The sequence below is a fragment of the Oppia nitens genome, unplaced genomic scaffold (assembly GCF_028296485.1).
Source record: "Oppia nitens isolate AA-2021 unplaced genomic scaffold, nextdenovo-longstitch-racon4-pilon3 scaffold10_pilon_pilon_pilon, whole genome shotgun sequence".
Lineage (NCBI taxonomy): Eukaryota > Metazoa > Arthropoda > Arachnida > Sarcoptiformes > Oppiidae > Oppia > Oppia nitens.
This window is the reverse complement of record NW_026533189.1, coordinates 2811861-2883949: the sequence shown is the minus strand read 5'-3', so window position 1 is coordinate 2883949 and position 72089 is coordinate 2811861. Positions and strand designations below refer to the sequence as shown.

The following is a 72089-nucleotide window of genomic DNA, read 5'->3' as shown; positions in this document are numbered from 1 at the left end:
GACTTTAGTAAACGTATTAAATATTTTATTTATTTCATTAATAAGTTTAACTGGTGTTTCATAAAACCCTGCATGTATAGTAAACAAATCTACCTCATTGTTAGAGTAAATATTTCCCATCTCATCAAATAAAGTTATTATGTGRTCGTTTAATACATTATACCAAGACTTGGTATAAGATATTTCACAAACACCAACTAACCAATCACCAAGTAATTCAACTTTTTTGCCTAATTTTATACGAAAGTTAGATAACTTATCGTATTTATTAACATTGCTAATTAACGTTATGTAATCACTCATTATTCACAAAGTTTAATGCCTGTAATATTGTCTGTATAACAGGTCCAAATTAACTTTTCTTTATCTCTCAAAATAAATAATGTTATTATAAATATAAATAACAAAATAAAACATAATATCTGTATTAATAAACAACTCATTTTAATAAAAAATGTTATCTTTTATAAAATTTTAAACTACAATATTGTCTTTTATTAATTTATTACAGATTTTTAACTTTGGATTAGGCATTAAGTAACCTAAAGTGCTGGTAAGTATAATTGTCCATAAATTACTATCACCAATCATTAATGTTAGGTTAACTAAACTTATTATTATAACTATACTAACTGCCGTTATTTGTGTAATAAATAAAATTAAATCTGATTTACATATATTTTTAATTGTAGACATTTTGTATATCAGTTACCCAGCTATTGTATGTATCTGGATAGTTTAACCATTTTACATAATATTCTCTAATACCATTTCTATAGCGAGTTTTAATTACGCGTTCAATTCGATAGAGGTCATCATTTATTTTTTGTATTTCTTCTGGATAAAATCTTTGTTCAACAACATCACCTTTACCGTCTTTTAATCTAAATATATATTGTTTATCTCCTTTTATAGTTTTTTCAACAGTGAATACATGATCTGTCCAATTAGGATAATAGCCACGATCCATTTTATTGAAATCATATGCACGACGTACTTTATCACCAATTTTTAATTTAGGTAGAGGTATATTTTTGACTTTATTATATAGGTTATCATACACTATCTTAGTATTGTCATGAGTGACGTCAATAGGTTTCATTTTTATTGATCTATGATGTGATGAATTGTATGCAGAGATGAAGTTTTGTAGCACATCTATGTATTTCCGAGTACCACGAGAAGTAAAATACTTAAACATACGTGATTTTAATGTCCTATTGAAACGCTCAACAATAGCACACTTTATTTTTTGATCGTTTGAGTGAAAGTAATTGATACGATTATGTTTTAAGTATTGTTGAAAATCTTTATTTAAAAATTCTTTACCCTTATCTGTTCTTAAAGATAGAGGGCGACGCTCATTAACAATAGTTTTAAATGCATTAGTTATACTAATACCAGTTTTAACCTTTAAGGGTACGGCAAATGCGTACTTTGAAAAACAGTCGACAACTGTAAGTATATAATTATAGTTATTATTTTTAGATGAAAATTCTCTCATATCGACCAAATCAGCTTCCCATTGTTCATTGATATTAGAAACAATAATAGGATTTCTTTTAAAAATCTTAAGTACAGGTTTATGTAATGTGTATGTTAATTGAGATGATAGCCAATCTTTAACATTTTCTAATGTAATATTACTATCGATATCTTTAGCTTTATCATATAAATTTTTTATACTGCTAAATGAAGCGTTATTGATAGTGTCATAATATATATCTGATAATAATTTGTTTATATTTTCGTCCATTTTATTTTTTGTTTTTTATTAAGGTTTATATTTTTAGCTTTTTTAATTGCTTTATTTTTTGTAATCTTATTTTTAACTATAGGTTTGATTTTTTGATTTTTATATTTTGCTAAAGATTGTGACAATATTTTATTAGATTTAAAATAATTATTTTTTACAAGTATTTTATTAACTATATCTTCTATTATTTTAAGAAAATTTTCATTTAAATTGTTGTCTAATAGTAGATTCTATTTAACATTATTGTCATATACAATGTCATTCTTATCTCTTATATGTTTATTAATCACTGTTGAACTTTGAAGTTGTTTAACAGGTGTATTACTAATCCCATCTGTTGTTTCTGTATCGCTATCTACAGACATTAATTCAATTTTTCTATAAGACATTATGTAATCAAGTCATACACTGTTTTTAATAACGGTACTAACCAAAACCAACCACCTTTTTGAATAACTTTTTTACAGTCACTTAGTGATTTTTTAGACTTAAATTTGTTTAACAAAGTCTTTTGCTTTTTAGACAATATTACATTAGAAATGTTTCCTTCTATAATATTAATACCTATTTCTTTTAAAGCTAAATATACATTAGGGTCTTTGGATAAATACTTTAACAATTGATTTTGTGTTTTTTTACATTTAATTTGTGACACAAATTCTAAGTCACTAAAATATCTTTTTAGGTTATCAGACATTATTTAGAAATGTATGCTATTGGTCTTAAGCTATTATTATTATTAGGTAATATATTTGTTTGTACTCTATATTTTTCAGGTGTATCTTGTTTTAAATCAACTCTTATATAACCATATTGTATGGAAGTTGCATCATTGTAGGCTTCTATAAAATATTTACTATTATTAGGGAAAATCTGTGATGCTAATGATATTATTTGTCTTTTATCTCTAGGATTTTTTAATAATAATAAATAATGACAATTAATGCTTATAGTTCTCATCTGTGATCCCTGATGAAAAATGTTTTGTGAAACAAATATTACACTTATATTCATATGATGACTACCTTTTGTAAATAGATTAGCTAATGTTACATTATTACCGAGTTCAGTCATCAGGTCATCAATAACTATCAAATGTGGTGTTATCTCTTTAACCTCCTCTTCATTGGGTAAACCTTCTATATATTGTATATCACAATCAACAATGTTTACTTTATACAGGTCTTGCCATTGACCATAAGCCCATATTACTTTTAATTTATTAGGTATATCTTTAAAATAAATTGTTTGTTTATAATTAGCTAATATTTTTCTTAATAATACTGTTTTTCCACTAGATGTCGGTCCAGCAACCATACAGGTAAATGGATGCTTAAAGCATAAATGTTTTTTATCTACACGTGACACTTGCATTATTAATCATGTGATTTAATATTTCAACACAAAAACTGAATAGATCTGGTTATATCTGGTTATAATAGTTACCTTAGTTAATCCTTTAATCCCTTTTATAACATTTGTGTATTAGGGATTGACAATTCTTGGAAAATGTTAAGATTAAAAACAAACATTGAACACTAATCCTTTAATCCTTTTATGTTGACTCAATAAACTGGATTGACTGCTTAGCAGTCAAATGCTATAAAAGCAGTAGTCCATGAGTGACTCTGGTTAGTCTGCTTATGCTTACCTTTGTGTCAGTTATAGCTCTACTTTGTCTTTGATTAAACTTTGTGTTATAATTATTATTACTATTATTTAATAGTATTGTGTACTAGTGTTAATAATTTTGGTGATTATTGGTAAGTGTTATTTATTATTGTATTTTTATTTTATTATATACTATTAAATATATTATATTATGTTATTTTATTTTATTTTTAAATTACTTATTAAATTTTTTAATTTTAATAGTGTTATTGTGATATAATGGATAACTACGACAACGCACGTCCGGAATTTGTTGATGACGACATCCAACCCGACCTGGATATGCAAATGGATTTTATTGATGACGTCTCTCAAAACTTCAACGACCATCAGCCGGAAATAATTGACAACTCACAGCCCGACAACAACAATGCTCAACCGGAATACCCCAACATTGGCAATCCCACGGACAATCAAATTTGGAGACCATGGCTTACGACTTCGGACAGTGATCAGACAAATGGCTTCAATAAAAATGACGACGAGTTTAATGAACTGTTTTATTTAGTTCATGGACTTTACCCTAACCAAATTGGTGGTAATAATGAAGTCACTGCTCCAGATGATGACAATGAAACAGATCAGTTGAATGGAGATCTGTCTGAACCGTTATCTCAAGATAACAATGGTTCAAATCAGATGGATATTGATCCGTCTGATAATTCAGTCATCAAATATCACGTGTTGAGCCGTTCTGATCACACGTACCCGGACTTTCATCGAGATCTTGTCCGCCAAAATATAAGATTTCATCACAATTTGAAATCAATAAGCGATTTGGTTCAATTGGATGATGAAATCGCTGACTTATATGAGTCATTAGTAAGCCCTGTGTTTAATGGGCGTCGAAGTGAAGATTTCTATTGCGTAATCATTCGAGCCAATGGCTTAAGTAATGCTATATATTTAGGTAAGTTTATTTATTAAAATGTTTTTATTTTTATTTACTAATAATTTTATTTATTAAAGGTGGGCGTAAGATATCAGAGTTTGATAAATACGAATTTGGCAAAAAATTATTCAAAATTACGCAATCAAATCAGGAATTTTTGATGTCAACATTTGAGTTAAGTGTYTACATAACACGTGCAGTCACCGGTAGCGGCTATAAACGCAAACGTGCTCCGGAAACAAAAACTGAAACAAGTAGACGAAAACGTTGTGTGGTTACAATTAAAAATGATGGTAAGCTATAATATTTTATTTAATTTTTTTTAATATGATTAATTTTTTTTATTTTATTAATTATTTGTATATGTAGAGTTTGATAAAAACTGCGGATATCGTGCTGTCTGGATAGGATATGCCTATTGCTTTTATGACTTTGCTAATACTCAATTGAGAGGTAACAATTTATGGCGTAAAATAATAGCAGATGGATATACTCAAGAATTTCAATTTACTTATGCAAAACAATTGTGTGAAAACGCCGGATTGAAATGGGATATATCATTTGGTCAAGAGCATTGGCAAAAAATGCAAGATTATTTAAACACTCTTTATGACAATAATGATGATTTACAAGGTTTTCAACTATTTATTGTCAACGCTGGCAAATCGAAAAATTTCTTATTTAAAGGACAAATTGACTGTACACACCAAATATTCATTGAATATATTGATTATGGTAATGGTGAAGGACATTACAACTTTATTAGAAACATCAATGAATATTATGAAGACTCGGATTTCTGCAAACACTGTGCAACTAGTCATCATAAAATAAACCACAAGTGTGAATTTGTTTGCAATCACTGTGGTAAATACCCAAAATGTGAATCTCTAACACTTGTGGATTGTGATGATTGCGGCAAAACATATCTTAATGACCAATGTTTACAAAATCACATTGCTAACTTTGTTTGCCAATCAATGCCTAAATACTGTGAAAAATGTGAGGTCACTTACAAATACAACAAACAATATCCACACAAGTGTAATGAAATACTTTGTAAAAATTGTCGCAAGTATTACAAAACAAGTCCTCATTATTGTATGCTAAGACCATTAAACAGTAACAGATTAGAAAAAGAAGATGAAAAACCAAAATTCATTGTGTGTTTTGATATTGARTGTACACAAAATAATATTAATGGAAAAGATTATCATCAACCAAATCTCCTAATATCAAGTAAATAATTACTAATTATATTTATTATTATATTTTAATATTTTTTTTTATTTTATTTCAGAATGCGTTTGCAATGCCTGTTGGGATGAAAGCAATAAAAAGAAAATTTGCAATGATACAATTGAGAAACTTAATGATGCATGCAGTGTCTGTGGTTTTGAAAACAGAGGATTCTTTCAGTTTGATGTCGTCGAGAGGTTTTGCAATTATCTTTATTATGATGTTGCAAAGAGAGCTGAAGCTGTTGAAGCTCAAGTTTATGTATTCGCACACAATTTCAAAGGATACGACGGACACTTTATCTTACAAGACTATTACAACCGCGAGTTCAATGATCCAATGGATATTATTATGACTGGAATGAAACTATTAAAAATGGATATAAGTAATATATCATTCATTGATTCATTAAGTTTCTTCCAACAACCGTTATCAGCATTGCCTAAGTCGTTTGGCTTCGAAAATATTGTTATCAAAGGCTTCTTTCCGCATCATTTTAACAAACCGGACAATTATATGTACAATGATTCTATACCAGACATTCAATATTTTGGAATTGAAGACATGAAGCCAACATCAGCTAAGGTGTGTCAAGAATGGCATCAACAAATGGTTGATAGCAATTACAACTGGAATTTTAAGGCCGAACTTCTAAGATATTGTTATAACGACGTTCAAATATTGTTATTAGCTGTAATGGAGTTTAGAAAATTGTTTCAAACGGCCACCGATTTAGATCCAATCACACGTCGCTTCACTCTAGCCGGAGTAGGTCTCGAATACTTTCGGGCAAAAATATTGAACGAAAACACTATTGGTGTCACACCTATAAATGGATATATTGATAAACGCAATAAATCGATTGATGCTAAAGTGTGGTTGGATTTTCAACAAAAGCAATTGAAAAAACCAATTGCAAGAGAGACTAAAATTGGTCCATACTATGCTGACGGATACATTGAAGAAGATCGGCATATATATGAATATAATGGGTGCTACTGGCACGCGTGTGATGATTGTTTTCCCGATTTGAATGCAACTACTCAATATGAGCATCTAAACAACTTAACACCAAATGAAAAGAGAACAAGAGATTTTGGAAAAGTAAGTGGTAAAATTTATTACGTAAAAATTAATACTGCAAGGGAAGTGGGGTTATCACGGGTCTATTTTATATGTGAACACTATGAGTGTCCACTAACCCGTGATGTAAACCCTACTATTACTTAAAGATTAAGCCCTTACTTTGCCCTGCACGTACCAGCATTATTAACTGTAACGGTATGTGGCTTAAGGAGCGAGCGGATCTCCTATCACTGGTTGTGTACAAAGCTATATGTGTTGATTTGTGTATTTAGTCGACCGACTGTTTTAGTTTATGCTGTTTCTTGCATAAACTATCCGTATAATACTACCGTACGGATATCCAACTGATTGGTACAAAGTCTAGTTTTAAGGTCTGTTTAGTAAACATGTTTTCCTTGATATCTCCATAACTACTTGTCATACTGGTCTCCAACAAGTACCATTGGTATCAGTACATAAAACCCGATTTCCAGATCTCGATGACCTTGACCTTGTATAGGTGACCTTGACCTTGGACATGTGACCTTGACCTTGGACGTGTGACCTTGACCTTGGACGAGTGACCTTGACCTTGGACATGTGACCTTGACCTCTGACCTCTGACCTCTGACCTCTGACCTCTGACCTCTGACCTCTGACCTCTGACCTCTGACCTCTGACCTCTGACCTTCGACCTTCGACCTTGGTCAGTGGACCAGGTGGTCAGTATAACAGTTGACCAGTTTGTCTTGTGACTTATTACTATATCTGAGTTAACCTATCATAGCGCTTACTTTTGCATAGCTTATAATAGGTTACTCAATGATAAGGTTTACTCAACGTCATCACGTGTCAACACTTGTCTTTGGTCGGACCAGTCAGATCCTACCGTGTAGCGGACACAGTACCGGAGTTCCCTTCTATATAGTATTCGCTTACGTAATAAGTGGACGACTCCCATCGACGCGGCGTTCGATTGCTATCCTTTATGTTAACTGTATCCTATAGGACTGTTGAGCCTGTAGGACCAATGGGCCTGTAGTGAAGCCATATGTGATCCATAATACCATCCATGACGTAATCCATGGTGTACTTCCATGACTCAATCGATAATGTTATCCATGATGTAATCTTTCTTGCGGTCAGCTTTCATCAGTATAACATCGATAGTGTAATCCATGACGCAATCCAAGACCACCAGCCGCGACGAGTAAGTAATACACACAAAGTAATATGCAAATACTTTTATTTCATCTTATAAACAGTTATACATTGTAGTACTCCCAGAGAAACTCCGAAGAGATCTCCGAAGAGAACTGAGAACTGATCTCAGAAGAGAACCCACTTTGGTGTCTGAAAGACACCTCTATTTATACTAAAGTGTACGTGAGAAATAATCAGGTCGTATTGAGTCAGCTTTAATCCCTGGGCGTAAACTATTCATTTTTCTGTATAACATTTCAATACATTATTTTAACTGTGAAATACAGAGTAAAAATAAAATAAAACTTTGCTTAAAAGTAGGAGTTTACTACTCACTGTTCTGTATAACATTTCAATGCATTATTTTAACAGTGAAATACTAAATAAAAATAAAACAAAACTTTGCTTAAAAGTAGGTGTTTACTATTCACTTTTCTGTAAAACACTTAAATACATTTTTAAAAGTGAATTCTAGATTTTAGTATTAAGCAAACATTGGTTTGCAAATATAATTAATTAAATAAAAATAAAACTAAGCGTTGTGTTAAATTCACTTTAGTAAATTTAAACACAAACAAAAATCACTTTTGTATTGAAATAATTATAGCTTTAAAACATTAATCAGTATATCATTGCAATGGCACTGACTACTTATAACACTTCCGCCCCTTCAAGTCTGCATCTGTCCTCAGATGCGTAATTAAGAAATTACGTCTGGTTCATAACTACCCCTCATGTACACAATAGTTTACAATTAATTTTTATAAACTAATTACAAATTTCAAAATTTCAAGCATTACATAAATAAATTTAAGCTATTTTAATTAATGACGTACAATCTGTCCGTTTGTTTGTTATCGTCTTTTTCATTATTCATTTTATTTGTAATTTCTAGTCAACATCTTCATACCCATTATCAACCAATATAATATTCGATTTCTTACTCAGCTTCGTATCGGTTTATTCATTTTATAATAAACCAACTATATTTGATAAATTCACCAATGTCATCTTGTTTTTTCTTATTTATAATAAACTTGTTTTTCATAGGATTCCTTAAATTATGCTTCAATCAGTTTATAAAAGTGGACTATGTTGATAAATTATTTTGTAGTGGTCTTCGTATCGTTATCCATAATAAATCGACTCTATATTCGGTATTTAATACCAATTTCTTTCGATTGCGAATGTCTTGAAACAATATTGCAGTCATCTTCAAGTCATCGATTATTACATATTCACCAGTTTATTTTTCAGAATTTATTATAATTATAAAATCTTTATCCACTTATTTTACGAAATTAATTAATTTTTAAGTTTCAATTAACATGTATACTTGGATTATCCAACTTTTCATTTCATTTGCTTTAAATGGTTTAGCCAAATAACAGAAATCATCTGTAATACGATTTTTAATTAACCGTTGGCTTCTTGTGCTTGATTCTTGACCCATATCTGCCAAGGTTGTCGTTTGGTTGACCATTATTATTTATTATTTCTTTATAACATTTATTAATTAACAACTAATGTTAACAATTATCTCTTTCTCTATCTTTAAATTTAATTATTAAAAATCTAAATATAAATTTTACTAATGACGTTATAGTTTTAACAAATCAAATGGTTTAAATTGCGTACGATTATACATTTTAATAGGCCTATAAATGTTCTAATGTACGAATTCTTTAACTTATGATTCCTATAACAAATTCATTTATTAAAATCTTTTTTACTCATCTTATATAACTTAGAATTCTAAATAGTGATCACTTGTTTATTCCCATTATATCTCATTGAATTGCCTCTATCGGCGTTCTATTCATCTTAATGTACTGTAATTTCATTGCAAAGCACGTCGAGTGACATAATTAATTAATTTTCTTATTTATCATCATCATGGTTTCTAAGTCATGTGAAATCTATATCTCATTGAATTGCCTCTATCGGCGATCTTTTCTTCTTAATGTTTTGCTATTCCATTTTAAGTCTCGTCGATCGACACAATTATATTCATAATTGTCATCTTCAAGTTGTCAATGTCAAATTAAATTTAAGTCTCATTGAATTGCCTCTATCGGCGATCTATTCTTCTCAATTATTTGTAATTGCATTGTAAAACTCGTCGATCGACACAATTAAATTTTTTCTTAATTGTCATCTCAGTCGTGTACAAATTTGCCGCTTCTTAATCATGTATGGGCCTATCAATTGGTTCCATAAATAGGTACTAAGACCTTACTCCGAAGGATTGTGTAGAGACACCAAATCTACTCCTTGTGTGTAACATCGCGATGTCAGCGCTATAACGGGATTTATCATCGTTAAACGCATTCATTATTTTTCTTTGAACCAAATCTCTTCCATCCTCCAAATAATAATACCAAAAGCAAATACACGCGGACTTTATAAAAATACGTTTATTGGTACTAGTCTTCACATCCATATATCGATAAAATTGCGATGTACAGTTTCAAATTTTCTCCGCAAATTTATTTTACTGTTGATTATATGGTGTATGCAAATGGAGGATCTAAGATTTCTTATGAAATCTTCAATGAAGTATCTGACCAACTGTATTATCGTTATGGCGCCATATCACGTCAGAACTTCATCAACAAACCATTTTCTATAATAGGTTTGTACGCTTTCTCACTATGTCTTCATTTTTATAAATTAGGTCAATCAATTTTCATTTTTGAAATTCCATTTCGAAGCGACGGCCCAAATTATCTACTTCGATTATTTCAAATAAATTAATGGTATCAATCAGCTGCAGCATTTCTTCATTTAACTGACATGACTCAGTTATTTAATAACTTATGATTGACTACACAGTGAGTTCAAAAATTCTTTAATTTTATCTCTTTCTAAATCCTAATTGAGTTCCGGATTACTCATTGTCATGTTAGTCTTCTAGGATTTGTCTTTTAAAATCTCCTAATAATCATGATTATCTTCTTCTATTAAATCTCGTCTGATGAAACTTCTTTTATTTCTCTTTTGAATCCCATTCATTGTATTTTGAATGTTTTTTCGTGTTTTGATCCCCAAAGAAATGTAATACCTTTCTTTGTTAATGCTGTATAATGTTTAGCTTTTTTCTTTAATGTTAGTTTTTCTTCACGTATCTTAGTATCTAATATGTCAGCAGATATTCATTATGGTTTTCATGTGTGCCAAAATCTGTTGTCTGAACCATTTCGATATGCCAGTAACCCCAAGTCACATCAAGTGTTTTAAAATAACGAGCGCCTTAAGGCGGTCTAACACTTCAGTGATTCGTCATCCGCAATTTGTCATCTATAGCAATATCGTTGTCTTCTATAATTTATGCTTAATTGTTCTCCACCGTCTTTCTATGATACCATAATAACCAGGAAAGCATATTGGCTATTCTTAATTTTACGTCCTTTGCCTTCTCTCGAATCATTTTTACAATGACGTCGTATTCATTTTAATGTCGGCGGTAAGGACTGAGTCAAATTGCGAAACCGTAATAATCTTGTGCTTAACAACTAGAATTCTTCAAATGTCTGTGTCGTGCTGTGTGAAAACACGTCTATGTTTACATAATGCGAGCGGTAACGTTACGACTGCTGAAGTTTACAGTTAAACCAAGTCGTATACCAACATCAAGTCCAAATAAGAGCAGGTCCAAATTAACTAGTACGTGAAATGTAGTTTGCTTTGATGTACCAGTAGATGGCTTCGTAGCATTCGTGTTTACATTTACTATTCTCATGACAAGTTGTATGGTATCGTTATTGTCAGCCATTATTAAAATAATTACTTATGTTTTAACGTAGTGTGGTTGTTAGGTGTTGGCTTCATCTTGATGCTCATGCGTTTAAATGAGCGTTGAGTACATAAAATGGTTTATCAGTTCAGTATAATGTATTGAATATAAGCAGTGATACATGTATACACAGCGCTATCGGCCACTACAATAGAGTTCTATAGTTTATGATTACTTTGCTTTGTATTTTGGGAGTGCAATAGAACTATGCCTCACGTCCCATAGACTAGCGTTTTGTCATAAACTATGTGTCCGATAACATACGTGAATGTATAACCGATATACCAAATGTATAGCTATACTGATTTAACCAAATTATGTAAACGGTTTAAAAATTACCAATGTGCTTTAATCAGTATATTCGATCCACGACGAAAGGTTGAAGTTCAATGTATGTATATACCAGCTACGCCCAAAGCCATATGGCTCGGACTCAGCGCCAGTCTGGTTATGTTAATCTCTTTTATTCAAATTCTTTAGTACTGTCACCAAATGCGAGTGACTTTTGGTTTATACGTCTCTAGTAATTACGTATTATTCGGATATTTGGTTAGTTCATTTCAGTAGTTTGTATAACATATCGGTGAATCCATAAATTTGTATTTTGTGGAAATTTGCATCCTCCACTGCTTCCACCAAATGTAAGCAACATTAGGTTAAAACGTATTTTGTTTCTTTTAGGATTTCGTATCCTCCAACGATGTAACCAAGTGTAAGGAACATGTGGTTAAGCGTGTTGTGTTTTTTTTGTGGAATATCGCATCCCACCATCGCTGAAACCAAATGTAAGGGACATTTGGTATATACGTATTGTTTCTTTTGGGTATTCGAAATCCTCCAACGCTGCCACCAAATGCAAGGGAAGTGGGGTTATCACGGGTCTATTTTATATGTGAACACTATGAGTGTCCACTAACCCGTGATGTAAACCCTACTATTACTTAAAGATTAAGCCCTTACTTTGCCCTGCACGTACCAGCATTATTAACTGTAACGGTATGTGGCTTAAGGAGCGAGCGGATCTCCTATCACTGGTTGTGTACAAAGCTATATGTGTTGATTTGTGTATTTAGTCGACCGACTGTTTTAGTTTATGCTGTTTCTTGCATAAACTATCCGTATAATACTACCGTACGGATATCCAACTGATTGGTACAAAGTCTAGTTTTAAGGTCTGTTTAGTAAACATGTTTTCCTTGATATCTCCATAACTACTTGTCATACTGGTCTCCAACAAGTACCATTGGTATCAGTACATAAAACCCGATTTCCAGATCTCGATGACCTTGACCTTGTATAGGTGACCTTGACCTTGGACATGTGACCTTGACCTTGGACGTGTGACCTTGACCTTGGACGAGTGACCTTGACCTTGGACATGTGACCTTGACCTCTGACCTCTGACCTCTGACCTCTGACCTCTGACCTCTGACCTCTGACCTCTGACCTCTGACCTCTGACCTCTGACCTTCGACCTTCGACCTTGGTCAGTGGACCAGGTGGTCAGTATAACAGTTGACCAGTTTGTCTTGTGACTTATTACTATATCTGAGTTAACCTATCATAGCGCTTACTTTTGCATAGCTTATAATAGGTTACTCAATGATAAGGTTTACTCAACGTCATCACGTGTCAACACTTGTCTTTGGTCGGACCAGTCAGATCCTACCGTGTAGCGGACACAGTACCGGAGTTCCCTTCTATATAGTATTCGCTTACGTAATAAGTGGACGACTCCCATCGACGCGGCGTTCGATTGCTATCCTTTATGTTAACTGTATCCTATAGGACTGTTGAGCCTGTAGGACCAATGGGCCTGTAGTGAAGCCATATGTGATCCATAATACCATCCATGACGTAATCCATGGTGTACTTCCATGACTCAATCGATAATGTTATCCATGATGTAATCTTTCTTGCGGTCAGCTTTCATCAGTATAACATCGATAGTGTAATCCATGACGCAATCCAAGACCACCAGCCGCGACGAGTAAGTAATACACACAAAGTAATATGCAAATACTTTTATTTCATCTTATAAACAGTTATACATTGTAGTACTCCCAGAGAAACTCCGAAGAGATCTCCGAAGAGAACTGAGAACTGATCTCAGAAGAGAACCCACTTTGGTGTCTGAAAGACACCTCTATTTATACTAAAGTGTACGTGAGAAATAATCAGGTCGTATTGAGTCAGCTTTAATCCCTGGGCGTAAACTATTCATTTTTCTGTATAACATTTCAATACATTATTTTAACTGTGAAATACAGAGTAAAAATAAAATAAAACTTTGCTTAAAAGTAGGAGTTTACTACTCACTGTTCTGTATAACATTTCAATGCATTATTTTAACAGTGAAATACTAAATAAAAATAAAACAAAACTTTGCTTAAAAGTAGGTGTTTACTATTCACTTTTCTGTAAAACACTTAAATACATTTTTAAAAGTGAATTCTAGATTTTAGTATTAAGCAAACATTGGTTTGCAAATATAATTAATTAAATAAAAATAAAACTAAGCGTTGTGTTAAATTCACTTTAGTAAATTTAAACACAAACAAAAATCACTTTTGTATTGAAATAATTATAGCTTTAAAACATTAATCAGTATATCATTGCAATGGCACTGACTACTTATAACACTACTAATTATATTATTTTTTCAGTTACAGTATTTTCAAAGACAAGGATATCAAGTTACCTTAATTTGGGAGCACGAGTTCAAAAACGAATTGAACACAGATGATGAACTAAGGCAATACTATCCATTGCGTCAGAGATATTATGCAAAAATGAATAAAATCGGTCATGTAGATATCCGTGAAAGTTTTTATGGTGGGCGAACAAATAATTTATTTTTCAATGATGACTGCAAAGAAAATGAAATAATAAAATATAAAGATGTCTGCAGTCTTTACCCTACTGTACTCTCCAAATGTGAATACCCTATAGGGCACCCAATAGTATTAAGTGAATTTTCGTCACATAACATTAATGGATATTTTGGGTTTATAAAGTGCAAAGTCCTACCGCCAAAAGCTTTATATATCCCTGTCTTACCAATGCGATTAAAAAACAATAAATTGGTTTTTGCATTATGTGGTTTATGTGCTTCTGATAAGATAGATCATTGCTCTCATTCAGACAGAGAGAGATGCCTTATTGGCTCTTGGTACTCTGAAGAGTTGAAATTGGCTATAACTAAAGGGTATAAAATTGAAAAAATATATGAAGTACTACATTATGAGCAAAGAACAGATGATATATTCAAAGAATATATCAATAAGTGGCTTAAAATCAAAACCGAAGCTTCTGGATGGCCATCAACATGTATAACAAATGAAGATAAACAAAATTATATAACAGAATACAGAGTCCGCGAAAACGTTGAACTTGAATTTGACAAAATGGAGAAAAACCCTGGCTTGCGTTTTATTGCAAAGCTTATGCTTAACAGTCTTTGGGGTAAATTAGCTCAACGACCCAATCAAATGAAAACTAAAATATGTATCCAATATGATGATTATAGAAGAATCATCACTGATGCAAAATATGTTATTAAAGGTAAATTATTTTATATATTATTTATTTATTAAATTACTTATTAATTATTTTTTTATTACTATTAGGTGAAATAATGCCTAATGAGAAAAATATTATTGTTAATTATAAATGCATTGATGATAGTTATTGTAATGCCGGTAACACATCAATCGCATTGGGATCAATGGTGACGGCAAATGCGAGGATTCATTTATATAAAGAACTGGATAAAATTGAAAATTCTTCAGCTGGACGTGTCAAATATTTTGACACTGATTCAGTAATATACAAACACGATGTCACTAAAAACTGGTACGATCCGATAACAGGTGATTTTTTAGGTGATATGTCTGACGAAATTGAAAAGGATTACGGTGCCAATGCATATATTGACTCATTTGCTTCCTGTGGACCAAAAAATTATGGCTATCGCGTTAGACTAGCAAATGGAACGGCTATAAATAAATGCAAAGTAAAAGGAATAGCTATAACAAATGAACTTAAGGCTGAAATTAACTTTGATTTGATAGCCAAAACAGCTGAAAATTATTTTATTAATCAAATATTTACAACAACAGCTAAACAGTTATGTTTTAGAACAGATAAAGTTCATAACGTTTATACCGAAAAGATTAATAAGTTATATAGAGCTGTATCTGAGAAAAGAGTTATTGTCACATATCATCCATATTACCAAACTATTCCATTTGGATATATTGATGAATTCACTGAATAAAATAATAAATTGTAACCATTAATAAACATGTATTTTTTATTTAATAAACTAATAAAAATAAAATAATAAAATAAAAAAAACAAAAACAAAATTTAATTCCAAAAATAGGCGCATAATTAAACACAAACAAATTCAATACTTATAATAATTAAAAAATTACACAAAAAATTATTATTTAAAAAAAAATATATTAATATATTATGCAAATTGTATATTATTTATATACTTGTGATACAGTGATATTTTTTAATATATTTGTAATATTGCAAATTATTGAAAAAATTATTAATGAATGATAGTAATGTGATGTAACAGTAATAAATAACAGTAATTTATGAATGTGGTGTAGTAGTAGTGTATTGTAATGTAGTAATAATGTTATGAATTATAGTTATAACAGTAATACTAATGACGTAGTTGTAATAATAAAATAGTTATAAAGAAAATAATAATAATAATTTTTATTTAAAATTAATTATACAAAAAGTAATTATATAAATATAATTATATTAATATTATTATTATAAAAAATAATTAAACAAAATAATTATACAAAATAATAATTGTACAAAAAATAATTATTTAAAAATAGATTTACAAAATATAATTATATAAAAATAATTATACAAAATATAATTGTACAAAATATAATTGTACAAAAAAATTATGTAAAAATAATTATACAAAAAATAATTATACAATATATGATTATATAAAAATACTTGTATAAAAATAATTATACAAAATATAATTATATAAAAATAGATATACAAAATATAATCATACAAATTATAATTATACAAAATATAATTATATAATTAAATTGTAAAGGTTAATGTAGTTAAATAAAGTAATGCTATATTATTGAGTAAATTAAATTCATGAAATATAAATCGTTTATTTATGTATATGCTGATAATTATGATGTTATGTTAATAAGTAATATAAAGGTAGTGTTGTATAACAATGTAAATTATGTAAATGTTATGTAGAACTTAGTTTTATTATTAATTAATGTTAGTTTTAATTTAAATATGCATAGTTATATTGTAAATTTTATATATAATGCAAAATAAGTAGTCTTATTTTTTATTTGTTATATATATATATATAGTAAATTAATCGTTACACGTAATCTAACATAACATGTTACACGTGACATAAGATATTATTAGAATAACATTCTAATAGTATTATGAAATTTTTTTTTATAAATTACCAATATACAATACTGAAATAAAATATATAAAATGTATAACTTATATAACTTTATAATATATATATATATATATGAACACAAACACATCCACATACAATCATATACAATGTGAAGTTTCATTTGAAAAGACAAATTGGGGCCTTTCACAAATACGTTACGAATTAATCCGTGTCAAGTATGGTATATACTACTAATACCATTTATTATCTATAGCGACAACAATGGCTCAATTACCCTCATGTAACCCTGGTGAAAAAATATGTGGTAATACCTGCTGTGAACCGGGACAGTTGTGTGCCGCTATTGGTCTACTCGGTGTAGCCATATGTTTGGGTACGGGTTAAGTGGTAATTCAAAGCGCGTTTAAATTGTAATTAATTTTAAATGCAAACTAATATAAAATTTCAGTTTAAATTTGAATAATTGTTTTATTAGGAAATAATTGTAATATTTTATTTTTCTAAACAAAATTTATTTWATTTTTTATTAATAAAATTTTGATATTTTAATATATTTTAATTTGTTTATAATGTAATTTATAATTATAGTTTAGTTATACATATGACAGGTCATTTTAGCTGCTGATGTATAAACGCATGCGACAAACACACACACACACACACACACACACACACACACACACACACACACACACATRCATTACAGAAAACAWTTTTTTTGAAAGTTTGTTGGAATTTTTTAAATAAATAAAATAAAATTAAATTAATTTTTTAAAAAACTTTTATGTATAAATTTATATAAATAATAGACAAATAAAATCTATATAAATTTATTATTAAATCATTAAGCTAACAACTACAAATTGTTTTATAATAGTTAAGTAATTATAATAATAAAAAAAAAATCTAATATGTCTATAAATCTAGCAAATCATTCAATATATATATTTTTACAGTAATTTTATTGCTTTATAGATATAAATATTTTAAATAGTTTGTCAACTATTTTTTATTTAATTTATTATATAATATACTAATACTAATCTGATTTATTATGTAAAAAAATTCAAATATTACATAAAAACACCAATAATGCTAATGTCATGCATATTGTAATTTATGCTAGTATTTGAAATATTTGTATTAACCTAACATATACTGTATATTCAAAGTTAAAATTTAAAAGTTTTGTTTTCTGATATCTATACGAGAATTTTTTTTTGTATGTCTAGCATTTTATTTTCTAATTTTGAATTTTTTTTGATTTTAAATTAGTTTATGAAAGTATTAAGTATAAGGGATCAGCATGATAAAAAAATATGTATTAGAAATATGCAAGCTTACAAAAATAATATTTAAACTAATTAGGTGTCATAAAAATATATCAATGTCAAATTTGTATTTAATTGAAAATTGTGTAAATAAAATAACTCATTGTTGATAACTCATTCCAAAACAGATATATTTTTTTGGGTTTTTTAGATATTTTAGGGATTATATTTTTAAAATTTTCGGACAATCTGGTAAATTTTTAGATTTCCAGTTATTTACTCCTTATATCTTGGGAATGGTATATAAAAAAAAAATGGTACCAAAATTTTATGAAAAAACAAATTTTTAGATAAACAATATTGTTGTACAACCGGATCGATTACGTAATCTAAAGTAACTAAATTTGAATTTATTTGTCATACTTAGTCATTTTGATACCCTACATGACTAAAGTTAAGTTTTATTTGATTATCAACTTATTTATGCAATTCATGTTTTTGTATTTCTGGAAATGCTTTCTAGCATTTTCAACTGGTTATGTATTCAAAAAAAAAGTATATAAGCTCATAGTTTGTTACTAACAAAAACGGGAAAAATACTATTAAATTATTATTTAATATACTTTAATATATATTTTTTAATATTTTAATTTTATACTACAATGCGTTCGGTTATTATTTTAATTGCAATTGTTGGACTATTTTTTGGTATATTATATATATATATATATATATAAGTTATAATAAAATACTTTTTATTAGTATTTTATATTGTGTATTGTTTAGAAATATTTATATCATAYATATATTTTTTTGACCTAGCTTCAACAACAATGGCCCAGGGTATACCAGCACTTTGTGATCAGGGACAAAAACCATGTGGAAATGCATGTTGTGAGCCAGGACAATTGTGTATCCATGTTGGCCTACTCGGTGTTGCTGTATGTCTAGGAAGTGGCTAAATCATAATAACATATATATTACACAAATTATATATATATATATATATATATATATATATATATATATATATATATATATATATACCGTATATATATATATATATATATATATATATATATATATATATATATATATATATATATATATATATATACAGTATATATATATATACAGTATATATTATTAATCACGTTTAGTTAGTTAAAATAAATTATTTGAATATAAAWATATATAATATATGAAAATTTTATCAAAATGTTATTTAAAAAAATCAATAGTTACTTTAATATATTGATGTTGTTTATGAATTGTAATAAATTTATTTTATTAACTAAAAAATTTAAATAATAGACATATAAAAATTTTCTAAACATGTTAATAAATTATTTTACATATTTATTTGTATGTATTTATAAAAATTTTGAATTACAGAAAAAATAGTTTGTTAGAAATTAATTAAAAATCAATATTATTAATAAAAATTTTTTAAAAATTAAAACAAGTAAAACTAAAATCAAGTATACAATTGTTTAGTTGAAGTAATCAAATAATAATTTAATAATGATTGCAATTTTGTTTATATTTTTTGTTTGTTTAATCGGAAAAATAATTTTTACGACACCTGGTTATCGATTAGTTAATGTCTATTATTTTTTTTAAAACCCTATCACTCGGTACCTACTGATGTGTTATTTCAGCGACAGTATAGGGGATGATATAGGGCTGTCCTAATTGTATTAATTGTGCCGCAGTTTGTGGCCAAATAAATGTTTGTTTGCCGTTCAGGCAATAAAAAATATAGTAAAATTTTTTTTATAAAATTAAATAATATTTTTTAATACATAATCACTAACTAATTGTGTGTATATTTACCAGAATATATATTTAATGTTATGTATCAAAATTATATCATATTTCTATTATTTTAATAATGAAATTATTAATAAATAGTTATAAAAAGTATTTGTTAATTTTTTTTTAAAAATATTTATGTATTTCAAATTAATAACACAATTAATTTTGATAGTTTATTGCTAAGTAAACAATGTATATATTATTTGCATATTATTTGATATTACATAAAAAATTTGCATTATAATTTTTAGGTTTAATAAACTAAAATATTCAAGTACTATATGTAAATAATTTAAATATAAATATTTGTTATTTAAAAATTTATTAAATCATTCAAGAAAAAAGTGCATTGAATTTTTAGTTATTTATGTAAAATAATTATTGCTAAATTTACATATATTCAAATTTATTTGTCTAGACTATTTTATACTATAATTATTAGTATCTAATATAAAAGTTTTTTTTAAATAATTAATTAAATTTAAATAATAGACAAATAAATTTTATTTAAATTTTATCACCTAATTAGTCTATATATTAAATAACTTATGTTAGGGGTTAAATTTTCAATTATATGGCAACAAAATTTTTTATTTAAAAAAAAGTATATAAGTATCTAAAAAATACAAATAATTAATATTATAAACAACTAATTGTACTTATTTTGTATTTAATTAATTTTGTTTATACAATGCGTTCGCTTATTGTTTTTATTGTCATAATTGGCCTATTTTGTGGTAATTTATATAAATATATATATAATTTTATAAATAATTTTTTATTGAATTTTATTTTATAACTTTTAGCATAAACAATGGCCCAGGGTGTACCAGCTATCTGTGCTGAGGGACAACGACAATGTGGTGCCAATTGTTGTGAGCCGGGACAGGCGTGTGTTAATGTTGGTCTACTCGGTGTTGCCGTATGTTTGGGTTTGGGATAACTCTATCATTGGAGATACCGGTTATTATTATTAGATTTTTTTTAAGTAATTATGTTTTTTTTTGTTAGAATAATTAGTTTTGAATAAAAATTTATTAGTTTTATTATTAGTTAGAAAATTTTTTAGTTAATTAAATAATGTTGTTGTAGTTTTTTATATAAATAGAAATTAGATATTTAGTATTAATAATTGTCTAAATAAATATTATTAAACATTTACAATTTTATTGTAATTATTTTAATACATCTATTTTTTGTTAATAAAAATTTTATAACTATAATATGTTATCATGTTGTCAATGAAATTATTGTTATGAATACTTAAATATAAATAATTTTTGTACTTAATGATTGGAGTAGTTTAATTAAATAAAAAACTAAAAAAGTAAGATTGAAATTTTTAAAAACTTAAAGTTAGTAATAAATTTATTTATTAAAAGTTAGTTTTATAAAATAAATTTTAACTCTAAATTCTAATTATAATTAATAATTGTTTTTTAATTTTATTAATGTTATTGTTATAATAAATATATAATATATTAAATATATTTTTTTTAAATAATATATTATGTTCAAGCAATATAAATTGAGATATAATTTTTAATAAATAAATAAAGTATAAATTATAAAATAAATATCTTATTTACTTACTTACTTATGAATTATTATTAATTTATAAAAATAATACTAAACTATTAAATTATTTTTCCATATGTTTATCAATGATAAGTAATAATTACTTGCGATAGAAATAAATTGCATATTTRGGTATTTTTAAACAAACAAAAAACGTTATTATTATTATTGGAAAAAATATTAATAGAAAGATTAAATAAACTAATTTAAAGTAAAATTTATCCAGATAATTTTTTTATATAATATTTTATGCAAATGWGTCTGACTTTTAATATTTAGTTAACAATAATGATGTTTTTTGTTGTTGTTTTGTAGCCTATTGTATGGCAACTAATATAATACTAGAAATAATTTAGTCTTTTCAATATTTAAATGACWTATTAATTATATATTATGTATTAATTATTTTATTTTTTTTGAACATAATTATTTTCTATTTATTTTATAAAAAAATACTAAATATAGAAATTACATGAACCATATGTTTGATAAATAGTTAGCTAATAATTAGTTACTGATAGCAATATTTAGTATARCAAATTAAAAATTACTTTATTATTATTAGATTGTACTGTAGTTTTATATTAGCAAAAAAATAYTAACAGTAAACAACAAATAAAATATAATACAATTATTTTAATTTAGTTAATTTTTAGTATAATATGCGTCCAATTATTATTACTATTAATATTTTGCTGGCTATGATATTATTGTTTGGATTATTGTATGGTTGGTATACTATTACTACTACTATTAATATTTTTTTAATATAATAAAATTATCATAAATTAACTTTCTATATATAATTTAGTCTAACATATAGTATTTATCATCTATTATTAACTTTATATATATTTTTTTACTGAACAATTATAGCAAATAGACATACAAACAACAAAATGATTGAAAAACAAGTAAAACTATTACAACAACAACAACAATCACAACCATTAATGTCATCAGTTAATCGAAAATCATGCGATCCGATAGATAAATGTATAAATATTAGTATTGCAAATATATGTGTGAAATAAGGCTAACTTTTACAAGTATTATGTGTGTGTGTGTGTGTGTATGAATGGTGTATGAAGTTTATGTGGTTATGTGTGGGTATGTGTGGGTATGTGTGGGTATGTGTGGGTATGTGTGGGTATGTGTGGGTATGTGTGGGTATGTGTGGGTATGTGTGGGTATGTGTGGGTATGTGTGGGTATGTGTGGGTATGTGTGGGTATGTGTGGGTATGTGTGGGTATGTGTGGGTATGTGTGGGTATGTGTGGGTATGTGTGGGTATGTGTGGGTATGTGTGGGTATGTGTGGGTATGTGTGGGTATGTGTGGGTATGTGTGGGTATGTGTGGGTATGTGTGGGTATGTGTGGGTATGTGAAGGTAGGTGTGTAATGTGGTGTGTGTGTCTATGTGTATGTATGTGTATATATATAAGTAATAATTTAATTGATTTTTTCCATGATTTAGCTGATAATATGGTTCCTGTATATCAACAACAATATCCAAAAATAATTTGTAATTTTAAAATTGGCGAAAGAGTTTGCGGAGACAAGTGCTGTGAAAAGGGAAGGGCGTGTATTAGTGTAAGTATTATCGGTATCGGTATATGTTTGGGTTTGGGTTAAATAACTATTGGGTTAATTGTATACAAAGTTATTTTTAATTAAAAAATTAAAAATAAATAAATAATAGTTATAAAATTTAATAATAAATTCAAATAATGATTTTGTTTTTCGATAAATTTTAATTATAAAAATACAATTATAATTAACATTGTTTACGTTATTTTAATTTTATTAATGTTATACTAAATATACAATATTTTTTAAATTGTTTTTTATTATTAAAACTTTCGTAAAAATCAATTAGAATTTTCAAAATTAATTATTTATTTTAAAAAATATTTATTATTAAATAAATTATTCAATAAATATTTTTACTAATTATTTTTTTCAATAGACTTTTCTATTTAATTTACATATAAATAAATTAAATTATTATTAATCTCTAAAAAATACTAAATATAGAAATTAATTGACTCATATGTTAGTTAATAATTAGTTACGATATTAATAGCAATAAATATTTATTATTGTTATTAAATTATACTGAAGTTTGCTATTAGTAAAAAATACTAACATTAATAACAAATAAAATATAATACAATTTTCATTTATATAATTTTAATTTATTTAATTTATATCATAATATGCGTCCGATTATTAATATTAATATTTTGTTGGCAATAATGATATTGTTGTTTGTATTGGTGTTTGGTTAGTATACTACTACTACTACTACTACTACTACTACTACTACTACTACTACTACTACAATATAATTTAGTCTAACAGTATTTATWGTCTATTATTAACATATAATTATTTATTATTTTGAACTAGCTAAAAAATAATAGACAAATAAACATTAATAAACATTCAAAAAAAAACAAASAAAAAATGCATGTGTTTATGCATAAGCATCTAAAATGGTCTGTCTTATCAATATTTGAATAAATTATTTTTTTTAAATATGTATATTAAAAACTAATTTTTAATATACATAAATAAAATAAAAACATATTATTATTATTAATAAAATAAAAAACAAAATATAAATTTTAAAAATAATTTATTAATAAATTGATAAAACTTTATAATATTTTAGTTCAAATATGTTATTCTAACTAATTAAACATTATTTTACTAAAAAATAATAATAATGGCCGGAATCTCTATGATAGAGTTATCCCAAACCCAAACATATAGCAGCACCGAGTAGTCCAACATTAATACACGCCTGTCCCGGCTCACAACAACTGGCACCACATTGTCGTTGTCCCTCAGCACACACTGCTGGTACACCCTGGGCCATTGTTGTAGCTAGGTCATAAAAAATTATTTAATAATAAATATTTATAAATTATTTATTAAAGATTCTACAAAAAAAAATTATTATAATATATCTAATATACCAATAAATAGTCCAACAATTGCTARGAAAATAATAACTGAACGCATTGTAATAATTAAATTAAAAAAAATGATTTTTTATAATTAATTAATTAGTATTTATTTCTAATATTTTTCTAACTATCAAACTTTGAGCTTATATACTTTTTTTAAATATATAGATATGTTAGGTAATTCAAATATTTAATACTATCATAAATTTCAATATAATGTCATTAGCATTATTGGTTTATTCAAGTAGTATTTGAATATTTTTACATAATAATTATTATTATGCAAATATTATTCAAATAAAAATAGTTGTGAAACTATTTAAAAAAAATTATGTCAATTAACTACTACAACCAGTGCAAAAAATATTAAATGATTTGCTAGATTTTTAGACAAACTATTTTTTTAATTAAAATTACTTAATTATGACAATTTCAATTGCAAGTTTAATAAACCAATTTAACTTAAATATAAATATAAATTATTATATTGTATAATGTCTACATTTGTATTATATTGTAACAATATTGTATGGTATTGTTTAAGTATGTGTATGTGTATGTGTATGTGTATGTGTATGTGTATGTGTATGTGTATGTGTATGTGTATGTGTATGTGTATGTGTATGTGTATGTGTATGTGTATGTGTATGTGTATGTGTATGTGTATGTGTATGTGTATGTGTATGTGTATGTGTATGTGTATGTGTATGTGTATGTGTATGTGTATGTGTATGTGTATGTGTATGTGTATGTGTATGTGTATGTGTATGTGTATGTGTATGTGTATGTGTATGTGTATGTGTATGTGTATGTGTATGTGTGTATGTGTATGTGTATGTGTATGTGTATGTGTATGTGTATGTGTATGTGTATGTGTATGTGTATGTGTATGTGTATGTGTATGTGTATGTGTATGTGTATGTGTATGTGTATGTGTATGTGTATGTGTATGTGTATGTGTATGTGTATGTGTATGTGTATGTGTGTCTCGCATGTAATTTTGCAAAAATTTGAATTTATAATTTTAGATTCGGTTAGGGGATTAGCATCTAAAATGACCTATCTTCTATAAACATTACAAAATGGCGACAAAAATGTAAAAATTGAAATTTAATATTTTTTACATGGATACATTTAGTACATAAACATTTATAATTACAATGATAGTAGTTTTGATTTTGAAATATTAATATTTTTTATTATTTTAATTAAATACTAATATTGTATATAAATAATATTGTTTACACCAAAATCTAAAGTTGTTATATACATTATTATTAATAATATAAATATTATATTTAGTTTTTGACTATAATTTTGATATTTTAATAGATAAAATACATCATTAAAAGTATAATTATAAAATACATTATAAACAAATTAAAATGTATTAGAATTTCATTTATTAATAAAAAACAAATTTTATTTATAAATAAAGTATTACAAATATTTCTTAATAAAACATATAATTTATATATTTAACTGGAATTTTATATTAGTTTGCATTTAAAATTAATTACAATTTAAACGTGCTTTGAATTGCTAGAGTTAACCCAAACCCAAACATATGGCTACACCGAGTAGACCAATAGCGGCACACAACTGTCCCGGTTCACAGCAGGTATTACCACATATTTTTTCACCAGGGTTACAATCGGGATCATCTGCCATTGTTGCAGCTATTGTTAATAAATAGTATTATAAAAATTGTTTTATATAAAAAATAATAAATATATTTTAGTATAATATTTTATTATATCTATTTTTTGTATAAATACAAACCAAACAATAAGCCAATCATAATAACTAAAATAATAACTGAACGCATTGTTTTAGTGAATTTATAATTAAAAAATAAAATAATAATAATTTTTTATTAACTTAATTTTGATATGAATTTATACACACAAACTATTGCTGCTTTTATACTTTTTTTTAAATATATTAATTTTATATATAATTCAAGAATTTTATACTAACATAATATTTATGTAAATAAAATAATTTATTAAAATATTTACATTTTAATTAATATGTAAATTAATAAAAAAATTAGTCTAGACAATTATATTTAAATATTTGTATATATTTTGTATATATAGTGTATTGATTATTAACTCTATTAAATAGTTTTATAATAGTTGCTAAAAAACGTTAGTTGTTAAAATTATTTAAAATGTATGTAATAGTTAGTTATTGAAATAGTTATTTATTTTCTTATAAATATTTCAACTGATATATAATTTACTTGTTTTCTATTTACAAAAATGATTTATATAAATAAAATAAATATTTATTATGATAAATAACAGTTATTTTAATAATATATATATATATATATTTGAGCAATATTTTACAATTTTATGCTTATATTTTTCAAAATAACTGAAATAGTTATTTATAAGTTTTTATAGTTGCTAACCCAACAAATAGTTATTTATAGTTATAATAAAATTTCGGAAATAGCGTCCACTGGTCAACTTCGGTTACTTTATAAGCGTTAAACCGACAAAATAATTTATTTAGTTGAAAATCAAGACACTACTTATAAATTACTTGTAATTCAATGCTCTTTTTTTGAAAATGATTTGATAAAATTATAAAATATATATATATATATTAAATKATTGTATAAATTTGTTTATTAAAACTGAGATTATAATGCAAATTTTTATTTAATGTCAACATTTTTATTATTAAGCWATAAGTTAGAAAATTATTGCATAACTATTTTTAGTTTTTTTTGAAATACATATTAAGTACATAAATGCCTAAAAATTAAAGTATTGTTTAAACTAAATTATTAGTATATTTTTATTAATACTATGTATTTTAAACATGTTTTAACTTAAAATCTAAATCCACAAAATAGTTAGTCAAGTCTAATTTTATAGTAATTTATAACTACTCTAACTTACAGTTTGAGTCTTAAATTAAAAAATTTATTATAATATTATTTTTTATGTTTTAAATTATAATATTGTCACTAATACTTAGCAAAAAAWATATATATATTTATATTATATTTTAAGTTTACGAATAAAAATTGTTTTTAAATTTATATTTAAATTTATATTAAATTAAATTAAATATATATTTTTTAAATTAAATTTATATTTTTTAAATTAAATTTATATTTTTTAAATAAATATAATTAATTAATTTTATAAATATAAAAACTAATTATTAGTATATTTTTATTAATACTATGTATTAAACATAAATTAACTAAAAAAATTTATTAATTAAAAATTTACTATATTATACTCTAAAATCTATTGTTTTTTAAATAAATATCTTACTAGACTTAGTAAATACTGTATTTAAACCGATTGTATCGATCAATTCACGATATATATATATACCCGAAAATCGTGTATTTATGTTAAATTATACCCGCAACCCCCCCCYCCCCAATTCTCTCGGAAACCAACTATAAATTTAATTAGATAATAATAAAATTAATTGGGTCAATTTGACCACGAACAACCCGTTCCCGTTAAAATAACCGGGACCACTAGTCTCATCTATTTTTTATTGGAATAACATAATTAAATCAACTAAATTTGATTCCCGGGTAAAACATCGATTTTAACCGTTTACAATATATATATATACCAGATTTTTAAAATATATTTTTCATGTGTGTTTAAAATTGTTGTTAAATACATGTTAACAGTTTTTATGTTATAATTAAAATTCAAACTTTAAATATATATATATATATATTTAATTAATTATTTATTATTAAAATATTATTATTAAAACAATAATAAGAATTGGAAAATTAATTATCAAAATGTTTATTATTAAAACAAAATTTTTAGMTAACCAAATAAAATAATATAAATATTTATTTAATAATTATTTTTTTCAAAAATTATTTCACATATGAACAAAATGTCTATATTTTAATTAGGTATTTAAATTATATATATATATATATATATATATATATTTTACCCGTATGTTTGCTAATGTTAATTAATAAATTGCATAAGGACTTTTTWAAAAAAAAATTATTAATTTAATTATTATTACTAGCTCAAAATTTTGTTATTWRATTAAATATTTAMTAAAATATATACATTAACTTCTAATAATATTTAATTAATTATACTCTATTATGCAAATTCGTCCGATTATTATTATTATTTTGTTGGCAATAATAATGTTATCGTTTGGATCATTGTTTGGTTAGTGTAAACTAATTAATTTGATTATAATTAATTAAATATTAAAAAAAAAAAATTTAGTCCACAAAGTTTTTATTTTATATTTACTTTATATATATATATAAACTAATTATTATTAATTAGCTAAACCTACTACTAAACCAAAAAACAACAACAAAATAACTAAAACATCAGCAAAACCAGTACAACAACAAAAACAGGAAGAAAAACCATTACCCTATCGGACGTGTAAACCTGGCTTAAGATCATGTGGTGATCTTTGCTGTGATCCTGCGCTTACGTGTTTCAGTATTGTTTTGGCTAATATGGCTTCATGTTTGGGATAGGCATCACTGTAGCGCCCATACCGTTACATCAATTTGAACATTACAAATGTCGATTTTTGTAATTTGCAATTAATAAAACATAACTACATTTAAWTTTTTTAAATTTTTATTATTATAATTAACCAAAATTTATAATATTATTTTTAATTTTTATTTATTTCATATAATTATATTACTATAGAGTTTATATAGAAGTTATATATACAGTATATATATATATATAATAAAATATGAAAATAATTAAATATTTGCCAATTTTTCAAAATAGTTTACAAAATTAGTAAACAATAGTTTGAGGGTTTCATCGCCAGTAATATCCCGACATTTTTCTTGCAAACCATTCAATTCGTGTTTGATATACACAACCAAATCGTCGGCAACATTCAAATCTCGATACAAATGTCTAATACATTGAACAGCTATCGGGTCATTGCCGATGCCATAGTTATTGGCCAACAATTTTGACTGTTGTTGGCTATCGGCTGAATTGCCAGCCAATTGCAATGCCCGCACAAATAGCCAGGTGCATTTTCCAGACTCGATATCGGTGTCCAATGTGTCCAACCGACCCAACTCGTTGATGGCGCCTAACAAACTGCCCACTGGTTCGACCATATTGTCTAGTATTTCGGTCGACAAATGTTTAATCAATTGATTGTCCGGTACGCACGTAAATACTTAATAAATTATATAAATATATTTATWTATATTTAAATTATAAATATACAAATTTAAAAATCTACCCTGTATGTACTAATTATTATTACCCAATAGAAATGTTGTTATTGTAAAATAGCCATATTTGTATTTTTTAAGCAATCTGTAATTGTCCATGGTAAATGTTTTTAGATCATGCTTGTTGTTTGCACGTGTAAATTGCACGTCCAACAGTCTACCATAAGCTGTATTTTCTATACACTATTACATACATACATAWAAAATAAATTGATCAGCATCAATTAACAATTAAAAATAAATATCAGATAAACTATTTGTACATATGTTTTGATTTTTTTTGTTTATAATTAATACAYGATTAGTTAGATTAAAAAAWTRATTTTTTAAATTAAATTTATAAATCTAACAAATTTTTCATAATAATAATAAATAATATCAAGTTTATAATGTACCTTGCTAATGATGTCAATCATTTCAATATAATTTGGATGATCTCTATARTAAAGTTTGACTATTTTATAGGCTGTCGACACCAAAATTGTAGTGTCGTTAACGGCTGACATACCAATAGTGGGCTAAAATTAAATTAAATTWTTAATWTTAATTAAATCTATATTATTTAAAGAAATTTATTTATTTTAGAAAAAAAAACTTCAAGTCATATAAATATTAAACAACATTACAAATAACATAATATATAGCTATGAATAATAACTTTTGATTTCAATTGATGGACAGTTGTCTACTATTAACAAATACATACTAATGTGTGCCAACACGGCTGACCGTTACGTGTGTCGGATCCGTCGAYAATATCTTCGTGGGTGTCGTCGTGTGCCATCACAAATACCAGTGCCCACAGTAGCGGATAYAGTGGYCGGTCTAACTCCAGGTCAAAACGGSTACTAATTGTTTTATGACCACTTAGTATACGATAAGTTGTTATCAGTATTTCGAGACAATCGTCAAAATCTTGGCGTTGAATCAAATAGTCATACATTTTCTTGAGTACAGGTCTCAGCACTTGGATGTCTGAGCCCAGCGATTCGTTGGCCAATAGTTTGTCAACAATTTTGTCGTACATTGAATAAAATTCACGAATACTATCGGCTATACTGTTGTCAGCCATTTGTTTTTAAATGTTTTGTTTTTGTAAAATTAATTTTAAGTCAATAAACAATTAAAATTAATTTCCAGTTATTTTTAAACTATAATAAAAATAGTTTAGTTTAAATAATAATAATAATTTAGTTTATTATCAATAATATAATAGATTATTAATTAATTTGAAAATAATTTATATGTAATTACATTAAGCTATAAAAAATATTTACACTTTACTTTTAAAAAATATTTATTTTATTAGAAATATGTTTTAAAAATATAAATTTTTTTTGAAAAACATTTTTGCAAATAATTTAAAATCATTGTAACAAAAAATTGCTAATTCATGAAATTTTTTGTTTGTATAAATGAGTTGGAAATTTTTTTACAATAAATAACTTGAATTATTTGCAAATTAATATTATTAATATTTTTAAAAAAAATAAAAATAAATAAATATTGTATAATAAAAATAATAAAAACTTATATTTCACTAATTATACCAATAATAACAAACAAAAATTTACTTTCAATAACTTCACATAACATTTCAAATACCAATTTTTGTGTCAAAATTTGTTTGCAAAATATATTACACATTTCTAGCAATAAATAAATATAATCTATATATAAAATTTTCAATAATAGATATTAAAATAAAGTTTTATCTAAAATTATAAATGAATTAATAATTTTATCTTCTTAGTTTTTTTATTAGGGGGAGGGGTTTGAAAATAAAAAAATTTGATCCAAAAAAATCATAGGGATTTAAGAACGGAAAATGATTTGTCCATTTAGTATCGGTTTTTAAACTAATAAGTCGATCACCTATAGTGTATAGTAGTGATACAATACTAATGTCAAACAGATAACATTCTGTATTAGTCTTTCGAGTTTCGAGTGAAACTTGAAATCAATTGTAAGTTGAAATTAAAATATTTTAATTAAAATAATTAGTTAAAATATAAACTATGCTAATCTATATACGCCTGAGGCCAAGGAAACAATAACCGCCGAGAGATATCAAGATAGTCTTGACGAAAGTCTGTCCACAGTTGACGTCTTCTATCCCCATAAATTTGTCTTTCAACAAGACAACGCGCCTTCCCATACCGCGATATTAACAAAAGATTACTTGCGAGGAACGGGCCACCAAACTTTCCGGACCTCAACCAAATAGAAATTCTAAGGAAGTTGATAGAGGATGCGCTAGAAAAAGAGACCCAGTGCACCATGGATAATTGGATGGAAAAGAAGCTCCTAAACACTTAGAGTCACTCATCGGAAGCATAAGAACCCGTCTTTTTTATATTTAATTTTTATATTTAATTAATTATTTAATTGTCTCAATAATATTGCAATATACTTTTCATAACTGGGCAAAAGTCTACTATAAGATTGAATTTCCAGATGTGAWCTACGTAAAAAACAASATCTTCGATTACGAACTCACTCTTCACAATTGGCGCATAAATTTAATAGTACTTCGTAATTGTATGGAGAAGGGCGAAGTGGTAAATGACCAACATTTTTAATCATTTGATCAACATCATATTTTCTGGTTTAATTTTTTTTGATTTAATTATGGTAACTGTTTTTCTTAAATTTAACAAAATTTTAATTTTCTTTTCTTATATAAATTTGGATATCATTATTAAACAATAATTATCATTTGCAAACAACTTTTTTATATTAATTTATTATTTATTTATTTATTAATAGTTAATCATAGATCATCATTTAATAAGAAATGAGATAAACAAATTAATGAAAAAATATGATTATGAAAAATTATTCTAATCAACCTAAATTATTTGATAACATTTAAAATCTAAAAAATTATTTCAACGATTCATAATAAAAGTTTACAAAAATTAAAATTTTTTAAAATATGTGATTACAGTATAAYATATAATTTAAATTAATTTGATAATTTAGCTAATGATAATATTTCTGATAGTATAAAAGTACATTATAACAATTAAAATGTGATAGCTATATTGACTCTGTTTTTAATATTTTATCATTAAAAATTTTTCATTCTAATGAATATTACTTTTTTGAGATTTATAATATTAGGTTTAATAATAGGTTATAATGATCTATTAAATAAATTAAATTTGATGAAATATCTATGAGATTACAGTAAATTAACTAATAATGAATCTAAAAAATGGAAATTAATTGATTATTGTTTATCTTTAGTCAAAATAGATTTAAGTATGAATAAAATTGATAGTTGGTCAAACATTACTAATAATGATTAGATTTTATTCAATGTTGGTAGATATTTGCATTTATATGTTTTTTCGTTATAACTAATATACTTATATRTTTGTTTGACATAAATAAAATAAATAAAAAATATTATAAGTGCTCTAAATTTAAAATCTATAAATCAAAAATAAAATTTTTTATATTTATTCTGATAATCACATAACTTATGACCTTATACTTAAAAATTGTTATCACTCTCTGAATCGTTGGTAAAGTTCTACAGTATAATCTGAATTGTAGATATTTTTTGTATTTCTCCAGATCTACCAAAAGCTCATAATAGGCATCAGAAAACTATAAGTAAATAATTAAACATGAGTATTTTATTTATATAAACCGTATAAAAATTTTATTGTTTTTTTTAATTTTTATGTCCTTTGGATTTCGTATTAAACTTGTGATTCGCCAGTGCAAGGGATAGGTAACGGCGTGTCACAAATGATTCAGGACTCATGACTTGTACCTTAAATTTGCATAAATTTATTGTTTTGTTGTACATCTTCTTTAGTTATTAGGATTTAGATAAAACTCTTCCATAACCTTATAGTTAATACTTAAATAAACAATTAAGTAATTAAGTATAATTACTGATCAGATATAAAAAGCATAAATTTAATTTTTATCATCAAATTATCAATAACAACACCAACAACAAAAAAAACCCATTACTTTTGACAGTTGTATAAACTATTGGACAGTTAGACAATCAGTGCCATTAAAAGCACAGGAGTACCCAATGTTTACCCAATATTAGTTTGATTTGTGAACAATATTGGCCTTATATAGTATTATGCTATAGTGATGGGCAATAGTTATTGGAGAGTACAATAAGTTTACGGTTATTAATATATATATATATATATATATATATATATATATAGAAATACTTTTGCATTATTGTTGTTATTGTTATCAATTTGTTTGTTATTTAGTTTCAATTGAAATATTGAATTTATTAAATAAAATTTTAATTTTCTACAAAGAGTTATTTTTGTAAACTGTTTCAAGACATATACAAACAATGTTAATAAATTAAATAAAACTTTTTTTTGTCAAAGATTTTTTTTGTATAGTGAAATATTTTTTATATAAATAAATATTTTAATAAAACAGAAAAATTTAACTTTATTTATTATTTAAAAAAATAAAATAATTATTTATGTTTATTGTATTATTACTAATAATTTATTAGTATAAATGTAACAATTAAATAAATTATAGTAAAAAAAWTATTTAGCTAGATTAGAGTAACTATGATTTTAACCACTTTTTTATACCAATTTTAATATACTCAATAATATAGACAATTTATTAGATATTAACAAGATCATTTAACTAAATTTTTGTCGACATTTTGTTTGTTTATATAGTTTTGCCATTTTTAATACTCTCTCTCTCTCTCTCTCTCTCTCTCTCTCTCTCTCTCTCTCTCATACAATAAATTAATTAAAAATTATAATTAAACTATTTTTTACTTGAATTTTCCATATGTGATATTATATGATTAAAATAATATAGTGATAATACAAACAATAAAAATTATTATTATTATTATAATCATTATTATAATAATAGGTGGAAGTGTTAAGGGATAGGACTGATTGTAGTTTTTTTTTTTGGTTGTAAAACCAGTGTTACTATTCAGACAATGTTTCATCTATTAGTATCGAAAAAAATTAGACTAATATTAATACTACTATACTTGGAGTCCATTTGTCTATTGCAGGGATCGTTTCAAAAACTAGAGGACATATCGGATATACCCGACTTTCCCGATATGGATCTGGCCGCCGGTGGCGGTGGTGCCAAACACGGTAGCCAAAACCAGAAACCGCAAGCACCGCCCGATCGTAATATCAAACACTCCGTACGGCTATTCAAACAGTTGGTTAGCGGATCGATGGTCTGTATTGATAGGCAAATCTGGTCGAGTATTGTCAAAGGTGTACATAATCTGGAGTCGTTGCCCCGACAGGCGGATATGATTACAGCACTGTTAGGTTTGTGGACCCAGTCGTCCGATTGTGTCCGGGCTAACCTGCTGTGCGGTTTCGGTAGTGCTATAGCATCCATAATCTGTACATCACATGACTATACTAAACGCGATCAAAAAGATGCAATGGTTTCCAAAATTAGCCAATCGTTTAAAGTTGTCTGCAATCTGTCTAAACACACACAACTGCCCTATAAGTGTAGCTAAAATAATAATAATAATAATAATAACTAATTTTAATACTAATAATAATAATGTTTTATCAACAATAACAATATTGTCAAAAAATAGCCATTTATTTTTAGTAATTATTTTTTAGCAAATATAAAATTTGAAATATTTTGTATAAAAAAGTGTTAATTTTGTTTTTTTTATTAATATTTTATTTTCTATTAATTATTTCATTTGATTAATTTTAATTGTTGTATGAATGTTGTGTATAAATTAAAAAAATATAATAAATACAGTATTATAAAATTATAATTTTGTTATTATTTATAATAGAAAATATTAAATAGTAAAAAATCATAATCATAATAGTGTGCTATTTWTTTATAATTAATTTTAGATTTTTCTAGAAATAATTAAGTGATAATATTTTATTTCAAAACATTTATTAATAACTTTTTAAACTTATATAAAATTTTATATAATAGTGTAGTATAAAATGCCAGAAAATCCACCCCCCCCCCCAAAAAAAATTAAATGTTTTACTTAATTAAGTTTAAATTACTGTCAATTATATCACTTTTTTTTGATTAACTAATTTTAATCGTTTAAAATTTCTTTTAAGTTTAATCTAAAAATTATTTTAAAAAAATAATTAATTAAATTTTAGTCAAAATCTCTAAGTGTTCAATATTAATATTTATTTATAAAATTAACAGATTAATAGATTAAATACATAGCAAATAGTAATAAAATAATTTTAGGCAACAGTTTTAAATAAATAATATAATTAAACATAATTTTTTTTTAAAAAATAAAATTATATATCTTTAAAGTTATTTTTAAAATTAAATAATACAATTATAYATATATAATTAGGACAGTTAGTTAATTAGTTTTTTATGAACATTTAACACTATAACATTTAAAATTGATTGGATTTTTGCCCAACAAATTTCTATTATAAAACTTGATTACCTGATCGCCCAAATCAGGATCAACACAACACATCATATTGACAAACATATTGAGCCATAGGTTGACAGTATTGCCGGGCAAACAATTGTTGAGACGTTGGCCAAAATGTTTGAGCGTATGGACTGAGAAATCCAGTACTGACCCGAAAACGGCAGTTCCTCTGGCTCTGGCAACGCTGACTGCTCTTGTAAAGACATCCGACACCAAGTAGTCGTATAGATTGAAGGCCAGACAGACACAGGTAGTACAGACAGCACCCACTGTCAGTGATGCCAGTCCTACTATATTTTCAAATAACGGATTTTTAGCCGCAATGCCTGCAATGTCTGGTCCGACGGCCCCAACATATCGGCTCAATGATGACGACTGTAGTATAAGTATAGTTAGCAACAAAACATAGCTATTGTTAAACATTATTAGATTGAAATTTGTTTTTTAGATAATTATTAATATAGTTATATTTTTTTAATAATTATATATAATTTAATTGATATTTAAAAAAACAGTGGTATTTATATACCGTTAGACATATTATATATATTTAAAGATTTATAGTTATGTTTATAATATTAAAAATATACATTAAATTTTAGTATAATAAAAATTAACTACATATTTTTGGGTAGATTTTAATTTTTTTAGTTGGCACTAATGTTTGTTATAATTTATAAAATATATTTAAATATTTAATAATTAATCAAAAAATAAATAAATAATTATTAAATATGATTATTGTTTTTGATAAATTTGCACGAAACCTAAATTAAAAAAAAAATATTTATTAATTTTTAGATCATAATTATGGAATATTTAAATTTAATTAATGATTATAGAAATTAAATTTATTATATATATGACTACATATTATATTTGGTATTTTTTTATTATTTATATTTTAAATGTTAAAATAAAATTTAATATAAACAATTGTATTTAGTATATAATTTATGACAGTAGATACTAATATTATATTTATAAATTATTGTATAAGTTATTTGAATTTTTTTTAATAAATGTATAAAAACTAGTAAATATTACAGTAATAAGTTTAATAAAAACAAATAATTTTTATTTTTGATAAATTAATTTTTTTAAAACTGGAATTTATTTTTATGATTTAAAATTTCATTATTAAAAAAATAATTATAGAAATAATTCAAATAAAACAATAATATATTATATTTACTATTTTATTGAATTCATAATATGATATAATTTTTAAATATATTAACAAATTAAATGTTAATTAATATGATTATTATTTAATAATAATACAGCATTTGTTTTTAAATACTAATGTATAAACAACTTTTACTAAATATTTTTTTAAAAAATAATATAACATTACTATAAAAACTATTTATATAATTATTTAATGTAAACATAAAATAAAATAAATAACTAAATGAATATGAAATCAGCCAAAACTTAAATATTTTAAATAATTAATAACTAATACATAGTTAGTAAATATTGTGATAAAATAAAAACCATTTAATCATTTAATAAAATTTATTTAATCTATTAAAACAATAATCAGTATTATTAGAGTTAAATATATATAATTGAATGGACGGAAGTTTCCGTATAAAAATTTTTACAATAAATTTATACAAACAGTTAGTTTACTATTAGATTAATAACACATCAAATCACATACAAATAAAATTTTTAATAAAAATTATTTAAAAGTTTAAAAATTTATTGAAAACCCTTAGAGTAATCAATCAGTCAATAGTTTATTTAAAAATCAATTAATAACTTTTAATTAGATAATACATAAAATCAATTTATTTAAAAAATCATTGAAATTTTTTTTCAATAACTTCAATAATGGAGACATCGGTCGCGCCGATGGACAACAAATTGCAACTCAAAAGCAAAGTTGTCGTTACTATTACCGACTTCGGGTCCGAACTGCAGAACAAATGGATTGAATTGAAACGATTCAAAAGCAATGTCTTCGGCATCGGTTCCGATCGGTTTCGGATATACATCGACTGCGAGGGCAACGAAATCCGACACTATTTGTGTCTGAAACATACCGACGAACTATCGGTTGATGTCCAGTACGATGTGTTTATTATAGACAAAAATCAACAGCCATTTGCCAGACAACGTATCAATCAGAAGACATTGGATGTAACAGAAAACTACTGGAGCTATCATTTGCTGATCAATAAACAAGATCTGATTAACCAAACCGGCAGTCTATTGATTGATAATACACTGTCCATTGCAGTCGACATGACTGTCCATCAAAAATATCGTCAGTCGACGGACGGCTGTTCGTGGCTTCGGACGTGTTCTTCGGATCAGTTGTTCGGTGTCCGCGAACTATGCGATTGTCGGCTAATTGTTGGCAAAGATCGGCACGAATTCTATGCCTCAAAACTGTTGCTCAGCTGTCGATCGGAAGTGTTCGCTAAGATGTTTACCACCGATTGTATGGAAAAACTATCGGCCGAAGTAGTCATCGACGATATCGAGCCGCAAGTGTTTGAACAGTTTCTTCGCTATCTCTATACGGGTCGATGCGACCAATTGGACGACTATTGCCAGGAGTTGCTGGTTGTGGCCGACAAGTATTTGGTCGGTTCGCTGAAGACCATGTGTTTCAATTGGTATTCAAATAAGATTAGTTCAGACAATGCATTCAAAACGTTAAAATTATTACAAGACTTTGGCGGTTCAGACGATGAAGAATTGATGGCAAAGACTGTTGATTTTATTTCCAGAAAAATCAGTTCAATAGTCGGTCAAGAAATTGGCCAACAGATCGGTATTAAGACGCAAATGTTGAACAAAATTAAAGACAAAATCGACAAAATAATAGCAAAAAAGTAATTATTATTATTATTGATATTTTATTAATATTAGATAATTACTGATTAAATGTTTTAATTAAATCTAATAATTAAATCTGTAATTTATTTGTTGTAGTTGTAAATTGAATTATTAATATATTTAATTTAATAAAATAATAATTATAATAATAAACTTTTTTGAACTTATTGTTTGTTTTACTATAATTATATTATTAGTCTTTTATTATTATTATTTAAAATCAATGATTAATTTTATGATAGATTACTAAAACCTAAAATATAATTAATTTATATTTAACTATAAATATATTTAAAAATTTTAATTAATACCAAACTTATTACAGTATTTAATATCAATAGTTAAATCACCAGTATAATTGTTGCTATAACTAAAGTATAGTTAACATAGAAAATTAAATAGTAAAATAAGTTCAAATAGTTTTATTTTTTTTAAATAACTATATTATTTAAGTTAAATGAATAAACATTTTATTATTTTTTTAAATAATTTTATTTATTTATTAAATATTAATTTCTTTTAAAAAACTTTACAATTAATTTCATTTGACTTTTACATTAATTAATTCAATATATTTATATAAATTTATATATAATTTTTAGGAATTTATTAATTTTTAATAGCTTTGTTTTGTCAATATATAATAATTATAAATATTTATACAAATAATTTATTATTTAATAATTTGATACATTTAAAAATTTTAAGCGACATTTATAATAATATTTTTATTTATATAGCGAAACATTTAAAACATTATATTATTATTATTTGTGATATATTTTCTTTTATCATCAAAAAAAAAAAAATTGTTTTTCGCCCAAAAATTTTTTCTTACATTTTATCAAATTATTAAATTTAATTAATTTTTTAATAATTTAATTAATTAACATGTATAATTTTTAAAAATTTTTTGACAAAAAAAAATCACTTTAAAAAAAGTAAATATCGCAATATAATTATCATTATATTAGGAAATATTTATAATTAAAAGATAATTAATTAATTAATCAATAGTTTCAACAATTAATTTGTTTGTTTGTATGTATGTATACTGTGTATGTGTGTGTGTTTGTATGTGTTTTTTATTTTAAATATTATTTACAATTATTTACAAAATAAAATTATATATATATATATATATTTATCAATAATTAAAAACATTTAATAATAATAATAATTAACTTAAATTATAACTACAATATTTAAATTAAAAAAAACATGATTCAATAATAATAATAATTATATTAAAAATGTTTCACAAAATTAGTGTTTGATTTTTTTTGTATGTTGTTTTCAGATATATTTTGTTTTTTAATTTTATTAAAAAAAACACTTATTTTCCGAGTATTTTTCACATTTGTTTAGTGTATATATAAAAAAGTTATAATCATTTTCTCTTTTTTTTCATACAATAATAATCTTTTTTTTTCATTTTGTCTATAATTTCAGTCTAATTAAAGTTTTTCTGTATTTAAAAATTATATATAATTTTTTTATTCACTTTATTATTATTATTATTATTAATATTAAATTTATTAAGAGTTGATAACAATTGACATCATATTATAGCCGCCGCCGCCGCCCGACGCCAGTGGCCGCTGTCGGTGCTGTCGTGAGCGACGTTTGCGCGACTGGACGTCGCGTTTGAACACAACATTCATCGGGTCGTCGGCCAACTGCGGGTAGCGTTCGATGCCGTGAATATCGATACCGAAGTACTTGGACACCATTCCGGTGCGTATCAGTTCCTGGCGCTCATCGGGCGACCAGTCGGTCTTGAGTAGGCCGCGAAAGCCAAGCTTTACGTAGTGGGCCTCCCGACGCCAGGCCTCCTCTACGGCTCGCTTGCGGGCCATTCGTATAACTCGTCGGAGTTCGTCGTCGGCGCTGACGCCGTAGCGGATGTTCAACAAAAGATTACCGCTAATGGACATCACTGTATGACTAGTGCTCGGGTCGGACGGGTCGGTAGGCGGTCGGGTGACGTTCACCATTGAGCCCAGCCGTTGGAGTTGATCCAAATCGACCGGTGCTCGCGTGACGTCGGGCTGGATAAAGAAAAACTCGTCCTGTGACTGATGCCCGAGATTTATGGCCAACGATCGGGTACTGTTGAACACAGCCGACAGTACCGATGCGGTCATCGGACTGGTCTCCGATTCTATTGTAGTGACGAGTGTCTGCGGTCGGCCGCGACTCACAATCACAGAGGATAGTGTTGACGGTAATGAGGCAACACTGATGGCCGGCAGTGTTGTCCGATAATCAATGTCCGATCGGACGCCACTGCGGGCGACAATTGAAAGCTCGCTGAATGTGGACAACAGTGCCCGCAATTGGCACTCGAGACCGGATATAACCGGTACTGTTTGCTGTTGACGACGGACTGAACGACTCTGCGCCGGGAATATGTCGTCCACAGACACGCCTAACGGTTGAAGCCATTCGGCTAATGAGGTCATATGCGTCTCATCCCAACCGCGTGAGGCCACAGTGTTTACGGGATCGTTGTTTTCGAATCGATAGAGATGTAAACTTTCCGGTGACCGAACTAATCGCTCGATTTGGTCCCAATTGGGTGTCAGATATTGGCCGACAAGCGGATCGTACACTCGGTCGCCAATAAAGTGCACTAAACCGGTGGTCGGGTCACGAATGGCACCGCGGAAATCAATGGGCAACCAGAAGGTCGGGTTCGAGTCTTTGACGACTTTGCCCCAGACGTTGCGTACAATTTCTTTGACAACAATACCGTCGCTGTTGAATACGGCTATCGGTGAGCCCATGTAGTCGCTGGCCACGTAATATTTGGTGCTTTCGATAGTAATGGCCACCAGATGACCGTTCGGGTCGTACACAAAGCCGATAATACGGCCATCAACTACACAGTGAGTTACACGATCTGATTGACTGTTATCGTAGACAAATTGTGTGACATTGCCGGATGACTCGCGTCGGCCGATAAGCCGCTGTCGGTGGTCGTAGTAATAGGTAATCACTCGTTGATCGTCTTTGGTTACCGATTGTAGTTCGCCGTTTGGCGACCACGTGTACCTGTCCTGACCACGGCTGATGATGAATCCGCGTTCGTCTACTGAGTACAAGTCGCTGCCGTCGCCGAAACCTTTGGCCCGACCGGACTCATCACGTCTGTCACAAACAAACAAACAAAACAATTATTAATTATTGATTGACACAAAAAAATACTTGTTTTTTCTCATATATAAGACATACCTAATCGTCATATGTGTCTCTCCCTCCCAGACCGACTTGACATCGCCGGCTATATCGTAGACATATTTGGCTACCGGTGCAGCCGATTGGGTCACCTGTTCGATAAAGCCGTCGGCCGTATAGCTATAGTTTGTCATCTGATAGCCGGATCCGAATCTTGTACGCGATTCGGCAATTCTCGACCGCATCGGCTGATAGTGTATTACTTGCGAAAACAACTCCTTATTCCAAACGGATAGTGTGATGAGCACCGGACGGCCATAGCTGTCAGTGCCTACTGTTTTCATGGCTCGTTCGTCGGTAATCTGCAGACTGTTGACATTTCGGCGAACAATTGCAAAACTGTCGACACCTTCCAGAGCGCCGGTAGCCGAGTGTCGCTTGTATTTGCGTGTCTCGACTCCGCGTCCTTGCAGTTCAAACTCGACTTCCGATATCTTGGAGTTCGGTCCGTATTTGTACCTAAGCTTATAGCTGTTGAATGGAGAACGGGCTCCGAATCGATGCCTTTCCTCTTTGACTAGAGAGTCGTGATAACGCATATCAATTCTCAGGTCAGTAGTGTCGGGCAACTGGCGATTGACTGACTTCAACAAATCGGATCCTTCGTGATATGTGTATTCGGTTTTTTCGGCACCGGCAAACTGGGCATCAAGTTGACCACTGCGGCCGTAAATGTTGATCACTCGTCCGCTGTTTTCGGGCAACAGTTTGGCAATCACCCGATGATTGTCGTCGTAGTGCAAGATGTACGGTGTTTTCATACCGGGTGTCAAATAGAGTATCTTATAGAAGCCGAGAGATGTTTGTCGGGCTATTTCGTGCCGATGACCGGCCGGTGTGATTACTGCAGTAATGCCGCCGCTTTGGTCGTACTGTACGAGATAGCGGCTACCGCTCGGTTCAATGATTTCGCTTGGATTGGTCGAGGCGTCCGAATATTTATAGATACGTCCAGTTTTGTCGGCATAGCGTAACTCTGCTAATCGGCCGCTAATGTCGTATTGCATTGTGTTGGACAACTGTCCGCGTGACCACTGAGCCACACGACCAAATCGATCGTATTCGACGGTAACGCCGGTCAGATTATGGCTGGACATCCATTTTACTGGTCGGCCAACATTGTCGTAGGAGACGCTTACAACTGGTCGCATGTTTTGGTCCAATAGGATCTCTTGTTGTGAGTCACGATCGTATTCGACGGCCAATACGGATTCGCCGTTGATTTTGAGTTTGCGACCAAAACTGGCAATTCGTTTCGGGTCACCATTAGTACTAGCGGCGGTACCACTGGTGGCGGTAACCGATTGTCTGTCTTTCGATCCCCGGCGGACATAGTGTTTCCATTCGATTCGGGTACTGACCTCGTCGTTGGCAATTATTCTCATGCGTACCGGCATTGGCCACGTTTCGGCCAATTTTGGCCACAAATCGGTAATCACTGGTGAAGCCAGGGATTCAATTTCCGTTACACTAGTGTCTGGCCATTTGATTGAAAATTTGGCGTCTTTGGAGCTCAGCTTTTGCAGTACCAGTGCCTGATCTTCGTCACCGTTGGCCACTCGGCTAACCTCTTGGCCTTCAATCACCAGACGCATCATTTCGCGGGCGTTACGATCGATGCGAACCCGGGAGCCATCGATACCCAACTTGTAGTTCATTTCGATGATATCGCCCGACGGTCGAACTGCTCGAGTTAGTCGTCCGTATTGGTCGTACTGATAGCTTACGGATCGGGTCCACGAATCGGTACGGGTGGCCAACAGTGCATCGGTATTGCCGTAATACGTAAATTTGGTGACAAAATTGTCGGGTGTGGTCAACGCCTGAAGCATACCCAARCGGGACATCTGTAGCCGACACTTCCCTCCCTGACTGTTCTCAATGGACTTCACTTGATTGGTATAGTCTCGCAATATGTACAGCTTATTGCCGGCCGCATCGGTAACCGAACTTAGTTTTCCGTTAAGCGTATTGACATTATAGCTATACGTATACAATGTATGACCAGTATAGATGCTACGGGTGCTGATGTGTTGGCCGTGTCGGTTGAATACGTATACTTCGGCGCCGAGTGGCGAAACAATCTCGTACTCGCCGTTCGTCGGGTTCTGTTCGGGCAGTGGCGACACTACTGTCCGTATGCGTAGGTTTTCCTGGTCGCAAATGTGTAACCGACCATCAGGTGTGGCCGTAATGGCAGCTACTGTCGACATTTTGGCATTAGTGGCCAACAGATCGCCGGAATAGCATTCGCATTGGACATCCATACACGAGCACTTGAGGTCGGCGCCGGCAAATCGCTGTATCCGACCGTCAGCTGCCGTAACCACTCGGACACGGTTAATGGTTTGCGAGTCGCTTTCGGCAATATAGAGATCACCGTTCGGTCCAAATGCTATCGATTGCGGTGTTTCGAGAAATACTTGTGCGGCGAGCGCTTCGCCCGACTCCTGATTCGGGACCTCTTCGGGCGTTCCGGTAATCACTGACGAACAATGAGACGGACGACCAGCTATTACACGCAGTCTACGGTCTTGTGTTAGTTTGAGTACCATATGGTCGTCGAGTATGTGCAACGAGTTATCAATGGGTGATATGGCCAGTTGTGTTGGCCAACGGAGTGCAACCTTCTGTAATGGTATAGATCCCGAACAGGGAAGCGGTTTCCAGTGACTCTTGTGATAGTGATCGCCAATCAGTGTATGTATGACTCCTGTAGTGTCAACGTAGCGTATGTTTGTACCGTCTGCTATATAGATCTCTCCAGTGGCCGAAATGGCCAAACCTTTGGATAGGATAGTCGAGCGTCACGAGCCAGTCGGCCGTCACCGCAGGCAGTCCTGTCGCCGGGCAAACACTTGACACCAGTGCCGACAACAATCTCCAAATTGTTTCGCGGATCTGCAATCTGATCCAAACTGATTGCACGTAGTATCTGATGCTTCTCCGGATCGGAGAAATACAGTTTACCATCGATCGGACCGACAGCCAAATGATACTTATAGGCAACAGACGATTCGCTTAGTTCGACAACCGTTTGGACAGTGCCGTCGGTTTTCAGACGTCTGACCAGATTAAAGTCGCCGACATAGATGCTACCGTCCGGTGACGAAGCCAGAGCTACCGGTGCCAACAGACGTTGATCGTGAGCTAAGCCGTTACAATAGGGACAGTGAAGTGGCCGCTGTTGACCGTCGCCCATAGTGGTCAACATTACTTTGCTTTTCTGTTTCAGATAGACATTGGTTCCGTCGCCCTTCTGGAGTATTCCTTCGTGAAAGTTGTATCGATGATGAATGTCAAGATTCCAGCCGCCAATCTCCGAAATGGCCATATCGTGACCGGCCAGCTGTACGGTTTGGACATCCCATATGGTATTACCAATGCAACCGGTGTACTGGTAGCCTACGTGAACAGTAGCGGTGGCCAAACCGAAAACTTTTTGACGGTAAACATTGCGTCGATTCCAGGCATAGGTAAACATTATGGTCGGATCGGCTTCGAAGGTCTTCTCGAACAGTATGCCTTCGATGGCGATCTTCAAGTGAACCAATCGAAGTGAAGCCGGTATCCGATCGGGTGTTAGCTGTAGTTCAATGGTTGATAGATAGCCGTTGACTCGCGATGAATGATAGACAAGGTTTAGATCGGTTCCGGGTATTCGTAGCGATTCCTGGACGACACGAGATTCGGCTAACAGTGCCGATTGTTCGGCACATCCGCCCTGAAAAGTGTGTTTCCAAGTGGCCAACACTGTCGGCTTCATGACATCGTAGTCGTGGTCCATACATATGGTTGGTTTTTGTTGGCCGTCGCCATTACGATCGTCGGTGACCARTTGAACCCTRTCGATGACCACAATCTCATTCCAGGGTACCATCACTACTCGTTGCTGTGGCCGAAACGGATCCCGTTGAAGATGCAATGTTACGGCACCGCCGCCGTTGACCATCAGATCGAACCAACCGCTATCGCGGGTCAACGTAAAGCCTAACATCGGATCGGTGGCCACACCAACTCGTACACCAGTAATACCCTGTCCGCCGTGATTGACTACTTGTCCTCTGATTACCGAAGCTCGACTGTTAGCAATAAAACAACAAAAGTTAGTTTAGTTTTGTATATTTAGTATATTTGAAATGCAATTTATATGATATTTAAATGATAATTAAAGCGTTTAAAAACAAAATAATAATTAAATAACTAAAACATATATATATATATATATATAAGTATTTTTTTTTAATTACAAATTGATCAGGCAATGGATGCTAATAATTACAACAATAATAAAACAGCCAAACATAACAAAACACATATAAAAAGACAGCACCGATTGATTATTAGGACTGACCTGTCGTTGAATCGGTTTCCAAATAGACTTCAATTATTTAGTTTTGTTATTATTTTTTGTTTGTTTTTTTTTTGGTTAGATATTAGAAAGAAATAGAAAATATTTTTTTATTGAATACATTTGTTAATCATTTTTAAAAAAATATTAATTATATTAATATAAAGAGTTGTACAAGTAATACGAGTGATAGAGAGAGAGAGAGAGAGGGTTAGGGGGAACGGGAGGCAAATTACACACACATCGTAAACTAGTAGAGGTGATGGCTATGTTATTATACCTGTCGTTAAATGCAATTTTGTGGGCATAACTCTGGACTGATTCTTCTTCGATGAGAAACTGCATCCTCTGGAAGAAGCTGGCGGTCACTGCCGGTGGCTGTTTGCGGAGCAGTATGTCTTGAGGATCGGAAGCCGAAAAACATAGTTGTTTGCCGTCGCAGCTCTTCGATGAACAGCACTCGGGGTCGGCACAGTCGACCAGTCCGTCTAAACGGTACAAACAAAACAAAAACAATTTTTTTTAATTAATTTGTTTTTTACATTTAGTTATATATATATTCATGAGATGATCGACACAAACCATTGTCGTTGTCTTTGCCGTCATCGCACACCCGTTCCAGTGGTACACTACAGTCCTGTCCGCCAAAATCGGTAGCACATTCGCACGTCCATTCGCCTGACCTCTGGACACATTCGCCGTGATTGTTGCACGATTTGGGACATCCATCTAATCAGAATCAAATCAATTGGTCAGTTATATAGATTGAAATCATCAATAGCACCGGTAGGTACCTAATGTACAATGTTTTCCGTTCCATCCTTGAATGCACAGGCATGTACCATTTTTGCACTGGCCATGTTCCAGGCATCGGGGATCGCACAGTCGTTCGGCGCACTTGACTCCTGTCCAGCCGTCATCGCACAGACATTGGCCGCCCTGACAGCGACCGTTGTTACCGCAGTCCAAATCGCATCGTTCTGTTTAATATCGATAGTAGGGAAGGAACGGGTAGTTTTAGTTATCACTGTTCGTCTATCCGTTCATTTTACTCAGTTATAAGAGATCGCATCGCATACCTTGTGAACAGTCGGGTCCAGTGTATCGTTCGTCGCAAATGCATTGTTGGAGCTGAAGATCAAAGTTTCCGTGTCCGGAACAGTCGGGCAGACATCGAATGGCCTCGGAATCTGGTTCGGCACAGTCGGCACCCTTCCAGCCCTTACCGCACAAACACATTCCGGCGACACAGTGGCCATGAGCTGAACAGTCCGGGTCTAAGCAGTCAACTAACAGGAAATAGATTTTAAAAGATAATGTTATTAATAGGACTGTCATATATTTTACTGTATTAGGGGACAGTTATATCGCATACCTTGTTCACAGTGTTTGCCTTTATAACCGGGAAAACAATGACAAGAGCCGTCCACACAATCTCCGTGTCCGCTACAGTCTTGTACTTCGCATTCATCCTCCCGGAGCTGACACTCTTTGCCTTTCCATCCGGAACTACACTGACATTCTCCTGAAACATATTGGCCACGACCTGAACACAGGACGGGACAGACCCCTAAAATAAACAGAGAAAAACCAATTGATTGATTAATATCTAAAACACAAGTAGTTTATATCAACAACAAAAAAACACGTACTGTAAGCACAGTTATCTCCGGCGTAGTCGTCGTCACATTTGCAAACACCCATTACACAGACACCGTGTCCGTGACAGTCAAACGGACAGCCGATACTTGTGGCGTCTCCGATGGTCAACACCAATGACAAGTCGATAATGACGGGCGCATCGTTATAGACGGACAAAAACCACTGGCCTCTGTCCATGAATCGGGTAAACTCGCGACTCTGTTGCTGTTTATTGTCATTGTTGTTGTTGTTGTTGATCATACTGGCCATTGCCGATCGTGGATAACGTCCAGCAGCGCCCGTTCGGCCGACAATTTCCATAAAATCGTATTTCGTGTGCGACGGTACCGAATCGCGGGCCGCATACAGACCAACAGTGGCACCGACCGGCAGTGTCAAGTTGAACCTGACCAGTGATGGATCAGATTGTATGAGATGAAGATTCCAGTGGCCGTAAGAGGACACCCGATGCTGAAAACGTTTGCCTAATTGCACTTCACTGTATTGGCTCTGATCTGGCGGATAGGTCTTAGCTAATAATGGTTTGGGCACTAAGTTTTCATAGATATATATATGAGATTCAAGAAAAAAATGGTTAATTAGATTTGTTTGTTTTTTTGGTGGACAGTTAGTTAGTTAGTTGGTTATATGCTTACGTTTGCCGGCACTTGTGGCACCGGTATGTTGCTGTTGTTGTGTTGTCTTAAGCTCATTGTTATTATTATTGTTTGTATCGGTCATATAGTCGACCATCACAGAACATTTGGCAGTGTCTTGGGCGCCACCAGATGATAATGTTGAGCCTATAGGTAATGGGTTAAGCACAGGTAGTTTTTTTGATTAGTACTGTAGTAAAGTAATTATTTTAGTATATATTATTATACTATGTGTAAAATTATTTATTGATTTAAAAACAATTTTAATTAATTATATTTCAATTTGATTTTTTTAAAATAAAAAATTAACAATAATTATTAACATTATTATACATTAAATAATTTGATGTCATTTAGTTGTTATTTGAATTTTTTATTTACAGTTATATTGTAAACTATAAAATTAATACAATGAGGATTGTTTGCTCTACTTTTTAAAAATACATAACTGTTTTTATAATAATTTATTATTATTATTATGCTATTAATATTGGAAATTATTATTAACTGAATATAATATGAAAATATATTATTATACCTAAAACATTGTTTTTGGGATCAAACCATTTAATGTTTAATGTTAATAATAATAAAGTCAAACTAATAATAAGTAGTAGATGTTGTAGTTGTAATGCAATATATCTTAAAGTAAATAAGTTTTATAAATAAATAAGTGATGAGAGAGATGAGTGAACAGCGGGTGAGTTAGTTAGTGAGTGAGTGAGTGAGTAAGGGATGGCAACTAACAACAAAGTCAACAGAAAGATGACAAACAAATCTTATAATAAAATATTCATTTATAAGTAATGATACTTTTCATCGGAAAAAAAATTTAATTTATTTTCAATTAGTAGTACAGTATATAACTTATGACTCTCTCTCTCTCTCTCTCTCTCTCTCTCTCTCTCTCTCTCTCTCTTATCCCATTTAAACACACACATACATACATTAAAACTTTACTCAACTATATTATAGCTTAATGTAATCTTAATGAGCTTTTTATTAATTATTAATAAAAAAATAAAAGGAAAAACAAAAGTTAGTATTTTAACAAATAAGATGAAAGTCGAGGAGAAATACAGTAAAAATAGCGAATTAGAGATTATAACAGAAAAATAACAAAAAATAAATTCAATTCAATTTTACTTTTATATAAATAACTATATAATTTGAAGTCAAAGTAAATTAAACCAAAAATTGCTTTTAATACACACTATATATATATATATAATATATTAAATCAATTATTTAAAGACTGTCTGCAATATATATAAAAAAAGAGAGATAAAAAAGTTAATCAAATTTATTTGAATTGAAAAATTTAATATAAAGAAATGCTAAAACTCACAAAATTAAGGCTCAAATAATAAATAATAATAATAATAAAAAACAAAAATACTTAAATTGAGATGTTTTTATTATATATAGTTACCGTATATTAACTATTGATAATACAAAATAAATATATATATATATAATATATTATTAAAGGATTTTCATTATTAAGAGATAAAGTCAGACCAAAACAAACACAACACTCCAGAAAAAAAACTTAACAAAAGTTTAGACACAAAAAAAGATTAGTTAAGAAAAAAAAACTAATATAACAATAATACAAATCATAGTATAATATCAATACACACACACAATACACAAGTTTGTATATTACAAACACACAAAACTAATGCTTATCCCTGGGTCTCCCTCTCTCCACTTATGTCAACACAAAATAGGTATTAATCTAATGGCCAGACACACACTCACACACACACACACACACACACACACACTTGCACTGGTAGATCAAATCCGAGACTCCAATTATTTAGGGATTTAACCCTGCGATTTGTATGCCAAACAAATAAACTTATTTTTTTTAATAATATAATATAAATATAAAGTGAATAATGGATTTTCATATTTTGTTTATTATTGTTGTTGATTATAAATAAATATATATTGTTGATCATTATTAATAATTATCAATATATACTATATATATATATATGTAGGACAGTCTACTTACTCGTGACAAATGTTATGATGATTAATAAGACTAACGTTAGGACCATAAACATGATGGCCGTGCACTGCCAACTGCACGACACGCGCTTTGATAATGTGGACAATGTTTTACAATCTGATTGAGTGAGAGAAGGAACGGTAGGTTATATTTACAGTATAGTAATTATTATTATTGTTTTGTTTGATAATATTTATATAAAGATTTATTTTTTTTAAATAAAATAATTGTAAATTTTTTTTTTCAATTACTTGGTATACTTCTAGTGTTTGGGTATATCGCGGGATCGTTGGGCCCTCCGTAGTGTTGAACCGATTTTAAATCGGCAAAAGCATCGCTAAAGTCTATAGAGTTTTAGGCAAATAATATTTTAATTAAATATTTTTGTTAAAAAAAATATATTAACAAATCAATTACCCCTCGAGTGCCGATATATTGTCGACTCTTTATAGGGTGCGGTCGGCTTTAATACCGTACCGTTTCCACCGATCATCGGATTATTTAAATTATTTAAATCATTAAAATCTGTATATAAAACAAACAAACAAAACAAATAGTTATATATAAAATATAATATTCTTAACAAAATAAAAATCAATATAATAATAATAATCAAAAAGTTAAGTCAACTAACCTCTGGATGGCCTATAGATGGCTGACTCGGCATAATGTGTGGCCGCTTTGAGGACAGTACCGTTACCACAGATTATCGGATGAGGCGGCGGATTGTTTGACGACGATCTCGACGACGATGATCGGCCAGTTAGCGAACCGCTGGCCCGATCGCCAATTCGTTCGTATTGGCGGTCACTGCCGATCACATTATAATTGTCGGACAGTTCGCTATCATCCGAATGACTTGTATTGTGTTGAACGTGACCTACCCTTAGGTGGTCACGGGATCTGTTCAGACGTGTTATGCTTTCCATTATTAAAGTAGTATTTATTAATTAATATATATATTTGGCTATAATATATTGTTTGTAATTTTATTTTTTTGAATTACAAAAAAACCAATTATTGTTTGTCTAATAATAAACATATGTAGTTTGTTAAGGTGTCTGTCCACTCATAAAATCGGTAAATCTATAATTTTAATTTATAAAACAAAAAAAATATTTATTAGTATTTAAAAAAACAAGACAATATTTTCAACAAATAATTAAAATGATAAATAGATATTTAAATAATAATAATTAATTGCAAATTCATAGACAATTAAAGAAAAATTTTTGGTATTGTTTTTATTATTATTATTATTTTTACTAATTAAACAAATGATGGCAAATAAAACATTATTTAACTTCAAATTTCTAATTATCATTAAATAAATAAATAAATAAATTTAAATGTACTTATTCTTGGTTTTTGTCATACATGTATTGATTAATTAAAAACTATTATTTTTGAATAGCAATTACCGACAAAATTTTACTAAAATTACTAAATATATAGTCTATATATATATATATACAAAAAAAAACTAATAACAAATTCAGTGTATWTTTTATTTGTTTTATTCTCTCTCTCTCTCTCTCTCTCTCTCTCTTTCTATTCTGTGTTTCATTTTATTATAATTAATGAATTTTAAGCCCGAAATCATTAATTTGTTTTGAATAGTGAATATATAATGTCTGACTTTTATATATAATTTTACTTTTTTTTATTTTGCATTATATTCWGTGYGCTATAATAATAATCTATGAAAAAAAACAATATATTATTTGTGTGCACCCACTAACATAACATTACTGTATATATATATATATATATAAAATTGCTCATTTACTTCAAGCGCTAAAAGCAATTATAAATCATAAATTATAATAATAAATAATTATTATTATTAGTTATTATATAATTAACTTGAAATTGCATTTTTATATATAATTTATATATTGTATTGTATTGTATGGCAAAACCAAAACATATATATAAAAAGAAAGTTCAGTTCATAATAATAAACGACTAATAATCTAATTATTGTTTAGTTTTAGTTTATTATTATAAATATAATTATTATTAGATTAGATATAATAACAATTATTATTATTATTATTATTATAAATATTAATTGTCGTGTAATATATGACACAATTATAAAAACAAATATTATTAGTAATGCATTAAATGCATTTTATTGTTAATTATGTTTTATTATAATAAAACAATTAATATTATCATTATATTTTTTGTTATATTATAAAATGCTATTTAAAAAAACAAAAATATAATTTGCAAAAAAAATATTGTTAATTTTGTAACAATAATACAGTACTAAAATAATAATAATAATTATTATTATTATTATATTTATATTATTAACATTAATATAATTTTATTTATTTATATTTTTTGTTAGATATTGCTGATGTTGGTCATCGATATATAAATTATATATATATATATATGCTTATTTTCTGATTATATCATATATATATATATTTATATATATATATAGTATGTATAGTATATGTGGGAAATGGATGTGAAAATGAGAGGACTGATAGATAGAGGGTATGTCTAGCTATGAATAACAATCGTTTTCGGCTTATATGTTGTGTTGTTCGCCATTTTCATTGACAATGCATTGCATGACAAATGAATTTAACATAAAAATTACTTGAAATGTAATAATAAAAAACAGATGCATAAGACATATACTAATATATCTATGATATACCGGTGCTCTCGAAGTAACAATAGATTGGTGTTATCATTGGCTTTGCAACAGAGCTTATGATTGCAAGAGAGAGAGAGAGAGAGAGAGAGAGAGAGAGAGAGAGAGAGAGAGAGAGAGAGAAGATCACTCGTGTATTCATAATAATCGGCATTCAAGAGAGTAAGTGAGAAAAAGAGGGAAATATATGGATAAAGAAAGGAAAGGGATCTCTCTCTCTCTCTCTCTCTCTCTCTGACAGTAATGCCAATTGCATACCAAATATGATATAACAGATAGTTTGCGGCTAATTCTTATGCCTTCATATAACCACTCGTGCAGTCGATACACAAAAGGCTTACTTAGTATATGATGGGCTCCGGTATCTCTTGATATCTCCCCCTACTTCGGTATCCTCTTCAACCGACACATACATACATAGCATACCAGTGCTCTCTCTCTCTCTCTCTCTCTCTCTCTCTCCAATAATGTATTTTAGTCATCTCTCGGTTTAATTCCTAGTTTAATATTATATAATAACACACACACACACACACACACACAACACACACACTCATCGACTAATATTTTAATTCCGGGTGTTAGGTATGGGTATTAAACTACTAATACATTAGTAACATAATAATGATAATATACACCAAACCAAACTAAAAAGATATACCAGAGTTGAGAAAAGTGAGTGGGCTTTAAAATTATCTCTAATTTTTCAAGCAAACTACATATACAGTACATACAGTCAATGGTATAACAAATGCAATCCCTGTGCCTACAAATAAACATCCCTATCCATCAATTTAACTCTCATAAAGATATGCATATACAGTACTAATGTATATATTAAAACACATTTATGTATGAATTTTCTATTAGTAAATCTAAAAAAGTTTTATCCTATTGTTTCGCTACTGTTTTTTAATGTACAGTACAACAGACTGTATACAGAAAAATGAGGTCATTATCACAATTGACAAGAAAATCGTTGAATCGTCAAAAGATTTATTTTTGGATTCATATATATATATATAATATATTTTGGTTTTGTTTTGTTGTGTTGTTTCTCTATATTTATGTTTCCTTTTGTAGAGGAAATACAAGAGATAATATGGGGAACGGTATGAGAAATAAAGAGAGAGAAAGAGAGAGAGAGAGAGAGAGAGAGAGAGTTGGATATGAGAAGCAAATTGAATGTAAATTTATATACAGTAGAAATACTGTACATTGATGTCAATGTATTACAATGTTACAACTATACGTAAATAAAAATCAATATAAAAATTAAATATATAAATCTTAACCATAGATAATAAAATAATATAATGTTTTCTATTCAAATGATTTATTTATTAATTTATTTTTTTTTTTGAAAAACAATATAACATTTTACAGTAATATATGTTTGCAATTGACGGATGAAATACAGTATAAAGAAATAGATAAAAAAATATATTCATTTATTCACTTAAAGTTTTTTTTAGTGCTGTCTTTGCATTTAATAATAATAATAATAATCGTTATAATCATAAACGGAAAACATTAATAATAATCAAATTTTATTCAATTTAATGTCTCTCTCTCTCTCTCTCTCATTGTAATAATTATTTAAATACTGTCATTGAATTATAATAATAATTTTTTTAGTTACATATATATACTGTATATAAATATAATTTTGATTGTGTTTTGGTTAACATTTAGCGAAACGTGAATATTAAAAGATATCAGAGATTTTTTTTTAAATAAAAAAACATATAATATTACCCACAAATATTATACTCAAAAAATTTATAAAGATTTTTGTTTCAATATATGTGTGGTGCATATATTTGAGTAGTCATTTGAATATATATATATATATATATATATATATAGATATATATATTATTTATTTAATATATGAAAAAAATTTCTAGATTTGTTGAACAATTTTCATAAATTTATATAAATGTAAATTTTTTTCATTGATTTTTATTTTTTTATTTTTTTTTGTATTATTCTAACTGTGCTATCTTTATATGTGCTAAATAATTGTATAAATTTTAACTTACAATATAAGATATCAAATATCAAATGATAAGAAACTTTTTATTTCATATTATTATTTTATTATTTTCACTTTTTATACTATTATTATTATTATTATTATATCTTTCTTTTGAGAAATTGTGTGAAAACAAAAAAATAAAATTAGTTATCATTTTTATGCTTAATATTATTGTAAAATAATAATAATAATATCAGCAAAAAAAAATACTAGAGAATTGAGTTTCATATAAAAAATAAATGGTTAAAAAATTTCATATCTTAAGAAATATTCAAAAGAATAAATTATAACAAAAAAAAAACAAAATATAATATTATTTTATTTTTCAGTATTCAAAAAACATAAGACAGAATATTCTGTATATATATATATATTTATATATATATATATTAGGCATTGATTGCTAGCTATGATATCTGACAGTTGCAAACAAAAGCCATTGAAAATGAAATGAAAATAATATTTATATAAAAGAAAGAAATAATAATAATAATAACAAAAAAAATGAAACGAAAATAATATATACAAACACAACAAATAATAGAAAATAAAGTAATTTTTTTTTTGAAACAGTACTGTGTTTTTCTCTATCAAACAATTTCAAAGATTAGATCTACAAAACACACATTTACTTTATACTTATACTTATATATATAGTATATATATCAAGCAAACAAATATCTATATTATATATTGTATATATAGATTTGTATATAAATATATTGGTTGTTGTTTGCTATAGCTATCAAATACAACAATAGCACCAACAAAACAAAACTTAAATACAGTATATGTATATAAATTGCAAATAATGTATTTCTAATATTAGTTTCCAATATATTGTATTTATATATATATATATATATATATATATATATATATATATATATAAACAAAACTAATGGCTAAGTATTGAAGTTGAAATCAAAAAAAAATCAAAATAGTTTATATTTTATGCACACATATAAAAAAAATATTAATTCAGCCAAACTTTATCCAATATATTTATATATATATATTATACAATATAAAATTGCATTATTTTTTTGTAATAAAGCAATTTTTCTTAAAATATTATATTTAGCATTTTAGTTGTTGTTGTTGTTTGGTATTATTATTATTACTACTACAACTACTACATGAAATGCTGAAAATTTGTAAATAACAAAAAAATATAATATAAATAAATGCAATTTTCTTGAGTCCAATCAATGAGTTTATTGGGTTTTATAATACATGAATAGCTAATACCTAAATACTATTTTTTTCTTACTTATTTTGTTGGCATATAATAATAATAAATAGTTTTTTGGTTAGGTTTAGATATCGGTTTTTTTTGAAAAAAAATATTTCAGTTAAATATATATATATATATATTGGATATACAGTATATATATATATATATATTGGATATACAGTATATATATATATATATAATCGTTTACTACATCAACAATAAAAAATACAACAATAAAATTGAGATAAGTCTATGGGATATAAAAATTGACATCAAACATTTCATTGGATATTTTTTATTTATAATATAGTATTTTAGTGTTTTACCAAAAATTTATATATATATATAAGTTTTAAAGTTTAGTATTTATATATAATTTTTTATACAAATATATATATAGTTTTTATATACATTTTAAAACCATTTTTTTCTCTCTTTAAACAGTCAATTGAGTGGCCGTTTCTTTTCAATGATGTTTTTTCTGTTATTTTTGTCTCTTAAATGACTGTCCATTTGATATCTTATAAGATAGATATTACAGTACATAGTATAGCAACATATATATCGATATATATTAGTCTCTACAGAATATTCTGTATATATATAAAGTATATCTATATTTGTTTACCAAAAAATGGGAAACGAGAGAGAAATTTGAGTTTATATTTATTATGTGTGTTTCAGTTGAAATATTATGCTTTTGACGACTTTTTTTTAAAAAAATAAAATAAACTTTAAAAAATAAATTTTATAAATATAAATTTAAACTTTTAAAATTTATATTTTACTCACATAAACATACTAATACTAAAGCTACTTAATATATATATATATATATTTATAACAAGTAATATATTTTTTTTGTCTCTAAATAATATGACAGTTGTTTAAAAATTCATATAACAAAACAACAACAACAACAAAAAATAATATATAACTTTCTAAATATAAAAATAAAATTAATTAAAACACTGATGTTTATGAAACAATACACAACACACAACACACACACACAATACAATACAACAAATGAAATATAAATGTGACACAAAATCGATATTTAAAAAAATAAAAACACATTTATATAACACATAGCTTACAGAATAACAATAATATATATATACACACACAGAATATTCTCTATAAATACCAGAAATTCAATGCAATACATATATATATATATTGTATATACAACACAATAGGCACCAAAAATAGCAGTGAATTTGTCGATAATATATAATCTTATAGATTGTGTATTGAATTGGAAAGGAAAGTGCATATAATATTAAACCGTTAGCCTCTTTCAGTACATAGACCTCCAGCAAACATTTTAACTGTATTGTACAGTATGTGTATATGTATGCTAGTATGTGATCCATAAGCATAAAAAATAATGAATCAATAGTCCATATACAAAAAAACAGTCTATGAAAATAGCCATACATTGTATACCATATAAATTATATACCGGGTATATATATATACTGTATATAACACTTAATATATAAAAAAATATAGCTTAAATCAATGATCTAAAAACAATACGAGTAATGTCTATAAATATATATTACTTATATATCTATATAGCTATGAATATACAGTACTTTCTATATATATATATATAAATTTATATCTGACTATATCCTTGTTCCGTTTGATCGGTTAGCTATAAACATCTACCAGTGCACACAAATCAATAAACTTGGTTGCTGATGGACTAACTGTGCGACCAATTGTTTACTTATAAAAAAATAAATATAACACAAACACACAAAAAAACGTACCAAACATTCAAATTCATGACATTTCTACCCAATCATCCAAACAAAATCAAATTCAATAAAAATAATAAATATTACAGATTTTTGTGTATGGATAGGGATAGTATAGATGGACAGGCAGATAGATAAATGCAAAATTAATATATATATAGGAATTGCCAAAATAATAATAATCGTAAATATAATCTCAAAACAATATCAGACACACACACACACACACACACACACACACACACACATACATACATACATACACACAAATCTCTATATATAGTAATATTATAGTAGAAATTATTATTATTATTATTTTCATTGCAATACATGTGAATGACTTTCATTTAGCGTTAAAATAATGTATAAAAGAAATAATAATAAAAACAATATACTGTATATATATATAACAGTTAATATCATTTACTAGTCTATTACTATTACGTACTAATAACAACAAAAAAAATATCTAATATATTGTACTGTATATAAACATATTGAATGAGTAAGTGAGTGAGTGGGTGAGTAAACTAGAGAGAGAGAGAGAGATTTGTTACTAAAAAATATATTTCAAATATAACTCACATTATTATTATATATATATATATATATATTTCTGGGGGTTTATTATATTAATATAGTATAACCTAAATTATTGCTTATATATTTACTATATTATGTTATATATACTGTACACACACTCACACACACACACACACACAGTACAGTACCTAATATAAAATATTAGTATATATATTGAAAAATTTGATCCATAAATCTCGTTGGAGAGCAAAATAATTCAATAATAAATCCATTGCCTCTCTCTCTCTCTCTCTCTCTCTCTCTCTCTCTCTCTCTCTCTCTCTCTCTTTCACTCACTCACTCACTTACAAACTCATTTGCCACTCACACACACACACACACACTCACAAACTTGCACTGGTATATTAATATGACTGTGCCATTTGGAGATTGGTTTTTGGAGCAATTGGGTAACGCATATAAAATTCTGTGATATTTGCCCTTTTTGTTTATAATGACTACCATTGAATCCCTGCCATTGAATGTGAACTAACAGTTATGTCCACAACAACAACACCAACAACCAGGAGAGTGATGTAAATATCATATATATATATAAATTTATATATTTAAGTTATATATATATAAAGTGCATTTTTGATGCCAGACATCACTTTATATATATATAAAACTAAATATAAGTTTATTGAGAGAGAGAGAGAGAGAGAGAGAGAGAGAGAGAGAGAGAGAGAGAGAGAGAGAGAGAGACTTCACTTAATATATAATATTCCCCACATTATTGAGGGGGTGAGCGGTATATGTGTTTTGAGTAAATGGACTCAAAATTGCATTTTTTTTTTGTTACAGATTTGTGTGTCTTGTGTGTTGTGAGGTGAGTGCAAAACGGCTAACAACTATAACTACTACTACTACTAAAAGTAGTATTAGATATAATAATAAACTTTGATTTGTAAGTTATGTTTTAAGCCATAAAAATGTAAAGTCAAATAATTCAATAAACTTTTTTTTTATTTTATTTTTATTTTATCTGTGATTTTGATACAATTATACTAAAGTGAAATTTATTATGCTTATTTATGTATATAAGTTTTTATGATTATAAGTTATGTATTTTATATCAAAAAAAAATAATTTATGTGTATTACTTATATCAGTCAATGATAATAAAAATATTCAAAGTGCTTATTCAAACTTTAATTTAATTTTGACAATTAAAATAAATTAAATTAAGTAAATGTTTATTTTTTTTGTATTTATAATCATTATAAATATAATATTATTACTTTAAATTTTAAAACTTAATATAATAAAATTTAAATAACATGTTACTAATAATTTAAACTTATAACATTAAATTGCTGAATTAAATAATTTTTTTTATAAATGTTAAACAACTTATTATTATTATAATAAATATGCTTTTAGTGATAAATTTAATTTCATGGTCAGTATATGCAGTATATTTAAATATAGTTAAATAACAAATTGTTATACATATTTTTATTGTTGTAAATTACTAAATATATTAATATATTTAGTAATATAATATATAATATCCACATTTATATACATCAAACACATACATACACACAATAAGACATAATTTTTATACATATATATTGTATATAACTCAGACAACTAACAAAATGCATGTTATAATATAATAAAATTAAATTTATTATTTCTTACATATAAATGTATAGTCAGAAAAAATAAGACTAACTTTTTTATATATATATATATATTATATATAATTATATGCATCATAAACCTTACATTATTGCATATACAGTATTAGACAGTATATACTGTACATATTGTATAATATTTGGCTGCTTTTACTGTACAATAACTTTTAGCTTGTTTTTATGCATTTGAATTTCATTTAAAAGAAATAAAACTAATGTTTAAATACATTCATGCAATTTTGAATGTCATGTTATGGGCAATCATAACGGTTAGTGGGGATGGGTTCGGGAAATCATATTTTTTTATAGTATATATATCACACACACAAATATAACCATATTTTTTGGTAATGCACTTGAAAATTTGTTTTTAGACAAAATCCCTGCCATACTGTACTGTACTGTTAGATACATGTATATGAGATTTGTGACAAAATTACATTTTTTTTATTGTTCACTGACATTGAGCTTTAATGACAATTGAAATCAATGACAGGAAAATTTCCCCTCAAATGGCAATAACTTTTCTGTATGTGTGTGTGTGTGTGTAATATATTTTTGATGGCAATTGTCTGAAATCGTTCACTTTATACTTTATATATATTTGAAGGACAGGGAGATAGCGATAGAGAGAGAGAGAGAGAGAGAGAGAGAGAGAGAGAGATCAATCCATCATTAAAATGATAACTTTCAAGTCAGTCACACACACACAGAGTGTCTCTCTGATGTACAATACGATGGTCTACCATAAAGTATTATATAATATCAAAAATGGATCCCAAAAATACAATAATATATATTAGAGAGAGAGAGAGAGAGAGAGAGAGAGAGAGAGAGAGAGAGCACAGGGAGACTCTTCAATGACAGGCCATTCAAATCAGTTGACAAATTGCATTCAAATTCACGATATCATTCATTCATATGTACCAAAAAATACATATAATAATGTAATGTATAAAAGTTATGGCTTATACAATATATTTATATGCATATACAGTATATATATACCCCCACACAACATATAGTAAGTCTGGTCTAAATATAATAAGAAATATAAATAATAATAATAATAATAATAATAATAATAGCATAACAACAACACACACATACATGCATAGAAAATATTTATAATATATGATATAAATGTCTCCCAATTTGCTCGCAAACAATACACACACACACAGAATATTCTGTATATAGTTTTTTACATATAATATTAGTTTGCATTTTATTGCAGTTTTTTTCTTTACCCCTAAAAATAACTATTTATAAGAGGGCTGAGACCTCCACTTTTCTTTCAAGAAATACAGTAGTATTATATACAAAAAAAAATATCATCATTTGCACACATATCACATACACACTCAGGCATTTACATCCCATTCCCCCTTCACATACATACATACATAGATGATATATACACACACTATAAATCTAATCCCTTGTTATATATATACCAAAACCATTATTATGAATATTAGTTTTATTGTGAGCTAAAACCTCTCGTTTTTTTTTAGTTAAAAATATAGTATATTTAGTTACAACAAAAAATTTTGTTAAATACGATACTCGTTCAAATATTTTGCAAAAATTTTTAAATATAATATACAAATATATATTTTTGGTGTACATTAACTGAACCAAAATATTGTATATTTAGTTGATTTAGTTTATATTTTTTTTGTGGGTATTTGGTATAATAAAATGTACTGAAAAAAATAATACTTTAAAAATTCAATTTATATGCACTGATTATATAACACAACAACAAATATATATATATATATAATATATATAATATATATATATATTAAATATGTAAATTACAACTTTATATATTAAATATACAGTACATAACACACACAAAAAAATATATAAACTAATATAAATAATAAATGTGTTCAGCGCATCATCTAATAAAATATGTACACATTATTACATATGATTATTATTATTATTATTATAGACTCTCATGTAATATGCAATCATCATAATAAAGCTTAACAGTAATAATCATAATAAAAAATTATATTAAAAAAAATAAATATAATATTTGCTTTATATATATAATACAGTATTAATATTAACACTGGCGTAACCCATATCGCACTAACATTTAAATATATAAAAAAAATAGTATACAGTATTTAAAATAATTGGTGTATTAAATTAAATAAAAAATTCAAAAATGTTTTTTTTTGTTGGTAATTATACACTAATATATGTAATTATAATTAAGAAAATTAATGATTTCACTATACAGTGTGTAATAATAATGTTCATCATAATATAGTTTACATATATATATATATATATATATAAAATAAAATACTAATAATTATATTTTAATGACACATTTTAATTTTTTTTAAAGGAAAGTCTACCAAAACTAAATTTTTAGATGAGCACCGGCATCAATGGATAATAATAATATGATACTTATTAGATTAAATGTCTTTAACTTTTTAAAAAAAAATTGTTTATTAAATTAAATATTTTTACATTAAAGACTTTTAAACGAAAAATATGTGTCATAAACACACGGTTTCATATATACTATATTTATATATATATATATATATATATATATAAATTTAAATATTAACAAAACAGTAGTCAAATCTCTCACAGTCTGTACAATGTATTGTAAAATTGTAATATAAAGTGATATATACAGAGAGAGAGAGAGAGAGAAAAAAATAATTTTAACCAAAAAAAATGTGATTTTTAATTATGAAAAAAGTATATGAATATATGAAATATATAAAATGATGATATTATTCACTAAATTATATTTTTAAACAAAATTAGTGTTATATATATTATAATAATTTTATAATTGCATGTAAAAGTACATGTAATTAGATTTTTAATACTACTACTACTGATAATAATATTAATACTGTTAAAAACAACAAAAATTAAAAATATATGCAAACACACACACATACATACATAGACATACATTACACTTAATGTATAGTTTGTTATAGTTTTTTTTTCATGACAGTCATAATATGTGGTTACAGTTCACACACCAGTTAAATAACATGACATAACATGTCATGTTGTTGTTGTTATTATTATTATTAAAGTTGTTAATATTGGGTACACCTTTACTAATAAAACTGGTGACCCCCCCCCCCCCCCCCACTCATTTCCAATATACTGTGCATACATATACTACAGTATATATATGCCACTATAACTAATGTATGAATTTATGAAAATTTAATTAACGCTTTGTCGATTATTTCATTAGCAATACTTCAATGCATACAATAATATTATACTGTATATATTAAATACAGTATAGTACTGTATTTAAACATTAATATAATTATATATATACAGTACACAAAAATGTGTATTATTATATTAAACAGTATAATACTACTACTAATAATAATATATTTTCACTATACATTTTAACTCATTGTGAATATAAATTATTATTATTATTATTATTATAAGTATAGTAATACAACAATAATATTGTTTTTAACTCTTTTATAGTCTCAGATGTACTGTATGTATGTATGTATGTATGTATGTATGTATGTATGTATGTATGTATGTATGTATGTATGTATGTATGTATGTATGTATGTATGTATGTGTGTATACTGTATATAATTTTATGTAAAAGTTTTTTTCCTAAACCTAAAATTTTTCCTATTTATATAATAAGCTTGAATTTAGCTAATATTAATAAATTATATAAATTATTATATTATTTATTATAAAGTTAATGTTTAATATATTAATACATAAATATATATATAAAGTTTAAACTTTATATTTAATACATTTATAATAGTTCAATGAACTATAATCTTAATATACTATAGTAGATGTATTGAAAATAAATGCATTGTTAAATTAAACTAYATAAATTTATACTATAATAAAATAAACATAAACAAAATGTTATTATATAATATTGTAATATAATGTATAAGCAATAATATTAAATCAAAATCTATATAAACTATATATATAAAGTATAAATACATTTTATTGAATATGTATAGTAAGTAAAGTTAAATATAATATATAATATATATAAATATAAATTTCTAATACAAGAGATAAAAAAAATTGGATTTAAATTTTCAAATATCTGTGCTTTTAATACCATAGCACAGTTGGCTATGAAAATAGGGATGTGTTTTGTGAAGAGTGAGTGAGTGAGTGAGTGAGTGAGTGAGTGAGTGAGTGAGTGAGTGAGTGAGTGAGTGAGTGAGTGAGTGAGAGAGAGAGAGAGAGAGAGAGAGAGAGAGAGAGAGAATAATGACACGAATTGAAGGGAAAACCTATTGACTATTGAAAGGGATGTTATAATATTAAGGGATAGATAGATATATTCACTGATAGATAGATAGAWAGAKAGARAGAGAGAGAGAGAGAGAGAGAGAGAGAGAGAGAGAGAACAGACATTTCAAGTTTAGTATAAAAAACACATACAACACAACACACACTATAGTCACACAWTRTAGTCAATGTCTACCAACAAATCGCTATGGGATTGACAGACACATTGACTATAGATTTTCAACAACAAAAAAAACAGATAGGTATTGCTTTTTTATATACATTTTTTATATGATATTATTTCAATATATAAAGTATATATATATATTGTATCAATATAGTGTATATTAATACCTACAATGTTTTAAAAATAGATAAACAAAAAGTGATTCACACATTATGTTCATTGATTTAAATTTGTTTCAAAAAAAAATATTTTTGCAAAATGTAAAATAAATTTATAATACAATATAGACACACATAATATATGTATATTATTATTATATATTATAATATTTATTATAAAACTTTTATATTGATTAAGATTACTACATTAGCATTACTAACTAACTAATAAAACTAAATAAGATTGATTGCATTGATTGAAATTTATATATATATTGTATATATAGACATTAAGAAAATGAGATATCATATCATATAATACATAAATATATGATAATGGATTTTATGTGAGAAAGAGAGAGAGAGAGAGAGACAATACTCATTAAGACACTGAATATATTGCCATATAAATGGACAGTTGGCATAATAACAATATAGCCATAGATTTTTGTTTTCTCGGTTAACACACATAAGTGCCTCTATTTCTCATATGACTGATAGCTAAGGGGGGAGGAAACACATACACAGCAATGAAATTAATCATTGAATGACCATATAATTTATATATATATATATATATATATATATATATACTGTATAGCCCCTCTATATTATTATCCTATTATTATATCGACAAATTTTATTTCAAGTATACACTGTATACTATACAGAAAGTTATATTATCTATGTATATATATATGTGTGTGTGTGTGTGGACAGGGATCTCAAACAATGATAGTACACTAATAGTAAATGCCCACTAAATAGTAATCTTGTTTAGTAATATATTTTTCAAAAAATGTAATCTCTCTCTCTCTCTCTCTCTCTCTCTCTCTCTTCTCTCTCTTTACTCCCTCAATACAATTGGACTATCAAATAATAAATCATATAATTTATTTTTTATTATCATCATCATTATGATTGTAGGCAATATTGTTACCAAAAATAGGCACAAAAATATATATTGTTAAATTTATATTTAGTACAACATATATACCAGTAATACTAAATGATGTAAATTTTTTTTTAACAATATAATTTAACATAATATATATATATATATAGAAAACTTTAAATATAAACATTTTTGAGAAATATATATATATATATAAAAAAAATAGTAAATTCTAAAAATAAATATCCAAAACATCAAAACACATCACTAGAAAACAAAACAATATATAATACATAAAACATCAAACAAACACGTAATGATGTTTTTTTCTATCCACACACACACACACACACAATAAAATAAAATTAATGTCATGATTGTGAACATTACATTTGGTGTGTATGTGTGTGTATGTGGATCATTATGTAAACTACCCGTCCATTTTCTAAACTCTCAAACACTAGTAATATATATATATATATATATATATAAAACCTGTTTTTTATATTTATCATTTATATTGAGTATATTATGGTTAATGATATCAATTTTTTTCTGGTCGACTAAATGATTCTGATCACAATTTTTTTTGGTTTTGTTTTGGCTATTACTCTATATATAAATAAAAAATAAATAAAGTATAAATGCATTTATACAAAACAAAAAAATATTAAGTATTATATATATTTGAATATAATTTTTGTTTTATTATATACAGTATATATATATACTAAAAATAACTAAATAAATAAATGTCTAGTTAATAGATACAACAACACACATACAAAAAAATATATAATAATATTTATACAAATAAATAAATATTATTTTTTTTCTTAAATTCTTTAGGCATTAAATGAGTCATAAAACTGATAACAGTATATAAATTGTATAGACATTTAGAGATTATTGTTTGGTTATATCATTTAGTTATATAATCATATCTTATATTAAATATATATATATATTTCATTATATGATGAAAAATGTCATTAACTAATGGTTACCATTAAATAAATAAAAACATATTTATAAACATAACAACACACATATAGCACAATATATTATATATATATATACTTATAATTTAATGTTTTTGAAATATTTGAAGTCTCTCTCTATATATATATACTGTATATATTTAAAAAATAGTCACAAAAAATAAATAAAACTACTTATAGATTATAAAAAGGTTCAAAAAATTAAAATTATACGCCTATTGTTGTTGTTGTCGTTATTGTCTGTTAGGCATATATATACAGTACAGTACTTTATATTAAGTATAAATACTATACATTATTTAGTATAATATACTATATGTATGTATAAATATATATTATGCATAGATTTTTATTTTTTATTTTTATAGAGGCATTACATTATATATTCATAAGTGTTTTGAGTGTTATTCATATGAGTTATCTTTTAACACACACACACACACACACACACACACACACAACATAGCCTAATGTTAAAATATAAATAATATTTTACTAAATAAACAACAAAAAAAATTAGAGCACATATTCCCCAAAAAAAATAATAATAATGTTTTTCTTGTTTATCTTGATATACTAAATATAAATTATATAATCAAGTATATTAACTATTAAAAATAATATACTGTATATAAATTAGTTTGAATATGGTATGGTTTATCATAATGGCCAGTAATTGTTTTTTATTGTTTAGTATGTCTACCATTATATTTATCTACATGTCTATACTGAGTATACACACACACACACGCCTAACACCAGCTGATATCACATTTAATAAAAATAATTAAAGAGAGAGAGAGAGAGAGAGAGAGAGAGAGTAAAAAAATAATATATTAATAATAATAACAATTTTATGTATGCATTATACATATAACCCATAGTTATTATTATTAGTAGTAGTGCACAACAAATACAGTATACTATATAGTTTTGATGATAAATATTTTCATTAAAAACAAAACAAAAAATACCAACAAATAAATATAATATCATTTTAGTAATTTTTTTAAAAAAATTATAAAGTTATACATCATAATAACCTACATTGAAAAAATTAGATTATAATGCTTAATAATTATTACATACAATACCTGTATATCATTATTAATATATATATACAGTATATAATGTACAGTATATTAATTGACATAAAAAACAATTTGTATATAAATCAAATTATTTAGCATTAGTTAATTTATATATATATAAATAATATTTATTATTATATGCAATAATAGGCTATAAAATTAAATTATTTATAACTAAAATGTCATAAAAATTTTATTTCATTTTTTCTAAAATAATAATTTTTGTATTATTAGTGTAATAGTTACTGTAATATTGTATTTTTCATTTAAAAGTTTTTAAACTTTATATTTAGATATGCAGTGAATTGTCATTTAAGGGGCAAAAACCTTCAAAAATATTTTCATTACAGTCTCTATCATATAGTAATAACTCTCTTTCTTTCTAACTATCAGTGTGTGTGTGATATCATTCAAAATCATTAGTTTTAATAAATTTATACATTTTATATAGTATTTCAGAAATAATAACAATATATATATGATATATATATATATATATATATATATATATATATATGTTTTTATGAGGTTTTGTCTGAACCTAAATGATATGCCATAGAATTTTTGCAGTATATATCATATATAATACAATAAATGCAAAGCCATAATAAGGTTTATATGCATTGACTAATCATTTTTTATGTTGAAGTAATTGCCAAATATATAGATATAGTTATAGTTTAAAAATTTGATGCACGTGTTCACTGYATGGGCACTGTTATATACAATACATAACTATACAATATATATATATATATATATATATATATATATATATAAATTATATAAAGTATGGGATAGGAAATACCAGGAAAGGGAGAGACATCAATAAAACATATAACTTCTATATATATATATATATATATAACTTCTAATTAAGAGACATTCATTCATTTTGTCGCCAAATGTTTAACAATGAGAGAGAGAGAGAGAGAGAGAGAGAGAGAGAGAGAGAGAGAGAGAGCACTATCACTATAGGGAACAGTAGATTTTCAAATGAAAAATCCAATAGCACTATCAATGAGCTCTCTCTCTCTCTCTCTCTTACTCTCTCCTAGAGTTATGAGTATAGAGGGCTGGCATCGAAAAATTTTTGGGAACAATCAGACAAATAGACATCATTTTCGATGACATAATTCACTAGAGTTTAAGGCTATAAATTGTCAGCAAATTTATAACTACTATACTAAATATATAGTATATATATTGTATAATACATATTGAACACACATACAGCTCAGTTGGGGGTGCCATTCAATTTATTGTCAGCCTAAAGGGGGTATACATTATATATTCATAGACCATCACTGGAGTGCAATGTGGGTGACTGAATGGGGCGATATGACAGTGCCCTAAGCTATTAATAGAGGGGAGAGAGAGGGATGGGATGTGTACCGGGAGATTGCAGACACATACACACACACACTCATTAATGATCATCATTTGCCACACAAATTAATCAACGACTATATTGGACTGTATGTATGTTTTGCACAGATAGATCAGGCAGTTTTAGTACTGCTTTAACTTTTACATACTGTTCCACACACACACACACACACACACACACACACACACACACACACACACACACACACACACACACACACACACACACACACACACACACACACACACACACACACACACACACACACACACACACACACACACACACACACACACACACACACACACACACACACACACACACACACACACACACACACACACACACACACACACACACACACACACACACACACACACACACACACACACACACACACACACACACACACACACACACACACACACACACACACACACACACACACACACACACACACACACACACACACACACACACACACACACACACACACACACACACACACACTAACTAAAATTATCAACCACTATATCTCTGTCCTCACAACAACAAAAAATAACATTTAACTCCTCCCAAGTAATAACATTTAATAGTCATAAACAATATATAAATATATTTACTAATAGCCAGTCAGACATACAGTTTTTGTAATTACAATTCATTGGGTGAATAATAGTTTGGGAAAAGTCATCACAAATATTACTATACACTCAAACAATAGCTATAAATATTGATTATTATATACATAAAAAAATATATATATATAAACTGTATATCTGTATAAAGTTATCGGGCATTTAATTATTAACTTTGCTATTGATTTATACATTAATAGTAAGTCATATTAATAATAAGCTGTAAATATACTGTACAGATATACAGTATATAAATACAATACAAATTTTTTATATAATAGAGATTTGCAATTAACTATTATTTGTATTTTCAAAATCATTTTAGTTTAATAACAAATATTAAAATACAAATTAAAATATAATTTACTTACCAAATGAGTCATATATTGATTATGTTGTGTGTATTTATATTGTAAATATAACGATAATTAGTATCCAAACATATATCTGCAAAATTAAATTAACAAATAAATTAAATATTATTTTAGCAAATCTATAATTAAATATATATATATAAATATAAATAATTTACATAATAATTATTAATATAAAATTAAAAAATTTTACGAAATTTTTATGAATTTGTAAAATAAATATATAATTTGCTTTCTTAATGTTAAAAAAAACTTAATTTATTAGTTTTTTTTTATATCTCTAGATAATATTTTTTTATTACATTTTTTTTATCTCAATCTCTAGCAATAAATCTTAATATTATTTTTTGTTGTTTTTCTGTTCATTCATATAGCAATTGCTTGATATATATTTAATTTGATTGATTCAATAATCTTATAGAGAAACTCATAAAAAACTAAATAGATTTTTGCCAATAAATATATATATAGCTCTCTCTCTCTCTCTCTCTCTCTCTCTCTCTCTCTCTCTCTCTCTCTCTCTCTCTCTCTACTCACTCAATCATAACACAATTGATTAGTATATATATATATACTGTATAACTAAAAATCTATTATATTTTAACTCTTTATCCTCTCTAAGATAAAAAATACTTTTTTATCTTCAATGCACTTATTAAGTACAGTATATAAAAATTATATATATATATATTGTACAGTACTTTAAGGGTTTTTTGTTATAGTGAACAGAGATTATTAAAAAACAACAACAAAAATAAAATTATTTATAAAAAAAATTAGATGAAATATATTATTTTTTGACATGAAATAAAACAACAACAAAAATAGCATATTTTTAAAAAGTATTTATTTAACGCTTTTTAAAAAAGTCGCTAAAAAC

The 72089-nt window shown here is 27.2% G+C and overlaps 5 protein-coding genes across 5 annotated transcripts; 3 read left to right on the top strand and 2 right to left on the bottom strand.

The window, feature by feature from the left end:
* Positions 1 to 13486: 13486 nt before the first annotated feature.
* LOC128965664 (uncharacterized) lies at positions 13487 to 15901 on the top strand. The gene is made up of 4 exons (XM_054312408.1): positions 13487 to 13612; positions 13668 to 13751; positions 14289 to 15186; positions 15252 to 15901. The coding sequence occupies exons 1-4, from the start codon at positions 13487 to 13489 to the stop codon at positions 15899 to 15901; spliced, it is 1758 nt and encodes a 585-aa protein (XP_054168383.1).
* Positions 15902 to 22335: 6434 nt separating this feature from the next.
* On the top strand, positions 22336 to 23405 carry LOC128960065 (uncharacterized). Its single transcript, XM_054306171.1, has 3 exons — positions 22336 to 22476; positions 22624 to 22743; positions 23225 to 23405. The coding sequence occupies exons 1-3, from the start codon at positions 22410 to 22412 to the stop codon at positions 23380 to 23382; spliced, it is 345 nt and encodes a 114-aa protein (XP_054162146.1). The 5' UTR covers positions 22336 to 22409; the 3' UTR covers positions 23383 to 23405.
* A 5998-nt stretch (positions 23406 to 29403) lies between these two features.
* Positions 29404 to 31051, bottom strand: LOC128965655 (uncharacterized). Its single transcript, XM_054312398.1, has 5 exons — positions 30686 to 31051; positions 30375 to 30497; positions 30012 to 30162; positions 29531 to 29921; positions 29404 to 29419 (listed from the first exon to the last, which is right to left on the bottom strand). Exons 1-5 carry the CDS (start codon positions 31049 to 31051, stop codon positions 29404 to 29406), a joined length of 1047 nt encoding a protein of 348 aa, XP_054168373.1.
* Positions 31052 to 38255: 7204 nt separating this feature from the next.
* Positions 38256 to 39289, top strand: LOC128965645 (speckle-type POZ protein-like). The gene has a single exon (XM_054312387.1). It carries the CDS (start codon positions 38276 to 38278, stop codon positions 39287 to 39289), a length of 1014 nt encoding a protein of 337 aa, XP_054168362.1. The 5' UTR covers positions 38256 to 38275.
* Positions 39290 to 40811: 1522 nt separating this feature from the next.
* On the bottom strand, positions 40812 to 52205 carry LOC128965842 (teneurin-m-like). Its single transcript, XM_054312623.1, is given in 15 exon segments — positions 40812 to 42442; positions 42527 to 45317; positions 45320 to 46611; positions 46884 to 46910; positions 47161 to 47368; positions 47463 to 47609; positions 47675 to 47860; positions 47960 to 48169; positions 48256 to 48450; positions 48533 to 49072; positions 49178 to 49324; positions 51204 to 51317; positions 51452 to 51544; positions 51618 to 51725; positions 51835 to 52205. Coding segments are annotated over 15 exon segments (7968 nt in total). The 5' UTR covers positions 52130 to 52205; the 3' UTR covers positions 40812 to 40827.
* Positions 52206 to 72089: the final 19884 nt, after the last annotated feature.

What these genes read in the sequence shown, in the direction of transcription:
- LOC128960065 (XM_054306171.1), top strand. Translation starts at nt 22,410, where the DNA reads ATGCGTCCAATTATTATTACTATTAATATTTTGCTGGCTATGATATTA. An exon ending in ATTGTTTGGATTATTGTATG is followed by an intron (nt 22,477 to 22,623) that starts GTTGGTATACTA and finishes GAACAATTATAG; the next exon opens with CAAATAGACATACAAACAAC. An exon ending in ATGCGATCCGATAGATAAAT is followed by an intron (nt 22,744 to 23,224) that starts GTATAAATATTA and finishes TCCATGATTTAG; the next exon opens with CTGATAATATGGTTCCTGTA.
- LOC128965664 (XM_054312408.1), top strand. Translation starts at nt 13,487, where the DNA reads ATGGTGTACTTCCATGACTCAATCGATAATGTTATCCATGATGTAATC. An exon ending in AAGACCACCAGCCGCGACGA is followed by an intron (nt 13,613 to 13,667) that starts GTAAGTAATACA and finishes TCTTATAAACAG; the next exon opens with TTATACATTGTAGTACTCCC. An exon ending in TGCAAAATATGTTATTAAAG is followed by an intron (nt 15,187 to 15,251) that starts GTAAATTATTTT and finishes TATTACTATTAG; the next exon opens with GTGAAATAATGCCTAATGAG.
- LOC128965645 (XM_054312387.1), top strand. Translation starts at nt 38,276, where the DNA reads ATGGAGACATCGGTCGCGCCGATGGACAACAAATTGCAACTCAAAAGC.